This window comes from Lampetra fluviatilis, chromosome 36 (assembly GCF_964198595.1).
Source record: "Lampetra fluviatilis chromosome 36, kcLamFluv1.1, whole genome shotgun sequence".
Classification (NCBI taxonomy): Eukaryota; Metazoa; Chordata; class Hyperoartia; order Petromyzontiformes; family Petromyzontidae; genus Lampetra; species Lampetra fluviatilis.
In genome coordinates, this window is record NC_136310.1 from 6097652 (window position 1) to 6168762 (window position 71111).

General features: G+C 50.7%; 4 protein-coding genes across 8 annotated transcripts in view; 2 read left to right on the plus strand and 2 right to left on the minus strand.

Annotated features, from left to right (window-relative positions):
* Nucleotides 1–1131: 1131 nt before the first annotated feature.
* On the minus strand, nt 1132–21182 carry SLC66A1 (solute carrier family 66 member 1). Its single transcript, XM_078873272.1, has 8 exons — nt 21045–21182; nt 10350–11738; nt 9149–9278; nt 6423–6507; nt 5104–5246; nt 4445–4528; nt 3456–3641; nt 1132–2561 (listed from the first exon to the last, which is right to left on the minus strand). The coding sequence occupies exons 2-8, from the start codon at nt 10613–10615 to the stop codon at nt 2484–2486; spliced, it is 972 nt and encodes a 323-aa protein (XP_078729398.1). The 5' UTR covers nt 10616–11738; nt 21045–21182; the 3' UTR covers nt 1132–2483.
* Nucleotides 21183–25765: 4583 nt separating this feature from the next.
* On the plus strand, nt 25766–43175 carry PHF13 (PHD finger protein 13). The gene is made up of 5 exons (XM_078873275.1): nt 25766–25966; nt 27303–27334; nt 32837–32935; nt 33430–34570; nt 37997–43175. The coding sequence occupies exons 1-5, from the start codon at nt 25945–25947 to the stop codon at nt 38221–38223; spliced, it is 1521 nt and encodes a 506-aa protein (XP_078729401.1). The 5' UTR covers nt 25766–25944; the 3' UTR covers nt 38224–43175.
* An 8795-nt stretch (nt 43176–51970) lies between these two features.
* Nucleotides 51971–71111, plus strand: part of LOC144945064 (mitochondrial coenzyme A diphosphatase NUDT8-like) — a 47458-nt gene continuing 28317 nt past the window's right edge. Inside the window, exons 1-6 of one of the 4 annotated variants that reach the window (XM_078873276.1) lie at nt 51971–52648; nt 54268–54354; nt 56322–56894; nt 58117–58249; nt 59533–59613; nt 60564–60842. In XM_078873276.1, coding sequence (XP_078729402.1) covers nt 56422–56894; nt 58117–58249; nt 59533–59613; nt 60564–60842 — 966 coding nt within the window. In that variant the 5' untranslated portion in view covers nt 51971–52648; nt 54268–54354; nt 56322–56421. Of the gene's footprint in view, nt 52649–54267; nt 54355–56321; nt 56895–58116; nt 58250–59532; nt 59614–60563; nt 62893–71111 lie in introns of those variants that run through there. The other 3 variants (XM_078873277.1, XM_078873278.1, XM_078873279.1) reach the window with 3 other exon arrangements.
* Nucleotides 70509–71111, minus strand: part of NPHP1 (nephrocystin 1) — a 26106-nt gene continuing 25503 nt past the window's right edge. For both annotated transcript variants that reach the window (XM_078873274.1, XM_078873273.1), the window contains exon 2: nt 70509–71111. This exon is cut by the window's right edge and continues 3703 nt beyond it. The gene's annotated coding sequence lies outside the window, so the exon portion shown is untranslated.

A 71111-nucleotide genomic window follows, 5' to 3' on the forward strand; every position in this document is an offset into this window, starting at 1 on the left:
ATCGAAAGATCGTAATACAATAAAAAACACGCAAACGCATCTTCGCGAATATACCCAAGCTGTCATGCACTATATTGATACCGCCAACCCAGCAAGCACGCCAACGTTGGGCCAACGTTGGGCCAACGATGCAGCAACGACGCAATCGTCATTTGAACGGCCGTCCCCGTTGCGGCCGGACCCAGCGTCGCCGGTACGCGGGGGAGCGGCACAGCCCGGTTTGGATTTCTACGGTTACTGCGCCAATGTGGTTGGGGCCGACGCTGGCGTGCGGTTGGAATCTCTATCATGGTTGGAATCTGTTGGCCGAACGAATGCGATGCACGTCAACTGGGCAGCGTGGTGTTTTGAACGTCGCCGGATGAAAGTCTCGCGCGGCATCGCTCTGCCACAGTTGCGTAGCCGTGGTTGGCATGGGCCCTGACGCCGCGGTTGCGAGATGTTGACTACCTCGCCTGTGATACGGGAGGTCGTGGGTGCGATCCTGACCCCGACGTCTGTATATTTGGAGGTTGGCATGTTCTCCCCGTGGTCGCGTGGATTTGATCTCTGGGTCTTTCTCTCCACATTTAGAATCAACGTCACGCGTTTAGAGCATTTGGGCTGCTATAAATGTCCACGTTTGTGATAGCCAGGACCCTTCTGAGAAAGAGCCATATCGCTCAGTGGGCCTTACCTGCTAATACACAAGGCTTAAATCTTGACCGAAAGCTTTCGTGACTGCAGGAATGAATATTCTTTGGGTCTCTCGGTAAAGCCACGTAGATAGAAAAAAATTATCAAAACAATATCACGACGTTTCGATCGCAACACAAGCAATCGTCTTCACCTGAAGATACAAGGCTCAGTTTATAGTTTTAGTTTAAATGCACCATCCTCCCCATCCTCCCCACCCTCCCCACCCCCGGGCCGATTTCCTGCCCTCTTCGTGGCCGGGGTGCCTGGGCCCCTCCTGCCTGTGCCACCGGTCCTTGCCTGTGGACACCGGTGCAGTTGAACCGCCTGCGCACTCTAACACCTAAACACCACTACCTCATACTCTTAGTTCTTTCGGTAAAGTCACGTAAGTAAAAAATGAAATTAAAATTAATACAAAATAAAATAATAAAAATAATTTTTATTTTTTATTAATTTTACCGAAAGAGCTAAGAGTATGAATCATTACAGTCACGAAAGCTTCAAATCTAGAACCACTACCTCACCGAACGGCACGTGCCCTCTTCTGTCGGAGCACATTTACATTCCAACTCCCAAGAGGTGCCCACTCCCGGTTTGCCATCCCACTAATCTGCAGCATCTTCTTGGTTCTTTCGGTAAAGTCACGTGGAATGGAAATAATAAAATAAAAAAAGGAAAACATAATAAAATATATTATTTTATTATTACTATATTATATTACTTTATGTTTTATTTTTATTATTTTACTACTTCCATTCTACGTGACTTTACCGAAAGAACCAAGAAGATGAATCCCTGCAGTCACGAAAGCTTTAAATCGAAATTTATTCTGCAGCTGCAATTTACGTCGGCGGTCTCGCGGTGAATGAAAGCTCCCCGCGAATCGGTGATTGCGCATTGCAACGCCGGGTACATGCGGAAAACTTTTATTCTGCGGTCGAACAATACGGTGGGGGGTAGCGGTGACGCCGTGGTGAGCACACCGCACGAAGAACCTGGCGACCCGAGAGTTCGATTCTTGGCGATGGCTGCTTATCGGCGGCGGGCAAAATCCGAACCGATTCCAGGTCACCGGCCCACCCCACCTTTCACCAACCCGCACACTCACAGTTGTGGTGAAGTATGGTAAAAACCACCATGACTGACTTTGTCTCGGATTGACTATAGGCTGTACGTTATATTTTTTTATAAAAAAATAATGCTTACAATTATGCCCTTTAAAATCATGCCAAATACTATAGATAAAACGTGTGCTTATATCCAGTAGACTGATCTAAAAAGTTACCCTTTGCTTCCCCCCCCCCATGCCACCAGTGTAAGGTAAGGGATACATTGCTTATAAGAGGATTGTGACTACAGGTGTGCTCATGTCATCTTGCGCCTACAGCGATTATGGGTGCTAGTCCTTGAAGAATCAGCCTTGCCACAATCCAGTCCAAATCCTAGTTGGGAGCCTATCATCCCTTCAGCGTCGATAAAACGAGTACCATTTTGTGGGGGAAGTCGACAGTGATTGTTCAATGGAAATACTCACCACCGTCATAGGAATGTGGAATTACCACCCCTGGCTCAGGGCTATAAAAACAGGGCATGCACACCGCCTTAATGCTCATTTCAGTAACAAATCACTGATTTTTGATGAATGTGACATATGATTAACATCAACAATCATATAAAATGTGTAAATATGATAAAAGCTTGCGAAGACAACACGGATAAGTTTAAGCACCGATGACAACCATTTCTTTTTCAGTTCCGTCTTCTCTCGTCATCCATTTTTTTCCCATCGCACCATGTGACGTGGCTCAGCCAATCAGCGGCTCCCGCTCGTCGTGTCGCGTGGCATGCTGTGGCTTGCTGTACTTGATGAACTGGATGGTTATCTGAGGGTCGAAGGTCAAGGATCAGAGTTCACAAGGTCATTGCGCCCATCAACCCTCCACCGGTGAGGGCTCAATGCATCTGTGGAACAATTATTATATTGATAGGGGAGTAGGGATAAGGCGGGGGGGGGGGATAATGGGGAGAGAGGGAAGGTCGAGGGCAGGACGAGTGCTACTCATTTGTTTCAACGCACGGTCGCAATTATTACAGAGATAAAATGACGCTCGATTTCGCTAAATAATTATTAACGAAAATCAAGAGAGAGCGTGATGGGCAGCGGGCTGGAGTACCGCTCACGGCTGTCAACGCCACTCTGCAGCATCACAACAAATCGCTCATCCAGCAGTGGCCACCGCAGCTTCACCGCCCTGGCTTCATTGGACTGGGTTGCCAAAATGAACTTGAACCGGCGGACAGAATTACAGTTCTGGCATCAAAAGTACCGCAGAGAGCCTTCTGCGTAGATCGCGTCGCGTCTCCGCTCCGCGTCTATGTACGTATGTACGTATGTACGATGAACTTCTTTCGCACCGTACTTAGCCAACCGTGCTAATCGGAGGTGCGAGGAAAGCACAACAAACTCAACACAAAAAGCAGTTCTACAGAAAGTGGCTTCCCACTAGCTATTGGAAGCAAGAGTGTCCCAGACGGACGCAGAAGCGCATCTGAACGCGGTGTGACTGTCATCGCAGCCAAAAGCCGCCACCGCCGCCGCTGCAAGTACGACTGGAGTTCGCGCGACGGTTTACGCTCCTCGATGAGATCGGTGAGGTGAGATCGGTGAGGTAAGGGGGGTGAGGGCGGCGGCGGTGGGGGTGCCGGAAGAATCTCCCCCCATGACAAAAAAAGCACACGGCAACGGTTTTCCGCGCGCTCGATCGCAGCGAGGATACGCAAGTGTCGAGGCTGAGCGTGCCCAGGCTGCCCACGAGCCAGGGCAGGTGGCGCAGGAAGTAGCAGCCCTGCGTGTCGCCCTCGTCCGGGTTCTTGAGCAGCACGCTGAGCCCGTACGTCAGGTTGCCCAACACGGTCAGCGCGAACAGCATGTACGACACGCCCTGCGTGGAGTGCCGCTTGTACTGCACGCACGGGGGGGTGTGGGGGTGGGGCGGTGGGGGGGGGGGGGGCAGTGGGGGGAACGGCATGGAGGGCGACGAACCGATCGCCGGGGATGAATTTTGCCGGGTGGTGGCAGTGGTGGTGGTTACGTAATCCAGCATGGCGGAGACAGAAACGAGGGTTGGCGGATCACGCGGATGTTGTGAAACGTGGCGTGCGTGGCGGCGTGCGTGGTGGCGTGTGTGGTAGCGACACGTGGTGGTGTGCGTGGTGGTGGTGTGCGTGGTGGTGTCACGTGATGGTGTGCGTGGTGGTGTGCGTGGTGGTGTCGCGTGGTGGTGTCACTTGGTGGCGTGCGTGGTGGCGTGCGTGGTAGCGACACGTGGTGGTGTGCGTGGTGGTGGTGTGCGTGGTGGTGTGCGTGGTGGTGTCACGTGATGGTGTGCGTGGTGGTGTCACGTGGTGGCGTGCGTGGTAGCGACACGTGGTGGTGTGCGTGGTGGTGTGCGTGGTGGTGTCACGTGATGGTGTGCGTGGTGGTGTGCGTGGTGGTGTCACGTGGTGGCGTGCGTGGTGGTGTGCGTGGTAGCGACACGTGGTGGTGTGCGTGGTGGTGTCACGTGGTGATGTGCGTAGTGGTGTGCGTAGTGGTGTGCGTGGTGGTGTCACGTGGTGGTGTCGCGTGGCAGTGTGTGTGGTAGCGTCACGTGGTGATGTGCGTAGTGGTGTGCGTAGTGGTGTACGTGGTGGTGTCGCGTGGCAGCGTGTGTGGTAGCGTCACGTGGTGGCGTGCGCGGAACTCCGAAGCACACCGCTCGCTTACGTTTTTGTGGATCTGTGGCAGGCGAGATCCCAGGTAGAAGAGGCAGGAGATGGAACCCGACGCGTAGCCGATGGCGATCTCGGGCTGCTCACGCACACACACACACAAAGACGACGATTCACCCCCCACCGAGTAGGCTCGCACAGACGAGTAGCAGCACCTATGAAGGCCGACATGGCACACGTGGGGGGTGGGTGGCCAGCGCCACGCCCAGCCGCCTTTGTCTCGCCAGTGCCGATGTTTACATACCGCACCGGGTGCTCATTTAAGGCTACGTTCACGCACGCGCATCTGTGTGTGTGTAGTGTAGCGGTTAGCGCGCTGCGCCATGAACCTGGCGACCCGGGTTTGATTCCCCCTCACGGCCAACACCAGTGACGATTATCTGAACCGGTCCTGGGCCACCCCTAGGTCGACTCGGCCTCAAATGAGTACCTGGTGGGCTGTGTAAAGACATCGCCACTGGGGAGACAAAGGTGATCGGGAGTGGTGCTGGCCACCCACCCCCTCGTGTGCCGTTCCGGCCTTCATAGGTGCTCGCTAACAGCACTTGCCCCTACAGTCTGTTAAGGCTATACGGGGGATATTTGTGTTAACACGCATGTGCGTGCTGGCACATGCATGCATGTTGGCACGTGCGTTCGTGCGTGGGTACGTACGTCCACGTACGACTTTGACGACAGCAGGCTTCTCCCCAAGCGGCCCGTCGCCAGCGCCTGACTGGGCGAACGTCCGAGCAGACCGACCAATCCCGTGCCTCCCAGGACGCAGGCCACGCCCATCGCATTCACGCTCAGGGAAGCTGGCGGATGACATCGACAGGAAAAACACGCCCACGACATTAATCGGACAGCCAAAAACAAATAATATCCATCTGGGCTCTTGGGCGGCTTAAAGATATGTGGGCCCCCCCCCAATTCCAGTGCATGTGGTACTTACTACTCGGACATCTGTGAAAAGTATAACCCGTAAAAACAAAGTTTTTCACTATAAATCCTTTATATGCGTGGCGGCTAGAGTCCTCTCGTCCTCTGGCTTGAGATGGCTGCCACCTATGAGTCAGATGATTGCATTGCACCATTAAGCAATTGGTAATTAAATATAATATTTTTGTCCTAAAAAGTGTAACATTTTGGAAAATATTTTTCACGAACATTAATTGTCACGCACAACGAGTCTGTGTGGAAAATGTCAGCTCGATTGGATCACGGGAAGTGGGTTAAAAAACGACCGAAAGATTTGCACGGTCCTAAGCAAGCAAGCGAACTTAATATAAAGGATTTATAAAGAGCTTTCAAGCTCATAGGATTCCTCCAGTATAAATATTCTGACTCAATGATGTTAGTTTTTATAACTAGCGTCGTCCGTTCGCGTAAATTGCACCTCGCAATCGCCGAGGAACCAACGAATGCCTGAGCTCTGCGGTCCTATGTTTATTGGAACGTATTTAGCCAATTTTATTCTTGTGCATGGCAAATACGTTCAATGAATGAGCGTTTAAACATGTTGGCGGAACCCGAAGGACCCGGAGACAACTCACGCACGCGATAGGGCAACTCTTCCCCCGAACGGAAAGGACATGACATGAGAGTCCGTACTTTACCGCCTTCTCCTGGCAATGTACGTTGAACTTCTTTTGCACCGTACGTAGCCAACCGTGCTAATCGGCAAGCCAGGGTCTGGTACCTCTCTGACGCCCACAGCAAGGGGGTTTCGCAACATTAGTGCGATCCACCAACACCCGTTTACTGTGGGTTAACATTAACTAGGGCGGCCACTCGGGTTATAACTGCGAACCTCTGCAACAAGCTGCAAAACGCATTACCGCTTGGGCATGTCGTCGCTTGGGATTGTTGCGCGTATGCTGCGGTTGCATCGTCGCGCGTATATGCTGCGGCTGGATCGTTCCGCGCGTGAACTCGGCTGCATCGTCGAGGGCGCCGTGGCTCCATCGCTGAGCCGCGTAGCGTTCACTTACTCAGGCCTTGGTTGCGTCGCTTGTAGTAGAGGTACTGGAGGATCATCACCATGTCCATGCAGACGTAGTAGATGGCGGTGTACTTCTGTTAAACACGCAGGGCACAACACCACGGGCTCGTCAGACTCGACCCACCGCTACGACAGAGGGCCTTCCCCACGCCTGCGTTGGCTTTAGTGGGGAGGGGGGGTAATTTGACCATACTTCGCAACGCTGGTCAGTGCGAGTTGGTGAAGGCGGGAGGGTGAGAGGCATGGTGTACGTCTGTAAACACAGTCCACGTTGGTCCGGACGTTGACCCAACGGTTCCAACCACACACCGACGTTGCCCCAACATTTGTATGTTTACTGGGAACTACCTTATAACCTCGATGGTGGGAACTGGGACGCCCCAACTTTTGAATTAATTTCACATCATCATCACTAGCCATGGTCAATCCACTGCTGGATGACAGCCTCCCCAATCTGCCGGCACATCTCAAGATCCACCCGTGGATTGTAATAATCCACTTAAGCACCTGCATATGGGATGATTTCACAGCTCCGTATACGTGGGTATGTACGTTAAATAATGTATTGATAGTTTAACACGTAGGCTTTCGTGACCAATATCATCCATAAGAGGCTTTTTGGGTTAGAGTGTGTTCAGCAGTAGCAGAACACGCGTGCCAACAAGGACACTCACTTCATTTTGATAATGTTGAAGTTCTGTGCAAAACTAGCTACTACTGGCCAAGACTAATTAGAGAATCTATCGAAATTGATATAGAAAATTTTAACCGTTGGGATAGCTACCGCCTTAGTGCTGCATTATTTAAATGCATGCCTATAAAGGGCACCACCATACCTCAAAGGAATTACTGTTGGTACGGCTATTTTAATACACAAAATAGACAGGAAGGACAAGATCATAGGACTCACTAACCCCCCCCCCCCCTATTTTGCGCAAGAGCGCAGAAGCGTGGTCACCACATCTACGCCACTATATAAGGAACGACACAAATCTGGCTGTCGCCTGATGAAGCTAGTTGTAATTACCGGCGAAACCTCTATTATACTGGTCAACAAAAAAAAACATTTTTTTCTGGCCTGGACTTTTGCAGCTGTCCTAGACTAATTTCAGGGTGCTGATTCCAAATCTGATCAGATTTGCTCTATCACATCTCATTTTTGTGTGCTATCGGCATACCCCATTTTCATTGATTTTACCCGAAATTAACTCTGTCACTTATGATTGCAAGTTGTTGCGAGTCAGTGACTGCTTTAGTGTTAAAATATGGTGCTGTATTTTTAGGATGGTGTGTTTATAATATAATTTTATGTAGATATCCACATTTATTTAATATTTTTCTTCCGCAGCTTTTATTGAAAATGCAATATTTGATATCTCAAAAACCTGATGTGATAGACAAAAACTGATGCCAGATTTGGAATCAGCACCCAAAAATTACCTTATAACCGTTGGAAAACCTTATGGCAGAAAAAGTGTGTTGACCAGTGTAGTTAATGTATTGATACATCCTTCGTTCACATGGGAAGGACTCAAAGGAGACTCGAGATTATGTTACAGAAGCTTTGGGGGATGTTTGGCTAATTCCACGTGCTCGAGTTTGGCTTCGTGTGGAGTGAACTCTGCGGACCCAGAGAGAAACCCACGTAAAAAAATAAAAATTAATTAATGGCCACAAATCACCACGTAGTTACGAGCCTAGATTTTAACACTTTGTAAGGCAGATATCATTAATGCATTGGTTTCTCTCCATCTGTACCAGAGGACGCAACCGGGTACCCGATACCCGTACCCTACCCATTACCCGGCTACCCGTACCCGGCTGGGTACGGGTACCCGTTTGCGACCCTGGTGCGGCCGGGTACGGGTATGGGTAGACCGTGAGTCACTGGTGAGTAACCGTTTGTCACTCATTTCCCAACGTCTTGTCTCTTCTCACAATTCAAGTTCCTAGAATCAACCCACCCGCGCCTGCAACGTGGCTTCATCCCAGAGGTCGCAATCGGGTACCCGATACCCGTACCCTACCCGATACCCGGCCGGGTAGGAGTAGCCGGGTATCGGGTAGGGTACGGGTACGCGATTGCGACCCTGGTGCGGCCGGGTACGGGTACGGGTAAGGAATCAAAACCCGTTTGCGACCTCTGATCTGTACGTAACGAGGGCACGCGGTAATGGACACCCATTATAATTTATATTATTCTTTAATCCCCCCACCCACTTCGCACGTGAAGGGCTCACAAGTGACGTTATCACATCTGCCCCTCTATTTAAAGAACGAAACAGGAGGATTTCTCCACAAACCAAAACGTCGTCCTCAGATTGTAAATGTTGTGGCTTTGTTCTCCAACACACCGGTGTGCTGTACTAGTGACGAATTGACACGTTCTGTTTACGTGACAAACCTTAATAGTTGGCTGTGTCGGGTGGTGGCGGGTTTAACGACACATTTATACTTACGCGATCTAACCCAAAAAACCTCTATTATGGATGCGCTAACTGGTCAAGATAATCCAATACTAATTACATTTTTGTTTAAAATGTTGTGTTGCTTTTCGCGAAAAACTGAACAAATTGATCGAAGGATTGTCCAAAACTTGACGATAAAAAAAGTGCTAAATGGGATTTTTTTTAAATTGGCTAAATTCCAGGCGTATGCATGGCTTTTTATTCCTTACTCTACTGTAGTTATATTTTTGTGTGTTAATGCGCTGACCTGCAGCGAGAGCTGATTGGCCAGGAAGCAGCCAATGAGATTGGAGGTGTCGCCCAAGAGCCAACACAGGAGGAACCAGATGGAGAGGGCCTCGTCGGCTCGTCCCGTCCGATACGACTCGTACAGCTGCCTGTAAACAGGCATTCGCACCAAACAACAACAACAACAGCAGCAGTCATTCGCCACTAAGCGGCGGTGACGCCACCGCAGCACTTGTGCCAGGCCAGGTGCACTCCCGAGGCCGCGTGAAGTATCAAAGGCTCGCTGCTGGCAGTAGGTCACGGGACAGACCCTGCAGGTGCCATGGGTTGACTGACTGAGATGACTGGCATCACCCATGCCCCCCCTACTGTGCCGTGCGCACGCACACACACCCACGCGGAAACAGTGGGACTCCGCCGGGGCGGATACTCTGATCCGTGTTCGTAGATGATACACTGGCAGGCACTTTGTTAGATGAGAGCCTACCCCACGCACATGTGGATTGAGTGAGAGTGAGTTCTTCTTGGTTCTTTCGGTAAAGTCACGTAGAATGGAAATAATAAAATAATAAAAATAAAACATTATAAAATCATTCTCACGACGTTTCGGCCACAACGCAAGCAGCCTTCCTGCTTGCGTTGTGGCCGAAACGTCGTGAGAATTATTTTATTATGTTTTATTTTCATTACTTCCATTCTACGTGACTTTACCGAAAGAACCAAGAAGATGAATCCCTGCAGTCACGAAAGCTTTAAATCGAAATTTGAGAGTGAGTTATTTGAACAAACTATGCCACGCCGTCTCACCCCAGGGTGTGCAGATGTGGGAGCGTAGGAGTACGGCACAACAATAGCTTTTCCCGCGCCGTCCTTTGCTGCCCGCACGGCACAGACGGCTACTTTTTTTCTGCGTGGTACAGCGCTGACAGGTTCAGAGGATGGGTTTGTCAACACTTCTGGGTAAATTATTTTATTTCGCCCAAAAGGCTTACGATGGGGCCACACTGGATTTTCGACCGGAGTTAAGTGGGCAGCCGTGCACGCACGACCGACAGCTGGGGCAAGTGCTGTTAGCGAATACCTAATAAGGCCGGCACGGCGCACGAGGGGGTGGGTGCCCAGCACCGCGCCCGGCCGCCTTTGTCTCCCCAGTGGCGACGTTTACACACCCGCACCGGATACTCAATTTGAGTCGACGCGTACGTACGCACGTAACTCACGGCATGGAGGCGAAGAGGAAGCAGAGCAGGGAGAGCAGCCCGAGCACGACGCTGGCGACGTCGCGCCCGTTGCTCGCGCACTCCCCGAACACGGTGGAGATCCACGCGATGGAGCCGTTGGCGCACACCACCTTGAGCGCTTGCGCCAGGTGGCACTCGCTGGCGTTGGGCCCGGCGGTGCCCAGCGCCGCCGCCGACGCCGCCCACCAAGAGGCCCCGGCGTCAGGGTCCCACGCTCGCCCCGGCACCTCGCCGCCACCGGCCATCGCGGTCGACGATCGCCGGGTTGGTCGGGGTTAACGAGGGCGGGCGGGCGGCCGCCGCGTAGGAGGAGGAGGATGTGACGCGGTGTTAGCAGCGCTACCTTGAGGGGTCAAGTGCAGCGGCGCTGGGCTTAGGGTCACGTCGGTTGTTTTTTTCTTTTCTTGTTTCGAGCCTCAAAGTGCACCTAGCCTGGCGTGGGCGTTGCTGCGATGTCGCCGCCTCGCCTCGTTGTTTGTGGATTTTTTTGTCGTTGACGGCGCGTTGTACGAACGCCTTCCCGGGCGACTTTCAATCCCACGATTGTAAATCTACTCCCCAACAACGAACAACCCCTCTGTTATTTAACTCCTCGCCTCTTGACAGCTGCTCTATTTGAATTGGGTTACCAGCAGTGGCTTTGGGCAGCAGCGGTTGGTTGTCAATTCGAGTAAGTGGCTAATTAAGGCGCCATCGACGGCACCGCGTTGACAACAGTAGCGATTAAAAATATACATATATATATTTACGTTACATATAAATAACAGAAGCCACTCTAGGACCTCCCCCTTTGCGAGCCGAACGCTTTTCAAACGATGCCTCTTAAGTGGGTTGCAGAGAAGCGCAACGGAAATCACCGTCCTTCGGCTGTGGCGCGTGGAGTCCGTACGGCGCGTACCGTCACTGCCCGTTGCGTGCGCCCAGCCTCATCAACGTCGACTTTGCTTTGACAACCGGTGTAACCTTATCGACGCTATTTAAGCGTGGAAGAGTAGGCCAAAATACCTCCTTGGAGAGGTTTTTTTCTCTAGCGCTCACTCTGGCAGTGCGAGGTATTTTCTGCCGGCGGTGGCGCACCCTCCGATTAGCACGGTTGCATACGTATGGTGCGAAGTTCTACGTACGTACGTACGTAATATACGAACAACGAATTGACCTTTGGTTTCAACATAAAGCAACGGGCCCAGTGCAGGCTGCGTTGGGCCGTGGACGAGAGGATCGCGAGCGGAGGAGGGTACGGCAAACGTGCCGAACGCGACACGCGGAGGACTCTGGAGGACGAGAGAAATGAGACGGGCCGCGCGAACAGGAGGCAGCGGCGGTTGGCGGAGGACAGTGGACGGAGTCGCGCCTGTCCGGTACACGGGCCTGCAAAAGAAAATGTCAATTTTGCCACGAGGGGACAAAATTTTGTCACGCGAGCCCCAGGTTCCGTTTCGTTTCGCAATCGCCGCTCACCGTGACGCTTGAGTCGACGACTGTGGCAAGAGCAAAGTGTTGAAGAGACCAATTAGTTTCAAGGATAATGCATATCTTATCAGAGTGTGTTTTTTGTTTGCATTTGACTGCAGGTATTGTGGTTAATGCAGACATAATTCTTTGTAAAAAGGTTTCAGTTTTGTTGTCAGAAAAAAGGGGAAAACCCCTATTATTATATTTTGGTACTGGCAAAGGAGGTCTAATGATGATTCATGGGAGTTGTTTGACCATACTTCACCGCACTCGTCAGTGTGGGCTTGTGAAGTGGGCGGATGGTTTTTTAATGAATCGGCGGGGGGGAGGGGGGGTATATTAATTTGTGTCGACGCAACGCACGGCTGAAAAATGCTTCGACAAGCGGAATCGTTTCAAGTGTGGTGAATACGGTGATAACGAGTGGCACTGGGTTGTACAAGTTCACACGCAGACCCGGCCATTGCTGAATCGCACAAATCGCGCACGCCAGACATTTGTCACGGGCGAGCGAATTCGCGGCCGCGAGACCGTGGCGAGACAATTTGGCGCACCGATGTGAAACGCTCTCGCGCACTTCCTCGTCCCGCTACTTTCCTCACTCTAACATTTAACGCAGAGGCGTTTTTGCGACCAATATTATTCGTAATTATAAAGGGTTTTTTTGTCATATAAATGTTGTGGGTTTATACTCCAACACTCCGGTGTGCTCAAGTCGTAACGAATTGGCACATTTCGTTTTACGTGACAAACCTTACTAACTGGCCGTGTGGCTTAACAACCCATTTGTCTTTACGTGCTCCAACCAAAAAAAATCCTTTATCTACTCCATCATTTGCGAATTCCCTCTCCCATCATCTCTTTCCCACACCCCCCCCCCACCGAAGTTTTCGTAACCTTGCCCAATTCAAAGAGATGTTGTTTTTTCAAGAGACGTGTCATTACCACTTACCTAGATTACAAGTTTGATGGTGCCGTTTGTTCGCTGGCCCGCTTAACGTTTTTGGGCCTTCCGGACAGTATTTGGTAACGAAAGCTAGAAAGATTCCCCATGAAGCATTCACAGGCCGTTGGGGCAAGTGCTGCGAGCGAGCACCTACGAAGGCCGGCACAGCACTAGGGGGTGTGGCCAGCACCAACACGCCTTTGTCTCCCCCAGTGTCGATGGTCACACCGCCCCAGGCACCACTCATTTATGGCTGAGTCGACCTCGAGAAAGAATCCCAGGCCCAATTCAGATAATAACCATTTAAGATGGTCACGGTCGTGGGAATTTTGACTCGGGGCGCCAGGTTCATAGTGCAGTGCGCTAACCGCGACCCTACCACCACCCCAAGACAAAGATCCCCCAGATAGCCTTAACAGACTGTTGAGGCAAGTGCTGTTAGCGAGCACCTATGAAGGCCGGTAGGGAACACGAGGGGGTGGGTGGCCAACACATCGCCCGGCCGCCTTTGTTTCCCTATTGGCGATGTTTACAAACCGCACCAGTTACTAATTTGAGGATGAGTCGACCTAGGGGAGGCCTCGGACCGTTTCAGATAATCGTTAACTGGTGTTGGTCGCCGTAAGCGGGAATCAAACTCGGGACCCTGGGTTCGTAGTGCAGCACGCCAACCGCTACACTACCACTCCCCACACACAAAGATAAAGATCCCCTGTATAGCCTTAACGGACTTTCGGGGCAAGTGCTGTTAGCGAGCACCTATAAAGGCCGGCACGGCACACACGAGGGGGTGGGTGGCCAACCCCACGCCCGGCCGCCTTTGTCTCTCTAGCCGCGATGTTTACACATCGCACCTGGTACTCATTTGAGGCTGAGTCGACCTAGGGGAGGCCCAGGACCGGTTCAGATAATCGTCACTGGTGTTTGCCGTGAGCGGGAATCACACACACGACAACACACACATGCAGCACACAGCACACACCCAGAACCCCCGGAAAAAACACACCGCACGTACACTCAGCACATACAAAACACACACGCACACACCTGCAACACACAAAGATAAATCACACGCACACACATACAGCACACCAAGGGGACAAACACAACACACAGAGAAACGCCGACTCAGTCCAGTGGAGGGGTGGTGGGTGGTGGGGCAGGGCGGGGCTGCAGCTAAGAACAAATGCCACCGCCGCCGCGATTATATCATCACCACCACCACCAGCAGCACCACCATCACCACCACCATCACCACCACCATCATCATCATCATCACCACCACCATCACCACCATCATCACCACCACCATCATCATCATCACCACCACCATCACCACCACCAGCTTCGAGCAGCCGTCACGTGCTGTTTGCGTGCTCGTGTCTAACCGGCCCTGGCACTCACACGGCCAACATCAGTGGTGTTAACCATCTGAACTTGTCTGAGGAAGATCACGCCCCCCATTCCCCATTGGTAGAATCAGACTTAAATGGGGTCCCGGTGCGGTGTAAGTAAAACAAATAAGAATCAGTCTAGATTTGAAGTCTAGATTTGAAGTCTAGATTTGAAGCTTTCGTGACTGCAGGAATCTATACTCTTTGGTTATTTCGGTAAAGTCAAGCAGCCCCCCCACTCTCTCTCCCCCCTTGCCCCCCCCCCTCTCTGTCTCCCCCCTTCTCCTACCCCCCCTCTCTCTCTCCCCCCTTGCCCCTACCCCCCCCTCCAGAGGTGTGGACTCGAGTCATGTGACTTGGACTCGAGTCAGACTCGAGTCATGAATTTGATGACTTGCGACTCGACTTGGACTTGCATAACAATGACTTTGTCCCACCTCTGCCCCCCTCTCCCCCCCCCTCTCTGTCTCCCCCCTTCTCCTACCCCCCCCCCTCTCTCTCCCCCCTTGCCCCCCCCTCTCTCTCCCCTTCCCCCCTCTCTCTCCCCCCTTGCCCCCCCCCCTCTCTCTCCCCCCTTGCCCCTACCCCCCCCCTCTCCCCCCCCCCTCTCTGTCTCCCCCCTTCTCCTACCCCCCCTCTCTCTCTCCCCCCTGCCCCCCCCTCTCTCCCCCCTTGCCCCCCCCTCTCTCTCTCCCCCCTTCCCCCCTCTCTCTCCCCCCTTGCCCCTACCCCCCCCTCTCTCCCCCCTTGCCCCTACCCCCCCCCTCTCTGTCTCCCCCCTTCTCCTACCCCCCCCTCTCTCTCTCCCCCCTGCCCCCCCCTCTCTCTCCCCCTTTACCCCCCCCCCTCTTTCTCTCCCCCCTTCCCCCCTCTCTCTCCCCCCTTGCCCCTACCCCCCCCTCTCCCCCCCCCTCTCTCTCCCCCCACTCCCCCCCCCCTCTCTCTCTCCCCCCCTTCCCCCCTCTCTCTCTCCCCCCTTCCCCTACCCCCCCCCCCCACCTCTCTCTCTCCCCTCTCTGTCTCCCCCCTTCTCCTACCCCCCTTCTCCTACCCCCCCTCTCTCTCTCCCCCCTTGCCCCCCCCTCTCTCTCCCCCCCTTACCCCCCCCCTCTTTCTCTCCCCCCTTCCCCCCTCTCTCTCCCCCCTTGCCCCTACCCCCCCCTCTCCCCCCCCCTCTCTGTCTCCCCCCTTCTCCTACCCCCCCCTCTCTCTCCCCCCTTACCCCCCCCCTCTCTCTCTCCCCCCTTCCCCCCCTCTCTCTCCCCCCTTGCCCCTACCCCCCCCTCTCTCCCCCCTTGCCCCTACCCCCCCCTCTCCCCCCCCCTCTCTGTCTCCCCCCTTCTCCTACCCCCCCTCTCTCTCTCCCCCCTTGCCCCCCCCTCTCTCTCCCCCCTTACCCCCCCCCCCTCTTTCTCTCCCCCCTTCCCCCCTCTCTCTCCCCCCTTGCCCCTACCCCCCCCTCTCCCCCCCCCTCTCTGTCTCCCCCCTTCTCCTACCCCCCCTCTCTCTCTCCCCCCTGCCCCCCCTCTCTCTCCCCCCTTGCCCCCCCCCCTCTCTCCCCCCTTGCCCCCCCCTCTCTCTCTCCCCCCTACCCCCCCTACCCCCCCCCTCTCTCCCACCTTGCCCCTCCCCCCTTTCTCTTACCTATATAACCTCTTGCCACGGCAGCTCTCTCCCCTACTTCAGCATGTGTCTTGCTGTGGTTGTCCCACCTGATGAAGGTTGCTTGTGTTGTTGCGATCGAAACGTCGCGATTTGTTTGATTTTATTTCTACCCACGTGACTTTACCGAAAGAACCAAAGAGGATTAAAAAAATCAGCTTTGGGGAGACAAAGGTGACACCCCCCCCCCCCCCCCCACTTGTGTTAAGCGTAGTTGCCCCGCCTGAATGGTCGCTACTAACTACAACACTTGCCCCACCAACCTGTGTAGGCTGCATGGTAAGAGGGGGGGTGGGGGGGTCTCTGTTGTTTTCTCGAATCGCATTTCTTCAGCTTTATATTAATAATGAAACTATCAATGTTTCAGTTTAAGTGCTGTACAGTACATTTCAAAAGTTAAGGTTACAAAAAAAAAAGAATTAAATAATCAGCGCCTTTGTGAATCCCCTACTGGATGAAGGTCCAACTCCCCCAGGCAGATGCCGGTCATGCGGGGGGGGGGGTGTTTTGACCATACTTCACCACGCCGGTGAGAAGAAACCCCACAAACCGCATTTCAAACACCGCGCAGATAGATTCAATAATCCGCTGCTTTGCCGCCGTATTTGGTCATGTATCGCTACTCTTGCCATCAGCAGAGTACATAAACACACGCACTGTCTATGTGTGTGCGTATGAACTCGCTAACTGGACTGAAATCGCTGAAACCAGTTGTAAACAACGCGGTCGTGGGCTGTTACGACCGTCAACCCAAATTATGTTGCCATAAAAGCCGATCGTCAAATCGCTCAAAATGTGTCCGACCTCGTCACTTCTCAGAAGCTCAAGCAGTGATCGAGACAGCTTGGATGGGTGACCACCACCACGCACTTACTAGAGTCTTAGTAGTAGGGTTTTACCCTTTAAACTGGTACAAAACTGACACCTTTATACAAGACATCATGTTTGCAATAACCACGACACAAGCAGTCAAAATGCAAACAAAAAGAAACAACTCTGATAATGATATGCACTGTCCTTGAAGTTGATTGGTCCACACCCGAGACAGCTTTTCTTAGAGCCTAGTCTCCATTGGTGTTGGACCAGATGACGCCAAAAGTAAAAACCTACTACTATATGTTGCCACTGGTAAAATATGTCTCAGTGTAAATATACTAGAGTCTTCTTCTTGGTTCTTTCGGTAAAGTCACGTAGAATGGAAATAATTCTACGTGACTTTACCGAAAGAACGAAGAAGATGAATCCCTGCAGTCACGAAAGCTTTAAATCGAAATTTACTAGAGTCTTGTTGTTGTTGGTACAGTCGTAGTAAGTACTAGGCTGCTGAGGGACAGCAACATCAGTCGTATGCTCCCACGTCTATTCACACTATGACACTATTTTACTGGTAGGAACCTCCTGGTTACACCAGCCCACAGGGGATTATTGTGTCCGTGCGTCGTGCAGGGAGGGGCTGGGTGGGGAGTGAGGGGCTGGGTGGGGAGGAGGGGCTGGTGGGGAGGGGCTGGATGGGGAGGATGGGGAGGGTGGAGAGGGGCTGGGTGGGGAGGGGGCTAGGAGGGGAGGGTGGGGCTGGGTGGAGGGTGGGAGGGGTGGGGCTGGGTGGAGGGTGGGAGGGGTGGGGCTGGGTGGGGAGGGGCTGGTTACCCCGTGGTGCCCTTATAAAACTCAACGTTTAACCTACTCACGCCGGCTTGTGCCCGCCCTCACAGTTGGCCATATTTGCGGAATACACCACGCCGCCGTTGACCCTGGCCATTGACCGAGCAACCCAACGTTCCTACCAGCTTCCTCCGCAGCAGGACAATGTGTTGATTTACCAGGTAACGTCCCACCGAGCTATACGGCTCTTTTTTCACAAGCGAACTGGGCCGTGAATGATGGCTCAACAAAGTGGCTTATCATCACGTGGAAATGTATAGCAGCCAAATACTCTGAATGCGTGATAGTGATTCTAAATATGGAAGGAAAAACCGGAGGACCCGGATAAAAATCCACACGACCGCGGGGAGAGAGAAAGAGAGAGACACGCAAACTCCAGGATTGAACCCACGAGCTCCTGTACACCAGGTAAGGTAGTTAACATCTCGTCACATCAGCGCCCTACGGTTGGGGAGCGGTGGTGTTGCGGTTAGCGCACTGCACTACGAACTTGGTGACCAGAGTTCGATTCCCGCTCATGGCCAACACAAATGACGATTATCTGAATGGGTCCTGGGCCTCACCTAGGTCGACTCAGCCCCAAATGAGTACCTGGTGTGGTGTGTAAAACATCACCACTGGTGAGACAAAGGCGGCCGGGCGTGGTGTTGGCCATTCACCCCCTCGTGAGCCGTGTGGGCCTTCATAGGTGCTCGCTAACAGCACTTGTCCCAATAGTCTGATAAGGCTATAGGGAAATATTTGTATTTGTGTGTGGGTGGGTGGAGGGGGGCAAAGGTGGGGAGGAGGTGATGACCGACAGAGTCATCATAGCTGAAGTTCTCACTCTGGTTTCGTTCCTGTACAAAGAAAAAATCTATTTCCGTTCAGTAAATGACGGAACGCATTGCTAGACGGATGAAGGAACACCATTCGTGAGTGCAGCAGCAGATAGAGCGTGTACCGTTACACGTTCAAGCGCTAACTGTGGATGAGGGATGATGATGATCTCCATATCGACCCTGTGGTCAGTTCCACATTTAATTTTGCGAACTTCTTCTTTCTTACCTCAGACGTACTGTATAAAACAAACAGCCATACCTGTTGTCGAAGTATTTGGTTGTTCTTGTGAGTTGCATTATTGGTTGTGCTTGTGGCACCGCTGCTGGCTCAACAGCATCATCCACAATAGAGTATTTTTTGGGTTAGATCGTGTAAATATAACTGTGTCGTTAAACCTGCCACCACCCGACACAGCCAACTAGTAAGGGTTGTCACGTAAACAGAACGTGGCCAATTCGTCACTAGTACAGCACACCGGTGTGTTGGAGAGCCAAGCCACAACATTTACAACATTTACAATTTGAGTAATTGTTGTGTATTTGCTCTCCAACACACAACCGGTGTGCTGTACTAGTGACGAATTGGCCACGTTCTGTTTACGTGACAAACTTTACTAATTTGCTGTGTTGGGTGGTGGCGGGTTTAACGACACATTCATATTTACGCGATTTAACCCAAAACAACCTCTATTGTGGATAATATTGGTCACGAAAGCCTACTACGTGTTAAACTCAACAGCATTACCAAGCAGTTTGCCTCCGAAAAAATCATGGCAAGTTAAATTCTTTCTCTGGATATTGTGGCGATTGTGCCCGCGTCGATCCAACGCCCCCGCCACGCGCTAACGTTGGCATGACGTTGGCATGACGTTGGCATGATTACTGGGGGGTGAGGGGGGGGTGAGGGGGGGGTTGAGGGAGGTTTGAACCCTGTTTTTGTCGTCACAGGAACAACATTTCCCACAAACCTGAACATTGTGCCAGCAACATTTTAATAATGTTATGTTTGATATAAATACGTTTGTTTCGTAACAACTTTTCATTATTGAAGGATTTGTCTGGTACGGTACCTCAATTGTAACTAAACGTGTAACGACGTTTACGGTATTCAAATGGCAATTTAAAAACAAGTGGTCATCTAACAATTAAATAATCGAGCCCCACGGTTGCTATTACGTTCAGTCAACCTACATGGGTGAGGGGGGGGCCGGGTCAACCTACATGGGTGGGTGGGGGGGGGGTTTCGGGTCAACCTACATGGGTGGGTGGGGTGGTTTCGGGTCAATCTACATGGGTGGGGGGGGGGTTTCGGGTCAACCTACATGGGTGGGTGGGGGTGGTTTCGGGTCAACCTACATGGGTGGGTGGGTGGGGGGGTCAACCTACATGGGTGGGGGGGGGTTCGGGTCAACCTACATGGGTGGGGGGGGGGGTTCGGGTCAACCTACATGGGTGGGGGGGTCAACCTACATGGGTGGGTGGGGGTGGTTTCGGGTCAACCTACATGGGTGGGTGGCGGGGGGGGGTTCGGGTCAACCTACATGGGTGGGGGAGGGTCAACAGCCGCTTCAGATATTCGCCACTGATGTTGGCCGTGGTAGGTGTTGTAGTGCAGTAGCCACGACACTACTGCCACAACAACAACCGCAATTCGCCACTAAGTGGCGGTGACATCACCACGGCGTTCGTGCCAGGCGAGGTGAACTTTAAGGCCACGTGCTGTATCGAACGTCCGCTGTTAGGTCACGGGTCAGACCCAGGTGCCATGGGCCGATTGACTGAGATGACTGGCCGATGCACCAGCTGTGCCCCATACTTTGCCAACTTGCTTCGATTTAGCCGCCCGGGATTCCGCTCGTTGTTGTGAGCGTCGCTCCTCTGCTCTCCGTTATAGCTGGAAAGCGACTGCCTCCAACAAACAGCCCAGTAGCAGCGTCCTTCACGAGCCTCCTCCTCCCTCCACAGAGGCCGATCTTGACACCGCTGCTACCAATTATTGGCAAGTCCACTCAGCTCCATATCCTCTCGTACCACATCATTCCATCTCTTCTCGAGCCCGTGCCACACACACGCACGCGTTAATGTAATTGAAGGGTAGTTGGCAAATACTAATGAACAAACTGGCAAGTCGCACGCTTGCCCCAACAGTGGTAACCTCTGCACTGCTACACACCCCACAATCAGCACGTGTCAAGTCAATCATCTAGTTAGTACATTACCACCGTACACGATTCCCGCCTTTGTGTGTGTGTGTGCGCGTCTTTGTATCAGCACAATGGGGAACGGTGGCGCAGTGGTTAGCGCAACTGCGCTACGAAGCCGGCGAGCTGAGTTACATTCCCGCTCAGGATCAAGAATAACTGTGACACGAGTATTTGAACTGGTCCCGGGCAACCCCTAGGTCGTCTCAGCCTAAAAAAAATGTCTGGTGCGGTTTGTAAAACATCACCACTGGTGTTACGCAAAGTCGGCCGGGCGTGGTGTTGACCACCCACCCCCTCGTGTGCCGTGCCGGCCTTTACAGGTGTTACTGCTTAACAACACTTGCCCCAACAGTCTCATAAGGCTATAGAGGGGGGGGGGTCTTTGTTGGCCTTACAGCAAATACATATATTCTCCCGCCTGTAACATCAGCTTTATTCTTTTTCACACAAACTCGACGATCCTTACACACACACACCCGCAGGCGAGTGTAGTACACACACAGGGGTGAGCGCGTGCCAGAGTTGGTACGTACCACGAAGATTGTCGCTGTGGAAGCCAGCGGCGGCGACGACGAAGACGACGACTTCTCACGCCGGCACTCAAGAACCTGGCTCCTTCTGATGCGGAAATCATCGAGATCAGCTGGGGGGTGGAGTTAGGGGCGTGGCCATAGCTAGGGGGCGTGGTTAGGGGCGTGGCTAGCGCAAGGGGGCGGAGTCAGGCCCGGTGTAGTCACACCCACAAAGCTCCAGCGACCAATCAGGAAGCCTCCCAGGAGGAGAAAAAAAAACACGCGTCATTTACAAGATGATGTGTGGGTGAGGCACATCGTTATTCACGTGATCACGATTATTATTCACATAATGTCGTGCTATCAAGAAGGGACATGTCGCCTACTATAATCTATAGTATTTATGTTAAGGCTCCACACCCGGTGTTGTCATTGACGAATGCGTTGTTGTTGACGTGCACCACTGCCAACGCAGTAGCGTCAGCAATACAAGTTGTTCAAGTTGCATAATGAGTCGTTTGGTGCGTGTTGTTTTGTCATGAATACATTTAAAACGATGAGTCACCTGCCAAGATGCTAAGCAGTCCTCTTGAGGCCACTTCCTCCAGCTGCGATTTGAGCGAGCTATTGCAGGGTCTGCGCTTTCATCTCCGATGCAGTGTCCCTTCTCGGCCAGTGTTCTTGACTAATTTTCAGAGGGGGGGGGGGGGTCCCACTTTCGCCGATAAGACATCGTCAGTGTGAGAGGCCGCCACAACATTTGAAACCGTTGAGGGTTTGACATGAGCAGCACGCTGATGATGATGATGGGGGTGGTGTTGTCACGCGTTGTGTATTAATTCTAGATTTGAAGCTTTCGTGACTGCAAGGATTCATACTCTTAGGTTTTTTCGGTGAAGTCACGTAGGTAAAAAATAATAAAAATTAATAAAAGTAAAATTAAAATAAAATAAAAATCACGACGTTTCGGAGGCAACACAAGCTTCCGTCTTCAGGTGGAAGCTTGTGTTGCCTCCGAAACGTCGTGATTTTTATTTTATTTTTATTTTACTTTTATTAATTTTAAAATTTTACCTACGTGACTTTACCGAAAAAACCTAAGAATAAGAACACTGCTCCAAGGTGACAACTTTGACGAGTGACAGTTGTATAGGGGCAGCGTGGAGGCGCTTCGGTTAGCACACTGGCGCTCACTCTCAACGTGTTACCAATTTAACGGACCTCTATTGAATGATTGTGATGATGTTGATGATGTGTGTTGCAAAGGAGCTGTCCTGCCAGTGGCCCATGACCTCAGCCTAAATTAAGTTTAACGCGTAACAGTAAATGAACGGTATGTTTGTCAATCCGCTGCGGGTCAAGGCGGTTATTTCGAACATACTTCATCACGCTCGTCAGCGCGGTTTGGCGAAAGCAAGGAACACATTCACGTGGGAGCATCGGCGTACAGTACAACAATGGATGTAGCCGCACTGGCCTCTGTTATACCCACCACGTAGCCTCGCAGCAGCCGATCAATAGTTCCTGGTTTAACTATTGATAGTCCTGTGCTGTAGAACACGCAGTGCCAAATACAAGTGTGTGATGTTGAATTAGTGACCTATCATGTGTGGGGCATGTACAGCATCAACATTGCACACCATCTATTGATAAACACGAGGTTTAAATTCGCCATGCCACCTCAGTTCGATTCCCGCTCATGGCCATCACCAGTGACAATTAACTGAACCGTTCCTGGGCCTCCCCTAGGTCAACTCAGTCTTAAATGAGTACCTGGTGCAGTGTGGTAAACATCGTCACTCAGGAAGACAAAGGCGACCGGGTGTGGTGCTCGAGACACGAACCCCTCGCTAACAGCACTTGCCCCAAATTGCTGTCAAGGATACAGGGGGGATTTTTGTTACATAAGGAGTAGGTGGCAACTTAGCATGAAGGCGTTTTCAGAATGGACTCTGACCCCGGCTGGTAACATACTGATCTATCTTCTTGGTTCTTTCGGTAAAGTCACGTAGAATGGAAATAATAAAATAATAAAAATAAAACATAATAAAATAATTCTCACTTAATTTTATTATGTTTTATTATTTTATTTCCATTCTACGTAACTTTACCGAAAGAACCAAGAAGATGAATCCCTGCAGTCACGAAAGCTTTAAATCGAAATACTGATCTATGCCAAACATTGCCACCCAGTAAATCCTCACCGAGTCTCAAGACTCTTTTTCACGATGGTCCTGCCAAGTCTTCGCAGCAAGGGAATGATGTTGCTACTGCGTGCGTGTAATCCCATTTGAGCAATGTGGAGGGAATTTTTGCATAATTGGGATGTTTGGCCAATCTTGATTCCATTGTATGGGTGGGGGTGTTTTTAAATCCTTTATATTAAGTTCACTTGCTTGCTTGCGCGCTTACGACCGTGCAAATCTTTCGGTAGTTTTTTAACCCACTTCCCGTGATCCAATCGAGCTGACATTTTACACACAGACTCGTTGTGCGTGACAATGTATTTTCGTGAAAATTTTTTTTTTTTCCAAAATTTTACACTTTTTAGGATTTTTTTTTTCTATTTAATTACCAATTGCTTAATGGTGGCAGGCAATCATCTGACCCATAGGTGGCAGCCATCTCAAGCCAGAGGACGAGAGGACTCTAGCCGCCACGCATATAAAGGATTTATAGTGAAAACTTTGTTTTTACGGGTTAATTTTTATTTTTTAGCTTTGGGAGGGAATCGGAGAAGCCAGATGAAACAGTGAGTTAGAATGCTGAACGGGGGGAGAGAGAGTACAAGCACCACGTACAAAGGCGCCACAGCTGGGAATCGAACCCAGGTACTTCTTACTGTGAGCGCACAAGGGGCCGTCCATAAATGACGTCACGTGATTTTGGACGATTTTTGACCCCCCCCCCCCCCATCGTCACACGGCGTCACAAAAAGTCAGACCCCCCCCCCTCAAACATGACGTCACAAAGCTCTGCCCCACCCCCCCCAAAAATAAAACATGCTTCAAATCGCTTTAAACTATTGTCATTGTAGTGCGTATTTAATGTGGCGCTGCACTCTGATGTTGTAGGAGAAAACATTTATCAAAAAGTCTATTTAATTAAGTAGAACGCGTTGTCTATATTTATTTAAAGTTGCGCATTTTGATGTGACGTCACATTTCTCAACCCCCCCCGCCCTCGTCACACATCGTCACAAATTTTAATTTAGGTGCTTTCGTGACTGCAGGAATTATTCTTTGGTTCTTTTCGGTTAAGTCACGTCTAAAAATAAAATAATAAATTAAAATAACATATTACGACGTTTCGATTGCAACACAAGCAATCATCATCAGGTATAAAAGAAATAGCAACAAAAAATCTAACTAGAAAACTATAGACAGACATACAAGCAGACAGACATCACAACGGCACACAGAGAGAGGACACACATCGGCACAAAGAGAGGGGTTGTCTCTATGACGGTCCCTTAAATATAGAGAGGGGGGGCGAGAACGGAGAGAGGGAGGGGGCAGAGAGAATTAGCATATCAATGAGTGTACGCCAACGTACTGCTGCTGCTGCAAGTAAGATGACAATGTGGAACGCGCACGCAAAATTGAAAACTAGGAGACAGGCACACGAAAATTAAATAACCCAGCAAAATATCGAAATGTGATGTAATACAACACAGAGAGTCGGTTAACACACAATTAACGCATAGCCTCACACACAGATAGACAGGCTATGCGTTAATTGTGTGTTAACCGACTCTCTGTGTTGTATTACATCACATTTCGATATTTTGCTGGGTTATTTAATTTTCGTGTGCCTGTCTCCTAGTTTTCAATTTTGCGTGCGCGTTCCACATTGTCATCTTACTTGCAGCAGCAGCAGTACGTTGGCGTACACTCATTGATATACTAATTCTCTCTGCCCCCTCCCTCTCTCCGTTCTCGCCCCCCCCTCTCTATATTTAAGGGACCGTCATAGAGACAACCCCTCTCTTTGTGCCGATGTGTGTCCTCTCTCTGTGTGCCGTTGTGATGTCTGTCTGCTTGTATGTCTGTCTATAGTTTTCTAGTTAGATTTTTTGTTGCTATTTCTTTTATACCTGATGATGATTGCTTGTGTTGCAATCGAAACGTCGTAATATGTTATTTTAATTTATTATTTTATTTTTAGACGTGACTTAACCGAAAAGAACCAAAGAATCGTCACAAATGTCTGACCCCCCCTCCCCATAGGTGCGTGACGTCATTTATGGAGCCGAAGGAGAGGGGAGGAGCCGGAGGAGAGAGGAGGAGGAGCTGAAGAGGAGGAGCTGGAGGAGAGGGGAGGAGGTGGAGGGGAGGAGGTGGAGGAGGAGGTGGAGGGGAGGAGGAGGTGGAGGAGGAGGTGGAGGGGAGGAGGAGGTGCCGGAGGAGGAGGAGCTGGAGGAGGAGGAAGTGGAGGGGAGGAGGAGCTGGAGGAGGAGGAGGTGGAAGGGAGGAGGAGGTGGAAGGGGGCGGAGCCGGAGGAGGAGCCGGAGGGGAGGAGGAGCCGGAGGGGGGGAGGAGCCGGAGGAGGAGGAGCCGGAGGGGAGGAGCCGGAGGGGAGGAGCTGGAGGGGAGGAGCTGGAGGGGAGGAGCCGGAGGAGAGGGGAGGAGGTGGAGCTGGAGGGGAGGAGGAGGTGGAGCCGGAGGGGAGGAGGAGGTGGTGCTGGAGGGGAGGAGGAGGTGGGGCTGGAGGGGAGGAGGAGGTGGTGGAAGAACGAAACGTTGAGAGCAGACGGAGGGAGAGGATCTGGAGGAGAGAGGAGGAGGAGGCGGATCTGGAGCAGGAGGAGGGGGAGGCGGGGGAGTCGGTCCCCTCCGCCGCGCTCCGCTCCGCTCGTCGCGCGGCCTCCTCCCCGGCACCTCGCCGCAGCCCGCACTCGCAGCTCGCGGCCATCAGCAGCATGTCTTCGGGCTTCTCCTCCGGTGCGTCCCCCTCTCTCGATCCTTCTCCTCCTCCTACTCCAGCGTGTCTATCTGTGTGTGAGCCGTCGTAAAGTCCCACACAGAGAGAGGGTGGTGAGTTGGGCTCGCCGAAGTGGGCACCGAGGCTGCTGCGTCTCTCGGGTGATCCCGGGGGTTCGACAACAACAACAACATCATCATCATCGTGGCTATCACAGGGGGAGGCAGGGAAGGGAGAGGTTTCATCCCCTCGGCTGAACCCTCGACGTGGGTCTCCTGGCTTATCGGTAACCGCAGACGGCTCTGGAGGCTGGAGAGGCTCCCAGACTCATCATGGCTCCCGACTCGTGGACCCCGTGTCGCTGTAGGCCGCGGTTCACGGTGGTCGCCGATGGCTTCTGGCTCTTGGGGGGAAGGGGGTTGGTTCTCGGTGTTGTTGTTGGTGGGGGGGGTGAGGAGGAGGTCGCGACTGTGAGGGGCATCGGCCTCACGGGGCCCCCGGACCTCTGGGGAAGTCGCGGCCTCCTGGCGGTGCGGTGCCGTGTGGATTGGGGGGGGGGGTCATGGCTCTTCTTGGCTCCTTTATCCGCTCCCATCGATCTCGACGACCAGAGCCCCCTACCTCCCACCATGTACAGCAGCAGCAACAGCAGCAGCTATAGCAGTAGCAACAACAGCAGCAGCAACGGCAGCAGCACCAGCAGCAGCTTCTCGGCTCAACCTGGTCCATCCTAAGGAGGAGCGGTGCTGGCTACCAAGGGTCCCGACTCCTCGAGAGAGAGAGAGAGAGACGGGGGGTTCAGGCCCCTATGCCCAGGCTACTCAGGGGACCCCGACCTCTTGATTCCGTCTCCTCAGCCGCGGGCCATCGACCGCCGTGGGTGGCGCTTTTCCGACCGCTTCTCCCCGCGTCTCTCCTCCCCGCGTCTCATCCGTCGTGCCCCCCTCTCCTTCTCCTCCTTCTTCTCCTCCTACCTCCGCCGTTGCCGACAGGGCGGCTAAATGCCCGTGCGAGATAAAACAACAACAACAAAAATCCCAAGTCGTCGTTTGCGCGACTCCATTCCGAATCGTCACCCGCCCGCGGCCTTGACTGGGAGCCGCGACCTCGGCCTCGCCTGGGGCGCCCGCCCGGGCAACGTCGCCTCGGCCCCGGGGGGTGGTGGAGTCGTCGGGGGTCGGTGTCGGTGTGGGGGTGGCGAGCGTGGTTATCGAGTCCCCCTTGGATCTGTTTGAGGCAGGGCATGGCGATGGAGCTTAGCTCGTGTCTCACCGCGTGTGTTTCTCTCTCTGTCTCTTTCTCTCTTTCCACTCCCCCCCCCCGTCCTGTCTCCTACTCTCTCCGTGTCTCCTGCAGGATCGGACACATGTTCTGCCATGGACGGCGAGGTAAGTGTCGTGGCGTATTCTGTGTTTTGTTTGTTCTCGTATTCAATCGAGGTGGGGTGGGTTGGTAGTTAAAGGTGCTTTGGCGACTGACGCCACTGTCGTTTTGCGCATCGTAGTAGAACTGCGAGCGGTAAGGGCGGATTTGGTGAGGCTTTCTTTATCCAGCAGTGGATTATTGATCGAGACCGACGGACGGGGTGGTTAGTGGTGGTGGTCGTGTTGGATCCAGACCTATTTCCTCACCGCCACCAACCACCACCACCACCATCGGCAACTCGGTTAACGCCTCTCGTTTGCTGCGGTTGATTCGGATGTCGGATTGAAACGAGTGCCTGAAAGATATTGGTGTGGGAGTTGTTTGAAACGTGCTTTGGTTGTGCGGTGGTGGTGGTGGTGGTGGTAGCGGTGGTAGCGGTGGTGGTGGTAGCGGTGATGTGGCGGTGAGTGATGATGGTGGTGATAAGAGGTGGAGGAAGTCGAGGCGGTGCTGATGGCGATAGTGGAGGTTGGTGGTGGTGGTCATGATGGTGAAAGCGCGAGACGTATCATGGTGGTAATAATCAAAGTGGAGGAGGTGGTGGTGGTAGTAGTGGTGGTCATTACGGTGATGTGGTTAGTAGAGTTGGAGGTCGTGGTGGTGAAGGCAGTGGTGGTAGGTTCATGGTCATGAGCATGGGGACGTTGCTGGTAGTCGTGGTGGTGATGGAGGTATTGGTCGTGGAAGTGATCATGGTGGCAATGACGTTGATCATGGTGATGAAGAAAGTGATGATGGTGGTGATGGAGGTATTGGTCGTGGAAGTGATCATGGTGGCAATGACGTTGATCATGGTGATGAAGAAAGTGATGATGGTGATGATGGAGGTAGTGGTGGTGATCGTGGTGGTGATAACGTTGACCATGGTGATGAAGGAGAGATAGTGATGTAGATGGCGGTGGTGGTGGCAGAGGCAGTCATGGTGGTGATAATGGTGATGAAATTAATGGTGGTGATGTAACGAGTGATGGTTAATGGAGCTAAATGTTATGGTGGAAGTGGTGGTGGTGATAGAGGTTCTGGTCTTGGTGGTGTAATTGCTGATGAAGGTGTTCATTAAGTCGTGGTTCTGATGGAGATGGTGGTCATTGAGGTGGTGGAGGTGTTGACGATGAAGGTAGTAGTCGTAAAGTTAATGATGGATGGAGTCATGTTAATGGTGGTCAAGATGGTGACGATAATAGATGGATGTGTTGGAAGTATTAGTGATGAACGTTGTGTCTAGCGGTTAGCACGCTACGCTACGAACCCAGCGATCCGAGTTCGATTCCCGCACCCGGCCAACACCAGTGAGGATTATCTGAACCGGTCCTGGGTCTCCCTTAGGTTGACTCATCCTGAAATGAGTACATGGTGTGTAAAATATCACCACTGGGGAGACAAAGGCGGCTGGGCATGGTGTTGACCATCCACCCCCTCGTGAGCCATGCCGGCCCTCATAGGTGCTCGCTAACAGCACTTGCCCCAACAGTTCGTTCAGGCTATACGGGGTATCTTTGTCTTTGATGATGAAGGCGGTCATCAAATTGGTGGTGTCTGTAATGCAGGTGGTGGGGATGAAGGCCGTGGTGTTTGGAGGTAGTGGTAGTTGATGTGTTGGTTGTTATAATTATATGGTGGTGGTATGTGTTCGTGATAATGGTGGAGATTATCATTTGTGATGATAGAAGGTATGATGCTGGTAGTGAGGATGATTGATGTAGTAACGGTGGTGATGTTGATAATGTCATGGTTATTGTAGTGGTGGTAGAGGTGATCGAGGTGGTTAGGGGTGTGAATGTGGTGTTGATGGGAGGTGATTATGAATCTAGTGGTGATGGTGGCAATGGTGGTGATAATAAGGTGGTGATGGTTAAATTGGTGGTTGGCAATTAAGATAATGAATTTGTTGGTGGTGATAAGGATGGAATAGCTATTGTGTTCGTGGAAAAGATGGAAGTGATGAAGGTGGTGGCCATGGTAGTTAAAATGGATGTGACAGCTATTTTGGTGGAGGTGTCGGATGAGTTGGGTGATATGAAGGCTACCGTTGTCATCGAGGTGGCGATGAGGGGAAAGTTGTGGGCGGTGTTTAAAGTGGTCAAGTTAGTGGTGTTGGTGACGACTGTATGTTGAACTTCTTTCGCGCAAGTATGTAACCAACCGTGCTCATCGGAGGTGTGGAGGTGGCTGTGGTGTAAGTGATGGTCGTTGATCGATGAGAGTTGAAAATTGCGCTGGCTATATTGGAAGATTTTTATTTTATTCTTTGGGATGTGGGCATCGACAGTAATCCATCATTTGTTGCCCATCCCGAGTTGTGCTTAAAAGGTGGTGGTGCTGGGCCGTCCCCTTGAACTGCTGCTTTAGCCCGTGAGATAGTATCCCCCTCGCCTGGTATATAGGAGGTCGTGGGTTCCATCCTGACCCTAACGCCTTAATACTTGGAGTATTCATGTTCTCCCCGTGGTCGCGTGGATTTCTCTCCAGGTACTCCCGTTTTTCCCTCCACATTTAGAATCAACATGTGTTTAGAGTGTTTGGCTGCTATACATTTTCACATGATAAGCCACTTCGTTGAGCTGTCATGTGTGGCTAGGTTGCTTCTGAAAAAGAGCGAAACAGCTCAGTGGGCCTTACCTGGTAAAATTAAAATAGTTTAGTTTAGTTTCAGTTTCCCCTTCCCACAATGCTGCTTACTAGGGAGTTGCAGGATTATGAACCAGCGTATTCGCATTGGTGATAATGGATGTGAGGGTTATTGTGGTAATATTATTTGGTGGAGGTAGTTGTGATGAAAATGGTCATAGTCATGGAGATTCTGTTGCAGAAGTAATGGAGGTAGTGGTCATGGTGGTCATGGTGGTCGTGATGATACAAATGGTCGTGGTTGGTGTTGCCTTTCATTGTGGAGGCAATGGGATATATGTCCAGGGGTCGGTGGTGGTCATAGGCAGTGGTGAAGGTGGTGAAGGCGATGGTCACGATGTGGTAGTGGTGTTGTAGATGGGGGTATAGGGTGGTGGTCTTGTGATTGTCATGGTTACAGTGGTGATGGTGCTGATGATTAAGATGGAGGTAGATCCCATGATAGTGAAGTATGTTTTGTTGGAGAGAATGATGGTGGTGCTGAATTGATCTGGTGATGGCAGTTTCAGTGGTGCTGATGCTGTAAATCAGATTCAATTGGATTTGAAATCGTATATTCATCAACATTATCAGCAGCCATAATCAGTCTCCTGCTGGATGAAGGCCTCCCCAAGATGTTATCATCTCCTGGTTCTGCAATATAACATGACGTTACATTACAGTTCTTTAAATTATCACAGCATGGCAACGTGTTTTAATTTAATGAGCATCGCACATTCAACTTCATAAAAAACACATTTTGCTATTTTCAACGTATGACAGAATATAGCTGTAAATATATTCCATATTGATTATAAGATGCATGAAAGGTAAATGTGCAGCCCTGCAAATGCTTGCGCACAGCACTGCCGGCAGGAGAGCCTCCACCGCAGAGAGATCTTAGAGATCATCAGTGTCGGGGGTATTTTTGGTCCGCTGTTCCACGTCGGCCAGACCCTTTTTGGAAGGGGGTGGGAATACCCACACTTTTCCCCACCACACGCGACCTGCCGATCAACTAACTAACTGCGGGTTCAACCAATGTATACTTCTGGATGGACAGAGGCGGGAAGATTTAAGAAACGTGCACCATTATTACAACTGCCGCGCCTTGAGATTTCATCAATGATCTCTGGATTGCAAATCAAGGTGTGGTAACAATTTTGCCACTGCAAATTACTGCGTACGATGTATCTCAATACACTTTTGTATAAATAGTTATACATCATATGTAAATGAATAAAATGACTGGAATAGAATACAAATAAATGTTAACGTGATTTTGTAAGTTATGTTGGAGGTGATGGAAGAGATTAAGGCAATCTGGAGGGTAGTGTTTGTATAGCGATACAAGGCTTCCTACTTAACCGAGCCACCCGTGTTTATTCACAGCAACGTCTCAAGGCCAAACGGATCTTCAGTCCCATTACGTGTCCATTCGATATATTTATATTTTTGATTCTGTCCATGCGGTTCATCGTACATCTCCCCCAAGGCAAAGGGCACAGTACAGTACTTGCAGCTGAGCTTCTGGTGGTAATGCGAAGCTCCTTATTACGAGGTACGAGGCAGCAGCAATGACGGTCTCATCGTCATGTTATTGTCATCATTGTCGTCGTCGTCATCATCTTCATCATCCTCAGGAATAATAACTTAATTGTCATTCCTGGTGATAATGAAGTGCCATTACGGACAGTGTAGATGTGTAGCTTTTAAACATGGGCCTTGGAAAGCCTCTCAAACTTAATATAATGACTTGGGCAATTAAAATATGAAATGGAAAATTGAGATTCGGAACTTAATTTTCAAAATTATTACCATCTTGCAATCCAATTTGCGTAGGAATATTTCATATCTCACATGTCATTGGTGCAAAAGCAGAGACACTGGAATCATATTTTATATCTGGCCTCCATTCTTTAGGAAACCTGGTGATTTGCGAAAGAGTTTAATGTCGTGGCCAAATCCATAGGTTTGGAGTGGGTGGAATCTTAATTTTGGAGCTTTCGTGACTGCAGGAATTATTCTTTGGTTATTTCGGTAAAGTCACGTATAAAGATAAAATAATAAATTAAATAATAGCATACGACGTTTCGATCGCAACACAAGCAATCATCATCAGGTATAATGAAATAGCGACATAAAATCTAACCAGAAAACTATAGACAGACATATAAGCAGACAGATATCACCAAGATACATAGAGCGAGCAACACAGGTACAGAGAGGGGTGATCGTCTCTGTGGGGTGGCCTTAAATAGACAGAGGGGGGCGGAGGCAGCGAGAGGGAGGGGGGTTAGAGACAAAATTTACATGTCAATGAGTACGAGGAGACGCGTAGAGAAGTACGCAGGCTTAGAGGGAGAAAGAAACACACTAAAATTAAATAACCTAGCAAAGTATCGAAATGTTATGTAAAACGACACAGAGAGTCGCGGCGAAGTGGATTATCTCGCTGCACTTTAAAAACAAGCTACCCGAGTCCGATTCCCGGGCCACGGCTAGCATCAGTGGCAGACGATCTCTGAAACCAGTCATGGGACCCCGCCCACTTGACCCAACCCACAAACTGACGACTCTACCCTTTGCACTCCCTTCCCCAACCACGGGCCTATGCTGGCCACGTGCCAAAATGTTTATATTTGGCTTCACTTTTATTTTCAAACTTGTGTTTAGTCGAACACAAACTACAAAAAAAGCTAGCGGCCACTATTCGGCCAAATCAGAACCCAAAGCGAATATTCTGTGCGTGTGTACTGTGGTCTTACAATAAACGACACTCGGATAAAAAAAAAACGTGGATTGGAAGCTGGAGTCATTTGCCGATTTGTGTTTACGGTTTTTGTTGTTGTTCGCAGACTTCCATTAAGACCAAGCGTCATCGCACAGTGGAGGACTTCAACCAGTTCTGCACGTTCGTGTTGGCTTACGCTGGATACATCCCACACCCCGACGAAGTGAGCATCCGCCAGCACCTCCCCGAATGACTGCAAGCGATGCAATGAGTCGGAAATTTAACATCGATTCTTGCGCCAGTGATGTGTCTTGTTGAATTGTGTGTGTGTTTAAGATTCAATTGTCTATACGTATTTCAAAGCACCGCGCATGCAAATTATATGACGTAGCTTTAGGCTGATGAATAAATGACGTGGACTATACAGAACAAATGACACGGGCTATATAGATATATATCAAACGGAAGACTGTACTTTCCAAACAATACAGACACTACGAATGAAAAGACGCAACGAGATGGACAGGACAAAAATGACACAACGAGATGGGACAGGATTCAAATGACAGACTTTCCTTCTGAGACGGCATTACGAACAAGAGAGAGACTTTACAAAGGATACGGACGGAACTGAGCCATTCGTTCTCGTCGCCTGGAAAGGGGGAGGCCTTTGTGAGTGGGCTGAAGGAATGAGCCGCGCGTTTTTTGTCTCCCCAGGGTGGGAGCGTGAACGCGGCCCTGAGCGTCGGCACCACGGACAGCTCTCTGGACGGGGACAGCTGGACGTCGGCCCGCTCCCCCGGCCCCCAAACCCACGAAGGCAGTGCCCCCAAGAAGCCCAAGCTGTCCGCGGGCAAAGGGCAGGGCCAGGGGCACGGCCCCGGGCCACCCGCGACGCAGCCCTCGAGCAACGGGGCCGGCAGCGGCGGAAAGGGCAGCGGTGGCATCCGTCGCGCAAAGGCGGACGGCTCGCTCGCTCACCGCAGGCACCACCATCATCACAACCGCCACCGCCACCACCGCAACCACCGCAACCACCATCACAACCACCGCAATGGAGGAGGAGGAGGGGGTGGAGGAGCTGGTGTTGGTGGAGGAGGTGGGTTGGGAGGCGGTGGAAGCAGCAACAACAACAACAACGGCAGCAACAGCAGCAGCGGCAGCAATGCCCGCCACTTCCCGGCGGTCAAGAAGCACAAGTCGCAGGCGCGACTGTCCATGTCGCCCGTCAAGCAGAAGGTGAAGAAGAGCAAGAAGAAGAAGAAGGCCGAGAAGGCGAAGATGTTGAAGGCGGTGGCTGCGGCGGCAGCGGCGACACAAGCGGCGGCCGCCACCGCAACCGCCGCCGCAACGACAACGACGCCGGCCAAGGACGAGAAGAAGATAGCCGCGGCCAAAGCGTTCGCGTCGGCGGCGGCCGCTGCGCTGGCTCGGGCCATCAAGACGGAGCCGGTCGCCGACGACGACGACGCCGGCGAAGACGGCGACGTCGCCGGCGGCGGCGGCGATGGAGGCGCTGGCGCCGGATCGACCTCGGAACTCGACACGGACGAAGAGATCGAGGCCATCCTGGCGCGCGAGCGATCCTGCGGGCTCCGGCTGCCGCGAGTCGCCGGACGAGAGGACGCCGACGAAGACGGCGGCGACGAGGACTTTGACGAGAACGACGAGGACTTTGACGACGACGATCTCGACGACGTCGATTACGACGACGTGAGGGTGGCGCCCAAGAGGACAGAGGCGGCGGCAACGAGGACGTCGTTGGCGAGGAAAATGCCGGGGCTGAGGGCGTGCGGCAAGAAGTCGAAGGTGAAGGCTTACCGGGACCAGGACGACGAAGACATTATGGTGGACTCCGGTAAGAACCGAGGGCTCCGTGCGTGACACGTCGAGGAGGAGGAGGGCCGTGGGGCTCGCGATGCTCATTAATGACGGCAATCGCGTGACGGCAGCATCAAGGGGCTGGGGCCGTTTGTAGAGGTCGCAACCGGGTACCCGATACCCGTACCCTACCCGATACCCGGCTACCCGTACCCAGCCGGGTACGGGTACGGGTACCCGTTTGCGACCCTGGTGCGGCCGGGTACGGGTAGGCCGTGAGTCACTGGTGAGTAACCGTTTGTCACTCATTTCCCAACGTCTTGTCTCTTCTCACAATTCAAGTTCCTAGAATCAACCCACCCACGCCTGCAACATGGCTTCATCCCAGAGGTCGCAATCAGGTACCCGATACCCGTACCCTACCCGTACCCGGCCGGGTACCCTACCCGTACCCGGCCGGGTACGGGTAGGGTACGGGTATCGGGTAGGGTACGGGTACCCGTTTGCGACCCTGGTGCGGCCGGGTACGGGTAAGGAATCAAAACCCGTTTGCGACCTCTGGCCGTTTGTGAAAAACAAAATCCAGCAGTGGATTGGTAATCGATTGTGAGAGTTGATATTCGTGTGTTTGTGTGTGTGGGGGAGCGGTAGTGGTAGCGCAGTGGGTTAGCGCGCTGCACTACGAACCCGGCGACCCGAGTTCGATTCCCGCTCATGGCCAACACCGGTGACAATTATTTGAACCGGCCCTGGGCTAGGTCGACTCGACCTCAAATGAGTACCTGGTACAGTGTGTAAGCATCGCCACGAGGTGCTCGCTAGCAGCACTTGCTCCACAGTCTGTTAAGGCTATACGGGGGGGGGGGGGGGGGTGGGACCTTTGCCATTGTTGTGTGTGCGTGAAAGTGAGTCTGTGCATGTACATGCACGTGCGCGCATGTGTGTGGTGAGCGGTAGTGCAATGGTTATCATGCTGTACTATCAACCTGGCGTCCCGAGTTTGATTCCCGCTCACGACCTGCTCGTCATACTGCTATTGATGTATTGAGTTATATTTGTCCGTCGTTACGATTTTAACTTGAGAACCTTGAGCAGGGTAAACATGAGCCCCCTGCGCACACGGGCAACCCTTGCCGTGCGCGCGGCGACGGTGGCTGCGACAGAGTGACCGTGGTGGTGACAGAGTGACCGTGGTGGAGGTGACGGTGGCAGTGATGGCGGCGGTGATGGCGGCGGTGACAGTGACTGTAGCAGTGATGGCGGCGGTGACGGCAGTGGTGACAGTGACCGTGGTGGAGGTGACGGTGGCAGTGACGGCAGTGGTGACAGAGTGACCGTGGTGGTGGTGACGGTGGCAGTGATGGCTACGGTGATGGCGGCGGTGACGGTGACTGTAGCTGTGATGGTGACGGTGATGGCGGCGGTGACAGTGACTGTAGCTGTGATGGTGACGGTGATGGCGATGGTGACGGTGACGGTGACTGTAGCTGGGATGGTGACGGTGATGGCGGCGGTGACGGTGACTGTAGCTGTGATGGTGACGGTGATGGCGGCGGTGACGGTGACTGTAGCTGTGACGGTGATGGTGACGGTGACTAGCTGTGATGGTGACGGTGATGGCGGCGGTGACGGTGACGGTGACTGTAGCTGTGATGGTGACGGTGATGGCGGCGGTGACGGTGACTGTAGCTGTGATGGTGATGGTGATGGCGGCGGTGACGGTGACTGTAGCTGTGATGGTGACGGTGACTATAGCTGTGATGGTGACGGTGATGGCGGCGGTGACGGTGACGGTGACTGTAGCTGTGATGGTGACGGTGGCGACGGCCACGGTGACGGCCGCACTGACGCTGGCGCTGGCGGCCACGGTGTTTGAACAGCGCCGGGCTCGCCGCCGATGCTATCCGTCAGCTGTCCGTCTGACATTTCCCCACGCTTAAGTTTCAGCCGCGTCAAATGTTGCTTTTTCTTTGTCGACCGGCGTAGTAAAGTACGGTCGTACAACCCCTTCCCCCGTGATCGACCCGGCATGGCGCGAGGCCTTTTTGTCCGCAGTGGATTCATAGACAGCCTTGCACCTGTGCATGCTGTCGCACAGTTCCCGTGTGGAGGAATTCAATCTGAATCAGAATATTTATTAATGCTGGAGCAATCCGATAAGCTCCAGAGCTCTTTTTCACACATCCAGTATTCCAGAGATGTTCAGGAAAATGTGTTCCAGGCGCCTGTGGTGGGTGGGGGGGGGAACTTGCTGTGCTTGAGTGGATTAACATTAAATCCCACTTACGCAGAGGACAAGCGTCTCTACGCATAGCCACCCCCAGTCTATCGACCGCCTCAAAACAAATGTGGAAAGCGCGGCCTCTCTGAACTTGGTGGCGTATAATGGGGCATTTCTCTCAGCTGGCGGGGATGTCGACTGGTCTGTTTGTTTTGATCACCGTCTGTAATGTTCAAGCGGGGCAGCGATTGAGAGCGCTGCTGGTACCATCGGTTCTCCTGTAAACGCGTGTGGTTTTCTCAACGCGAGTTGGATACAGCACGATGAATGTTTTTGGGGGTGGGGGTGGATACAATTTTTTATAACGCCGATGTGAATTGGATACAACACGAATAAGCGATCGTACGGCTGCCTCGGCATGGCATCGCACAAGGCGGGATGCTGCTGGATGCTTGTTGATGGCCACCCACGCGCGCGCCTTAGTTTTTGTTTGACCTGCGTATGCATCTCGCGTGCGATCGTGGACTGAGCTTTAGTCTGCATCGTCGAGTATTATCATAACGCGATCATTCCTTAACGCGGCGTTCGTCAGGAACGCAACTACTTGCCGCCGCGTTGTAGGAGAACAGGCTGCAGAACTGCGTGATGGGGATTTCGCGCTCTTCTCGGACGTAGCGAGGCTGTGGGGTAAGGGACGACGACAGGGCGGGGGGGGGGGGGCTTCGGAAGGACGAGCAGTTGCGGGGGAAAGTCGGAAGCGGGGGTGGTCGTCATGCGGTGGCGGTAGACGACTCGGTGTGGCCGTGGAGGGGTATGACGAGCTCTCGACGTTGGCGGAGTTTGGACAAGGCGCGACGCTCGCGGGAGGAACGGGTGACCGTGGAAATGGCCGATTAGAAGAGTGACGAGAAAGCGGCTGATAGGCGGTGTGGTGTTGGCACAAGCCGAAGGCAAGTCGGCGAGCCATGAACAGCACAACCGCAAAAACCTTCGCAGCTGTAATCATCGTTGGTGTGATGACTAATCTTATTTATTTTTTTTCTCTCCCGCACTCCTCTCCCCAATTCTCTCCCATCGTCGCCGCCGCCGCCGCCACCACTCATCCGCCGCACGACCCCTTGCCGCTCACCCGCCCACGATTCATCGCCTGCCCCGCTCTCCCTCCCACCCGGTCACCCGCTCGCCGCCTCTTCAACCCCCCGGGCCGCCACTGTCAACAACGGCGCCGGCGTCGTAAAGCAGACGACGCGTCGTGGAAGCTCATCACGTGCTACTGCATGAAGCCGTTTGCCGGGCGGCCGATGATCGAGTGTGACGAGTGCGGTACTTGGGTGCACCTCTACTGCGCCAAGATCCGCAAGTCCAACGTGCCGGACGTGTTCGTGTGCCAGCCGTGCCGGGAGGCCAAGCACGACATTCGCCGCTCGAGCCGAGCCCACAGGAGCCCGCGCAAGCACCTCCCGGACTGACGTACCCCACGTGCGGCTCCACCATTGTGTCGAGCTGCGGCCAAAACTCAGCGCTTCTCCAGGACTGACGTACCACCAGCCCGCCGTCTCCCCTTGCACGCGTCTCCCCTCCCCCCCCCCCCCCCCATGCATCTCCACCACTATCAAAGCGTTCCCGGACTGACGTACCGCCAGTCACGGATCCTCCTGCCCCTCTTCCCCTACCTCGTGTGTCTTCCCTGTTCTGTGCCTCCACTATTCCTGTGTCTTTTAATGCATCTTGTCTTCACTACCAGAGCTGATAAGAAAACTCACCACCTGACCGATGGTACCACTAGACCGATGGTACCACTACAATACCAGAGCTTCTATTTAAAGGTATAAAAATACTGGACACCCCCTAGACTGACACACCACACCACCAACCCCCCCCCCCCCCCCGTCTCCCCCCCTCCCCGTGTCCCCAGATTTAACGGCACACACGCAAATGTGTGCAGCATCGAACGCAACAAAAGCTCGCTCAGCCTTGTCCAGACCACCAGGTCAAAATAACTGAATGTGTGGCCATTTTGTTGTTTAGACCACCAATTGAAAGAGTTGAGGATATGTGGCCCTTCCCATAGGCAGCATTTAAACATGAAGAAGAACGTAGACCGGCTTTTGTCACGTCAGTCATCAGTGTCTCTGGAAGCCTCGTATATGAAGAGGACAGGCCTTTACAATATGGGGGACACCCATTGGCATTTGTCCAAAGGAAACAATCATTTGAGTCTGTAAATTTCGAGACAACAGAAGATAAACATTACTGCAGGAAACATTAAAAACACGCAGGTGTGCGACAATGCACGTACAAAAATCCGTCAGTCTTGAAAAGAAAGTCTTAAAAAGAAAGCAAAAAAACTGAACCTCCCGGTCACTTCCCCACCTCCCTGCCCTCCCCCGGTGTCTATCCATTGCCAGAGATATGAGATAACTATAATAAAAACAATTATAATAATCATACAAAAACATCAGAGCAGCTCCTGGACTGACGTACCACTGAACCAACTCCTATGTTTGTCTCCATTTTCCAGAGCTGTTGAAAAAAAATAATAACAACAAAGATTCTGCACGTACCACTAGACTCTCCTTCCCTCTCGCCGTGTCTCTTCACTGCTCCCAGAGTTACGAAACATTTAATCAAACAGAGACTTATTCTATTTAATTCTATTTGGACGAGCCTTTTGTGTTTTAGGTGCAATTCTTTGTTAGTATTTTGAATGCGATTTTTTTTGTTGTTGAATAGATTTTTTATTTACATTAAAAAATATACCTAAATCATATCCTGAGTACAGCAAGTAAGTATCGATTACTTGATGCTGCCAATATTACTATTGGAATCAAGTAATTGGATGAATAATCCGTTTGGAAATCTGGCAGAGCTGTCTCTAGAGCTCGGCGTATCTGGAAACGGGCTGCAGAAGAGATCTCAAAAATCCTCCGAGTGGCCGATTTAACTTCTACACAGGAGAGGGGGCTCTCTCCCATGCACTCTGATTTAAGCTTATCTGTCAAAATGATCGTCACACTTTGCATGTGATGTGTTTTATTTGGCAGTTATTGGTTACAGGGCTGACCATCAATTCACGAAGCTTGTGTTTAAACCACGGTCGGTTGAAAACCCAGCTTTGAACCTCTGATTTCAGCGGCACCCTCTAGGGTTATTGTCATCTGTATGCCCTTTAGCTTTACACATTTGTCAGTTATTCGTATTTCTCTGTTTAACTTATTAATTTGAAAACATTGTAAAAAAAATTAGTTGAAAACTGCCCTTCATTTATTTCAAATTTTCGTATCAAAAATGCAAGTCGTTTCCTTTACCTTTTTTGTTCTCTCTGTCGTGACATTTCATAGTTTTTTTTATCTTCAATTTGTACATTTCCCGTTGATATTGTTTATTACTTTCTCATGTTTGTATATTTTTCCTCTGCACTGACGCCTTGTATACAGTGGTTCCCTCGTTAATTTGTGAATAAGCTATTAAATACTTTAGATTTATCTCATCACTTTCTGTCATGACATACTCTGTCATCACTTTATCTCACCACTTTATCTCGTTTTTTTCCCCTCTCGATGCAGTGGTCGTGTAGGGTTCCAGATGTGATTCGCGGATAGCCAAAATCACGGCTAGGAAGTTCGTGAATAACGGGGAAATGCTGCACTTTTGCTGTGATTGTTGAACGCATGCGAGTGCACAGACACGGTGATACATTTCCCCCGCCCCATCCCGCTGTTCCTCTCCTCTACCCTCTGCGACTCGACACCTCCTCTCTCTACAACGAAAACGACATGACGACGCCCCACCCACATCGACGATTGATTTCTGTAGTATCGTAAAAAAAAAAATTTTGTCAAGACTATTTCAAGCAAGTTTGCTGCACGTCCATTGTTTTTTTTTTATAAATCCCTGCACACAAAGAAAAGGATTTGGAGGAAGCGTTCTGCAGGGACAAACTAAAGCCACCGCCCGTCGTTTTTTGAACAAACGAAAAAACTTGGCGAAAAGGGGTTTCGCCGTTTTTCAATCTTGTTTTGTAAGATGCCGTTACAAGCCTCGTCCGGACAAAAATGTCACGTGGGGCAAGTGGTGGGAGCGCAGCTGAAAGAAGGTCCGCGAAGCCACCACCACCACCACCAACGCCGCCACCACCACCACCACGTGGGTTGTTCAGGCAGCCCAGAGGAGGGCCTGGGTGCCCACGACGGTGCTTGCAGGGCGGCGGAGCCTGTGCTCTCACCTGGCGAATCCGGTTTGCGTATCACGTGGCCGGACTAGAAGAGCCGCCGCCTTGTTCGTGCGACGGGGTTCTCGGTGAACGTGAATGCGCCAGAGTTACCGGTGGGCAGGGATGAGGTTGGCACGATGCGTGTTTGATCGTCGGCACTGTTTGCGCGCGTTTGTTGCACCGTGTCGCGCGGCCGAGCTAAAGATACGATTAAGCTGAGAGGACTGCTTCGGTGTACACCAGGGGTGAACAGCCTATGGCCCGCGGGCCGGAAATATCGGTCCACTGTTTCTTTAAAAATGTCTTTGCGTCATTTCATCCGATGCTGCTGCTGCTGCAAGTTGGTTCTGATTTTGTGGAATAGTTGAACAGTATGTTTGCCCCGCAATTATTTTCTCAACAACGGCACCCGTTGCCCTTGCAACGGAGTCGGCGTTCTGTTGCCTTCGTTCGTTTTTACCCGCTATCAGACAGACCCACGGCACGCAGCAACGTGTGCGTTGATTCACATATGGGATGTTAAAACCCCATTCCGATGCTTAACATTCTTGAGGCAGAAGTTTTCTCTCGCATTAAAATAAAATTGAGCGCTAAACTTTTTTGTAAAATGGTTTGGATGGAGACCATGCCACTCTGACTATTGACATTGGTCTGATAATCGTTCAGTGGTTTGGTGGATCGTTTTCACCGCCATCTCTTGAGTCACCATCCTTTACCCCCTCGCTCCTTGGCTCCTCAGCATCCCACAGACAAGGACTTAACAAAATCCTGGTGCTAAAAATAATGATTAAAAAGTCCCTTTGTTACCCGACGATGGGTTTGGGGGTGCAAACACCAACGTCGCTCCCACCTGCCATTTTACGCCATCCTATCTTCATGCAGCTTCATGTTTTTTTTCCCCCCTCTTAGATGTCGTACGCTTAGAAGGGGCCCTCAAAACACGGCCTGTTGTGACCGAAGCCATGGGACTCGCGTGCCGGATTTTGTCTGTGGGTCTGGGGGGGGGGGAGGGGGCACCGTGTGGCGTCTTTCTTTGCGCTAGGATATCCGCCGTGGGAACCGAATTGACTCGGGATTCGTGAAACCTTTGGCGGCGCCTTGGACGAGTGTCGCCGTCATCGTCGTAGTTTTTACACCGACGAGTCTCGGAGGAAGAAAGCGATGCTCGCGTTTGTGAACGTGGGAGGGGGGGGGGGACCAGGCGCGCTCCACCTGGCGGCGGCGGCGGCGGCGGCGGCGTCGTGGATCGTGTCGGGTGGGTTCGCGTTTTACGAATCCACCTGCCGTTGATTTTTTTGCGTTTTTTGTTTTGTTTTTTAAATCGTCGTTTGTGTTTGTTTTTTTTAAGCGAACCTGTAAAACGGTGCGAAAGCGAGTGCCTATTTGCATGTGTGGGGAGGGAGGCAGCGCTCCTCCCCGTCCTCCCGAAGACGAAACGGAGAGAGATGTGCGCGCAAACGGAGGATGCGCTATCTAATGATGCTTCTGAGAAGCTGAGCACGTGTTTGTGTCTGTGTGCGCGCGCGCGCGATGAGACTTTAAGGCACGATTGTGGTCTGTCTCGATTTTTTTTCCCGTCCCTTTTTTTTATTGGGCCCCCCCTCCCTCCTCCACCCCTACTCCCCAAAAATAACGATGAGCGCACAGTGTATTGTAGACAAAGCCAAGGATAATGATCCGTTATGTCAGCCCATCTGATGTGGTGTTTGAAGCGGCGTTACAGAAGTGCACTTTGAAGGTTTCGGGCTGTCTGTTCGGAACTAATGTCGACGACATCCGTGAAGTGCAATCGAGTTTGGTGATGGTCGATCGATGGGGCGGTGGGTGGCGCACGTGGAAATTATTGGGAAGCCCCACAACTCAATCCAAAAATGTTCGAAAATCTTAGTGTCCGGCATGCCGTCGGCTGACCTCGTACAACATTACCGTTAATCCATCGTTCGCGACAGCTTTTCAAAATTAACGTCGGATTTTTTTGCTGTGGAAAACTGTAGAGGTCGTGGTACAGCAGACGCCATGAAACAGTGGTGTTTGGTGGGATTTCCTAACGCACTGTGATTACACTGGAAATCGGCCGTGGTGGCGGCAGCGCCGGCGAATGACATGCAAGTCTGTAACCCCGAGTTTTCCTTTTTGTCAGTTGAGTTAAACAGATGTCTGGACAACACATTGTGCGCTGACTTTTGATCTTGTCCCTTCAAATGTTAAGCCGTAATTGGAGGGTGGGGGCAGGGGGGTTGGATTTTCAGGGGGCTTGCAGAAACGAGACTGTCAGTAAGAACTCAAAAGTGAATGCGACTTGAGCTTACAGGATGGAAGACATAGGAGTGATGAGGATGATGATGGTAGTGATAATGCCTCGTACATGGACCTAATCTAACAGCTGAGTTCTTTACAAAAAACTTAGGACACTGGTGAAAAAAAGGACCCTGGTTTACACTCAATGTGATGATTTCCAGTTGATTCGAGTCATCGTTAAGGCCACGATCTATTGAAAATTGTCGGGGCAATCGTTGGCGGAAACTGTCACCAGCAACGCATTAACCGCGATCGACTCCGGCAACTTGGCGAGAAAGTTACAGACCTAACGAGTCATTCCTTAATGCAGCCCACTATTACCAGTCGTTGAGACGGTCACTCGGGGAAGACAGTACTTTTCGATATATAACAGGTAGAGTCACGTAGAAGGGAAATAATAAAATAATAAAAAATAAAGCATAATCAAATACAATTCTCACGACGTTTCGGCCACAACGCAAGCAGCCATCCTCAGGTGAAGAATAGGTCTGTCGGAAAGACAGCGTCTGAATGAACACCACCAAGCTTGGCAGCGTATATTTAAGCTGGGTTAGCGGAGGAAGGGCTGCTTGCGTTGTGGCCAAAACGTCGTGAGAATTGTATTATTTTATAATGTTTTATTTTTATTATTTTATTATTTCCCTTCTACTTGACTTTACCAAAAGAACCAAGAAGATGAATCCCTGCAGTCACGAAAAATTTAAATCGAAAGCTATATAACAGTTCGCTTACCGAAAAGGCAATCGGTCAGAAGGCTTTTTCTCTCTCATCCGTCCACGTCTCGCTCGTGCGCTGACCCTTTGAGGTCGGTGCATTGAGTGGGATATTTGGGCACACTTGCGTGACCTCTGAAGTGGCTGCGTCCCTAGTTGTCCACTTGGGAGGAGCTGTGATCAGATTTGAGATTTTATTCGGAAAGCTGCCGTTTTGTACAATCGGAAAAAATTCTGCTGCGGGGGTCTTCTGCCGGTGACTTTGCCCCTAATTTCCCCAGTGGGATCGTTGCCGTGACAGAAGCAAGAAAAGCCCATTGTTTGTGAGCTCTTGTGGCTCTGTAAGCATTTTCATTTTTTGTGAGGTCGATGAAAAATGCTTTCTCTGCAGCCCACATTGAAATTTAGTGGGTAGATCGCTACCACTCTGCCACATTTCTGTAAGCAATGGCTAAAAAGCACCGTCTTACAAACGCAAATGACTTAACGTTTCCTTTACTGCAGCAAGATAAAAATCCATGTTTTTGCAATTTGTTTTTTTTTTAAGGTGACATTGTGCAATTGCAGTAATAAACACAACTAGTTGGCCTGTGGCTGCATCTCCAGCACTAAAGCCAAGCTGCTGCCTCGTGCACATATTTGATTCTATGCTTTTTATTACCTTAAAAATATACATTTGGAGCCTGTTACTTTTTCTGTATTGTTCAAACACCAATACGAATGAAGAAAGATTACCGAAATCAACATAGGTCGTTCAACCTCTGTGGCCACCGCCCCTTCCTCGTTATGCCCCGCCCTCTTCCTCGTTATGCCCCGCCCTCTTCCTCGTTATGCCCCGCCCTCTTCCTCATTATGCCCCGCCCCCTTTCTAATGCCCCGCCCCTACTGCTTAAGCACCACCCCTTTCCATGTCGGCTCCCTCTGCCTCCTTTCGGCTCTGTGCCTTTCCTTTTAGGCTTCGCCTCTTTTTGTGTTTGTATGTTGCCCTGCCCCATCCCCCCAGACACAGGCTGGGGATGGTCTGGGTAGTGGTGGGGGTTGTGGAAGTCGTGTGGGGGTTAGTGGGGGGGGCACGCACAACAGTGGTAGTGGTTGGTGGGGGGGTTGTTAGTAGTTTGGGGTTGGGACAGATTCACTAGGCCGACCAAAATCCCTCTTTAAGCGTAGAAATATAATAATAGATGCCGGTTGTTTATCCAGGCAAATCCAGTCTCGTCTCACAACTGATTTGGGGCGGGGGGGGTCCTGCTTCATCGGGGAAAAATATTTGACCAATTCCATTCGTGTGTAAATTATTTTGCGATGCTGCTGATGCTATATTGGCAGTGGTGCACAAGCACAAGTAACAAAAAAAACAACTCAACATATTAATCAATAACACTGTGGCCTTAAGAAAATAATATATAATTGACAACCTTTCGGGTAATGGCCCTTGCTAGCATGTAATAAGAGAGGCCTGAGAAAGATCGAGAGGTAAGAGTTGAAGGTTGCACTATGTATGCTGAACTTCTTTCGCACCGTACGTAGCCAACCGCGCTATTTCGAATTGCGGGGGAAGGACATGAAGCCTGATTAAATGTTTATAATCCCTGATGAACAGTTCTAAATTGGCATGTGAATAGTTACACCCACGTTAGCTATTTGAGTCGGACAAACCATTCAACAATGAATGTTCTCATCGGGCCCCATGGTCTAAACTCCCCAACCCTTATCTTACACTCTGTCTCTCCGGCCTCTCTATTTACGTTCTCCGAAGAAGTGCCAATGCCCGAAATGTCGCCTATGACATATCCTTTAAAGACCACAGTGGCGTTCTTGACGAATGCGTTGACTTATTCCGGAGAAAACTCACAACTCAGTTGGCCTTCCAGACAACCGCACGAGCAGAGCCGAGCCCTCCGATTGTCTAAGGAATCGATTACCCAACCGTTTGTCAGTTCGTTGAGCCGACTTATGGAAAAGAACAGGTCTCAACTCTCTTCCCACATGTGCCGCTGGACGGGAGGTGATGGGCAGGGCGTGGTGACGTCATCAGTCTCATCACACAGGGCGTGGCGTAGCCGGGCCTCTGTTATCGACCAAAAATGAGTCGATAAACAAGTATAACCCGTAACAACTAAGTTTTTCACTATAAATCATTTATATGCGTGGCAGCTAGAGTCCTCTCGTCCTCTGGTTTGAGATGGCTGCCACCTATGGGTCAGATGATTGCATTGCACCATTAAGCAATTGGTAATTAAATATAATATTTTTGTCCTAAAAAGTGTAACATTTTGGAAAACATTTTTCAAGAACATTAATTGTCACGCACAACGAGTCTGTGTGGAAAATGTCAGCTCGATTGGATCACGGGAAGTGGGTTAAATAACGACCTAAAGATTTTCACGGTCCTAAGCAAGCGAACTTAATATAAAGGATTTAAAAACATCTAGTCAATCCAATTGGCGTCTTCCCAGTGGCCTAATTCACAAAAGCCCAATAGACTTCAAGTTTGTATGCAGAGATACAGAGAGGAGGTCGATATATTTACTTATTCTGGTGGCTCACTACGATCTATTCGGCATTGTTTGTTAATGACAGTGGCGGTGAAGTCTTTTCAGCCTGCGCTTAAACGCTCCCCCCCCTCCCCGCTTGCGTCAGGCCCCGGAAACCTTCGTAGTTTGGCGGTTTCTGTTTGCAGGAAAACAAACAAAAATTTACTCGATCTTTGAAGTCCAAGCTGTAGCACGAGTGCATCGGGTGTGACTTCTGCCATTGATGGTGGCTTCTCTCGATGGCAATGCCCCCCCCTCCTCTCACCTCGAGAGCCACTGAGTTTAGGTGGGTTGGACATCTCCCGATATGTCAATCCAGGGTGGCTTTTCCATTCACAAACGCTGCCTGCGCGTTTACAATCGTGCATAGAGTTGTAACGCGGCGCACATTATTCGCTCACTCTCGCCGAGAGAGGGAACGATTCGGATGGCGCGAGGAGGAATCGCAGAGGAGCGAGAAGGGCAGTAGCAGCAGCAGCAGCGTGGCGATGAGCCGGCACTACCAACAGTTGCCCAAGCTCTGTGCTCCTCTATATATTAAGATGTCAGCCATGAGTGCGTGCGGGAGGAAACTCACATAAAACGCACACGTGCGAGGGGAAACGTTATCTGGGTACAGATGGAAACAGATGGCGATTAGCCAACTTGCTGTACTGTCTTAGCGGGCCAGGGTTATGGCACCTAGACGCGCACACATGAAGCGAGTTTCACAACGTCGGTGCGGTGATCCGCCATCCCTCGCCTCCACGTTGCTGGATTACAGGCCAGGTGCACAGCTGTCACCCTCTGAGAGAGCAAGAGACCCGCTATGGAATAACAGTGGCTCCGTCAACTGTAACATCTGTTGGGTTTTTGCAAGAAAACCAAAACCTACTCAGCCTTGTAAGAATTCGCCTCTTGCGTATAAAGTAATTTATTAGTGGATAGGTAAATTGAAAGATCTCTTGGGCCGGAACTGTTACCCCGTAGACATGTGATACATTTCCGTGGTTCAGTGTCACAATTTGATTCCAGAATAGATTAATTGTTTTTTTCCCACGATGTACGTTGGTACGTTGAATTGTAGCGCCTCTAGTGGTCGCAGGGCTGGTGTGAACCCTTTGCAAGTGAAGCGTCGATGTCACATTTGAGTTTTTGGGGGAAATTATAAAAATTAATAAAATCCCCGGGAAGTTAAATATTCACTGCTGCAGCTGTTTTGAGCCTCACGGCGGTCAGATTCGCTCCTCCCCGCCTCGAGCAATCGAGGGGAACCTTGTGGCATCTGCTGAGATGACTCTCAACTTGAACCTTGGTCCAATTTGTTCTACTGCTTTTAATAAACATTTGTCAGTCGGTTTATATCGGTTTAAAGCCCCATTGAGCTCTTTGTCAATGTGACACTTGCCATCACTTGCCACTGAGAAGCCCAACAGTCCAATTTCTGTAATGAAACTTTTTATGAAAAAAATAAACTTGTATCGTAATTGCTAAAACGGCAAGAATAACCTCCTTTTCTACACCGAAGAAATGCAGGAGGAAATACGAAGCTTTTGCGTAAGAAATGTGCGTTGGAATCATTCAAACGAGAACTTTATTAAATCTTGATTTGAAGCTTTAGCGACTGCAGGAATTACTCCTTGGTTCTTTCGTTAAAGCCGCGTATAAAGAAACAATCGAATAAATAATAGAACTCGACGTTTCGATTGCAACACAAGCAACCGTCATCAGGTGAGAGCTGAGAGAGTGTGTGTGTGTGTCTCTCTCCGAGCTTACATTTACAGTTCTTGCTTGTGTTGCAATAAAAACGTCGCGTTCTATTATTTATTTTATTTTCTTTATACGTGACTTTACCGAAAGAACTAAAGAGAAACTTTTTAAAAGTTTAGATAAATTGAAAAAAAAAAGTGGTTTTCTTTTTAAAACCCAAAGGTAAAAAAATGCACTCTTCACACACCACGACGTAGCGCAGTCCATCTTGGCGCGTGTCTTGGCGCGTGTCTTGACTCGCCCGGGAGACTTGAGATGCAGGCGTGCGTGTGGACATGGTCGGATAAGCGAGCGCCGATGGGGGGAAAATTACCGTGAAGCCGTGCGCGAATTTATTGTTGCGGCGGGCTAGGCTTGTGAACATCTGCTGGAAATGACACCACGCACAAATATTGCACTGGGGGTGGGTGGGTGTGTGTGTGGGATAGGTTTTGTTCTAGATTTGAAGCTTTCGTGACTGCAAGGATTCGTACTCTTAGTTTTTTCGGTAAAGTCACGTAGGTAAAACAATGACATAAAAATTAATAAAAACAAAATAATAAAAATCACGACGTTTCGGAGGAAACACAAGTCTCCGTCATCAGGTGGGACCGTCACAGCCAGATTTGCTGTAGAGCAAATCTGGCTGTGACGGTCCCACCTGATACAGCAAATCTGGCTGTGACGGTCCCACCTGATGACGGAGACTTGTGTTGCCTCCGGAACGTCGTGATTTGTATTATTTTATTTTTTATTAATTTGTATTTCATTTTTTACCTACGTGACTTTACCGAAAAAACTAAGAGTATAGGTTTTGTTGGTAGCCGGGGGGGCAGTTGTGCGGCGGTCGGATGTGCGGCTTAGAAACGAATTGTACAACAGCTAAAAGAGTTGCACGGCAGGGGCGAGGGAGGGAGGGAAGGACAAACACCACGTGCTCTTCTAGACGCGCCGAGAGGTGACGGCAAAAAAATACGAAATATTGTACACAGACTTCTACAGAGAGTGTATATACACACACACAGTATATAGATATTAAAAAAAAGTCTATTTTGGAAGCTTTGGTTGTGTTGCTACGAGCACGGGGATCGTTCTGCGCACGGGTAAAAGGGGTGATGGTTCTGGTGCCGAGTTTGCCTGTCTGTCCGTCGCGATGTCTGACTGTCGGTGTGATTTTGTGGCTTGTTTGGTTGGTCTGGCCGGTCGGGTTGATGGTATGACCGTCACATGTTGTTGGTTGGTCTGGCCGATCGGGTTGATGGTATGACCGTCACATGTTGATGGTTGATCTGGCATTGTATCAGTTTTTGCTGCCTGTCAGATTGAAATTGTATATGTATAGCTGTCAAGTTGGACGTTGGCCTGTCAGTATGGATGCCAGGTTGTCTTAAGTCGGCGCTGGTTGTGAGGTTGGCTGTCGTTGCCACGTCGCCTGCCCGTCAGGTTGAATGTCTGGCTGTCAGGTTGCCTGTTTGGCTGCCTGTCAAGTTGGCTGTCTGTAATATTGGCTGCCTGGCTGTGTTGTGTCCGGTTGTTTCATTGGATGCTTAGTTGTGAAGTTGGCTGTGGTTGTCCGGCTGACTGACTGACTGACTCTGGATACATGTGGTTGTCAGCTTGCCTTTCTGATTGACAGGTTGGCCGTCTGGTTGTCATATTTGCCCTGTGCTTGCCAGGCTGGATGTCCGATTGGCTGTCAGGTTGGCTGTCTGTCTGATTGGCTGTCTGTCTGATTGGCTGTGTCTGATTGTCTATCTGACTGGCTGGATGGTGGTCTAGTTAGTTGTCTGACTGGTCAGTTTGGCTGTGGCTCTGTGCTTGTCTGAAGGAGGAGGGAGGGAGGGATGTAGGATATGTCGTGGGTTGTGAGTGATCTGGTGCCTTGTTCAGCGGGAGCTGTGGAGGAGCGTTTGTACATAGTGGAGTGTGATTGTACCATAGTGTATTTATTTTGCAATAAAACTTTGGAAATCACAATGTCACCAGTGTCATTTACGCGGCTCGTGTCAGCGGTGGTGGTGTGGGACCTTACACACTCAGCAGCTGCTGCCCCCCCCCTCGCTCAAGTTTTCTGTTCGGGATATTTGGGCTCCCTTTTAAAATTGGGGGAGAAATGTAATTGCAGTGCACAGCAGCCTCGTATTGATGCGAGTCTGGCAAGTGACTCCGTGTATGTCTCCATGTCTCCGCACATTGTCTCAGCGTTTCCTGTGTTTGTGCCTTGTGTCTCTCTGTGTATGTGCCTGTGTGTTGGTGTCGATGTCTCCCTGTATGTCTCACTCTCTGTGTCTCTGTGCTGTGTTCTATATCTGACACCTCTTGGAAATCGATGCATCGTCTCCCTGTATCTCTCTCGGTGTCTTTTGTCTCTTCGTGTCTCTTGGTGAGTCGCTGTCCATGTCCGTGTCTTCTGTCTCCCTGTGGCTCACTCGATCAGTTCTGTCAACCCCTTGGACCAACGTTGGCCCAATGTGCCATGTTCACCGAGGAGGTACGAGAACAACGGGACATGTCATGCGGTCAAAAAGGACATCTCACAATCTTGACTTAAAGCTTTCGTGACTGCAGGAATTCGTATTCTTTGGGTTTTTCGGTAAAGACACGTAGATAGGTTTAAAGAAAATCGTTTTGTTGTTAATTTTTGTTATTTTCTTTGAACCTATCTACGTAACTTTACCGAAAGACCTAAAGAATATGACATCTCACAACACCAGATAATGATATAGTACAATGCATTTTCCTGGGTGGTGTATTACTCGTCGTCAGCCATGCTCATTCCACTGCTGGATGAAGTGTGCGCCCATGTTGATTATTTTGCAGCTGGCAACAACAAAAATCAAGAAAACTATGGACCAGTTTCAACATTCAGTTTCTCATCAGCAGTCAGGCTTTGCTTGAACCAATGTTGGCGAACTGCCCAGATGTTTACGTATAGACAAGGACCGGCTTCAGCATTTAGTTTCTCATCAGCAGCAGAGATGGGCTTTGCCTGAACGATTCTGGTGAACTCCCCAGATGTTTAGAAGCAAGGACCGGCTTCGGCATTTAATTTCTCATCAGCAGCAGAGACGGGCTTTGCCTGAACGATTCTGGTGAACTGCCCAGATGTTTATAGACAAGGACCGGCTTCGGCATTTAGTTTCTCATCATCAGCAGCAGCAGTCAGACTCTGCTTTGACCAATGCTGATGAACTCCCCAGATGTTGAGGCAAAGACCGGCTTCAACATTAACTTTCTCATCAGCAGCAGCAGCAGTCAGACTCTGCTTTCACCAATTCTGATGAACTCCCCAGATGTTTAGAGGCAAGGACAGGTTTCGATATTCAGTCTCTCATCAGCAGCAGTAGTCAGGCTCTGTTTTAACCAATTCTGGTGAACTCCCCAGATTTAAATTTCGATTTAAAGCTTTCGTGACTGCAGGGATTCATCTTCTTGGTTCTTTCGGTAAAGTCACGTAGAAGGGAAATAATACAAATAATACAAATAAAACATAATAAAATACAATTCTCACGACGTTTCGGCCACAACGCAAGCAGCCGTCCTCAGGTGAAGACCAGGTCTGTCGGGGAGACAGCGTCTGAATTGCGTTGTGGCCGAAACGTCGTGAGAATTATTTTATTGTTTTATTTTTATTATTTTATTATTTCACTTCTACGTGACTTTACCGAAAGAACCAAGAAGATAACTCCCCAGATGTTTAGAGGCAAGGATCGGTTTCGACGTTGAGCTTCTCATCAGCAGCAGCAGCAGTCAGACTCTGCTTTCACCAAATGCTTGCGAGCTCCCCAGACGAGCTCGGAGTGATCCAAGCGCAGCTATTGCGGCCTCTAGCGGCCGCCACGTGGATGTGCGTTCCAATGACCCGCACTGTACTCCACGTACAGTAAGAGGTGGCCAGGGTGACACTGGGTGGAGGTTTTGTCTCGTTTGGGAGTCATCCTTTAGTCGGGATAGCTACACACAGACACACACAGACGTGTGTCTGTGTGTGCCGGTCCTGTGTGTGAGTGCCGGTCCTGGGCTCCCCCCCCCCTCCCCTAGGTCGGCTCGGCCTCAAGCGAGTACCTGTTGTAGCGGTGTGGAGTAAACATCGTAACTTGGGAGAGACAAAGGCGGTCGGGCGTGGTGCTGGCCCCCCACCCCCTTCGTGATCAACTCGGTCCCAGCAGTCTGTTAAAGGGTCGATATCTTTGTTATTGATCTCGAATTGACGCTTTTGTGACTGCATGAATCCATACTGTTTGGTTCTTTCGGTAAAGTCCCGCGGGTGTATTTATTTGTCTTTGAGGGTAGAAGGTTGTGAGGGTGGAAGGTTGTGAGGGTGTCTAAGAGAAGGACATCTTGTGAGTCGCTCTCCTCGTGCGAGATCACGTCTCGTCGTGAGCGACAACACCGTCGTCGCATCTCGGTGAGTGGACACTGACCCCATCACAGCCACCATCATCATTACCATCACCACCATCATCACCATCACAGCCACCATCATCATCACAGCCACCATCATCACAGCCACCATCACCACCACCATCACAGCCACCACCATCATCACAGCCACCACCATCATCATCACCACCATCATCACAGCCACCACCATCATCACAGCCACCATCATCACCACCACCACCATCATCACAGCCATCATCATCACAGCCACCACCATCATCACCATCACCACCATCACCAACATCATCACAGCCACCATCATCATCACAGCCACCACCATCATCACCACCACCATCATCACAGCCACCACCATCATCACAGCCACCATCATCACCACCACCACCATCATCACAGCCATCATCATCACAGCCACCACCATCATCACCATCACCACCATCATCACCATCACCACCATCATCACAGCCACCATCATCATCACAGCCACCACCATCATCACCACCACCATCATCACAGCCACCACCATCATCACCACCACCATCATCACAGCCACCATCATCACAGCCACCACCATCACCACCATCATCACAGCCACCTGACCATCATCATCACAGCCACCATCCTCACAGCCACCATCCTCACAGCCACCACCATCATCACAGCCACCATCATCATCACCGTTGTCAACGGCGGGGGGTAGACTTAAAGCGGTTAGGGTTCCACAAGTTTCAACTAAAACAGCCGTGGTTATAATCACGGGCGGGGTGGGTGGGGATGGGGGCAAAACTGGACCATGTATTTTTTTTAGTAGCTTACAATAAAGATTACAAATATATATGAGGGATGTCTTCCCCTCACAAAAGGATGAGGGCCCACAGTAGGATGGGGGCCCACAATAGGATGGGGGCCCACAATAGGATGAGGGCCCACAATAGTGCGAGAAGACCGCCGTCTTCAGATCGATTCCAACGTAATCGAACGTCTGACCCTGCGCCTCTGTCGTTCATGCAGGGGGTGCGTAGGTTTGCAGCGCCCCCTGCATGAAAACGACGGAAAGTGCAGCGTTCATCACAGATAAAGTTGTGCGCTGAAATAAGAGTATGGATTAATACTGGTAGGAACCTCCTGGTTACACCAGCCCACAGGGGATTATTGTGTCCGTCGTGCAGGGAGGGGTTGGGTGGGGAGGGAGGGGCTGGGTGGGGAGGGTGGGGCTGGGAGGGGTGGGGCTGGGTGGGGAGGGGCTGGGTGGGGAGGGGAAGGGTGGGGAGGGGCTGGGTGGGGAGGGGCTGGGTGGGGAGGGGAAGGGTGGGGAGGGGCTGGGTGGGGCTGGGTGGGGAGGGGCTGGTCACCCCGTGGTGCCCTTATAAAACTCAACGTTTAACCTACTCACACCGGCTTGTGCCCGCCCTCACAGTGGGGCATATTTGCGGAATACACCACGCCGCCGTTGACCCTGGCCATTGACCGAGCAACCCAACGTTCCTACCAGCTCCCTCCGCAGGAATGTGTTCGGGCCTTGTCCACCACCCACTGCCAAAATCAGACGTGTCTAAACCCTAACGTGCCTTTGAGATGTGGAGGTAAAACCTCTGATGTGGACGCACGTGCTCTGCTGTCGGCCAGACAGCTGTTGTTGTTTATCTGTGGCAGGAAGACCGAGTGTGAAACGCTGTCTTCAAAGTCTGCGAAGAGGGATACATGGGAGACGAGGTGAGATATATACAGACACTGAGAGACACACACGGAGACAGAGACAAACAGATGCAGAGGAAGACAGAGAGAGACAGGCCCAGAGAGACATGACGGAGCTGCAGAGATGTATAGTACACGCAGAGAAATAGAGATGGGGTCTACACTAAAATAGACAGGCATACACACACAGAGACAAAGAGAGAAATAGCCACAGAGAAACGCATTAGAGAATTCGACAGACACAGATGGAGAGACGGTGAGAGACACGGACGCACAGAGAAACAGAAAAAGATAGACACGGAGATGGAGCGGTGGAGAAACAGAATACAGTCCATGAACAGAGAGCAACACAATACTGATAGATACAGCGAGACAGAGACACAGATACAACATCAGAGAGACAGAAATTAACAGTGTACAAGACACGGGGATAGCACACACATGGACAAACACACACATGCGGACGGACAGCCGAGACACACGCAGAGAAAAGACGTGGATAACACTGGTCAACAACAACAAAAATTGTTTTTCTGGCCTGGACTTTTGCAGCTGTTTTAGACTAATTTCAGGGTGCTGATTCCAAATCTGATCTCAGATTTGCTCTATCACATCTCATTTTTATGCTATCGGCATACCCCATTTTCATATATTTTACCCGAAATTAACTCTGTCACTTATGATTGCAAGTTGTTGCGAGTCAGTGACTGCTTTAGTGTTCAAATGCGGTGATGTATTTTTAGGATAGTGTGTTTATAATATCATTTTATGTAGATATCCACATTAATTTAATATTTTTCTTCCGCAGTTTTTATTGAAAATGCAATATTTGATATCTCAAAAACCTGATGTGATAGACAAAAAAATTACCTTAAACCCGTTGGAATACCTTATGCCAGAAAAAGCGTGTTGACCAGTGTAGTTATTGGCAGCAAGGGTGCCGTGCACCTTGGGAGCGGCACAAGTGTGTGAAGGTGGTTGGGGTGGGTTGGGGGTAATGTCAGTGAAAGGCCGGTGATGTCACTCACGCGCCACCCGATGTCATAGGGCCATGTGGCCGCTGCCGCCTGTGTGCATGCCTACACGTGGTGCAAATCGCCAGTCACCTCAAGTCAACGAACGGCACCTGGGTCTGTCCCGTGACCTCCCCCGTCAGCGAGCCTTTCGTCGCATAACTGGGCATCTGTGATTTACTGGACATGTGTGGAAAAAGAGCTTTGTTGCTCTTCGGATTCCTCCAGTCTCAGTAGTGATTCCGACTTCACGTGGCCTCGGAGTGCACCTGGCCTGGCACAAGTACCGTCGAGACGTCACCGCCACTTGGTCGCGAATGGACGCTTTTTGTACTGTGTGCTATGAACCTGGCGACCAGAGTACGATTCCCGCTCACACCCAACACCAGTGACGAATATCTGAACCGGTCCTGGGCCTCCATCCCCTAGGTCAAGCGTCAGGGTCAGGATCAAACCCACGACCTGTATACCAGGCGAGGTCGGTAACATCTCGCCACCATGGCACCCACAATATGAGGACAGCATTTTCCCACAAATAAGTACAGAGTATGATGTGTAAACATCTCCACTTTGGTGACAAAGGCGGTGTGCGCGGTGCCTGCCACCCACCCCCTCGTGTGCCGTGCTGGCCTCCATAGGTGCTCGTGAACAGCACTTGAGTCAGCAGTTTGTTAAGGCTATAACGGGGATCTTGGTACACGTACAACAGCCCTTTTGTCAATCCACTGCTGGATGAGGGCTTCCCAATGTGCTGTGGCGGTGTTTATTTGACCATACTTAAGACGCCATCACCTGTTTGAAAATGCCTTCTCTCTCTGGTTCTCTCTCTGGTCTATTTTAGCCTTTCTCTCCCTGGTTGCTTCTCACTCATCCCTTCCTCATGTATATGCGCAACACTCTGATGTGCATTGTTTAAGGGGTGCCTTATAAATACAAAGTATCTTTAATGCGTTTGTTTTCTTTCATTACCAGAACCGAATCACGGGCACCTGAACGTTGCCACCTGCGCAAGAGGAATTCTGGAATTAAGCAGAAAACCCTCAGCAGGGCGGCGACAGAGCAACACGGGGAGATGTTCGCACGGCCCGCGGCCCTGCGGCACAGCCTGCGGCCTTGCTTAAGCGGCCCCGTCTTTGCCACGCCACTTGTTCCCTCGTCCTCCGACTGTTCGTCGCCCCGCTCCACCTCTTGGTCTGGGCCGTGGCACCGCCGTTCCCCCTTCTCGTCGCGTCCCGCACGGACGGCATTGTCGCGGGAGGATGCGGAACTCCTCGTGGCATCGTGCCTCGACGTGCCGAACCGCGAGCGGTGCCGGCGGGAGCTGGCCCGGAGGGACCGTGGGACCACGCGGGTGCAGCAGCAGCAGGTGCAGCAGCAGGTGCAGCAGGTGCAGCAGGTGCCCATCCCCATGTGGACTCCGTCCCAGGGGAGCCGTGTGGACGCCGCAGTGCTGGTGTCGCTGTGCCGGCACGCCGGGGGGGAGCCCAGCGTGCTGCTGACGCTGCGTTCACGCACCATGCCCGGCCGACATAGCGGGGACGTCTGGTGAGGAGAGGGACTTGGCCTCCCTGTGCGCGCCCGTTACCGCACCGCTGCGCCTTGAGACGCACCGGATGAACCAAGGAATTAATAAAAGATCAAATACGCATTTACACATCCCATAGGCATACGGCGGCCTTCTGGGAGGGCGCGCATATTTTTGGCAGCACGCACACGGGTTAAAAAAGTTACAAATTCGTAATGCGCACAGCTTCCTTCGATTCAGAGGCGTGGGCACAAGTCGATGCCAATATTCGAGTGATCAACCAACCTTCCTCGCCTCCGCAGTGCTGGATTACAGGCGAGTCACAGGGCTCCGTGCAAACAAAAGTCCAGACCGATGTTGATGTTCAGTTTCTCAACGGTCAGGCTTTGCAATGCTAGTGTTGATTCCAACAATCACCACGAGATGGTGACCTAACCCTGTTGGACAACGAGAAATAAGCAGACACTTAACCTGCGCGTGTCTGCCTCTCTCACACATCATTTCAGCGGCATTCATTCAAGACAAACTCTGGACTGGTTTCGACACACAGTGTCTCATCAGCAGTCAGGCTTGCTTGACTCAATGCTGATGAACTAACGATATTACAGGCAGACCCACCTGTCTATTCACGATATGGGTCCTAGTTCGATGCAAAATGATATATAATACACGGCATGAGCGTACTTGTGGAGAATATAAATAATAAAATAGATAAGCAGACTAATGTTTTTTTGTAATATTGCACTGACAGCGGCCCTAAAAGAAAATATCAGGCTCTTCAAAGGAGAGAGATTCCACAGAGATTTGAAGAATATTTCCACTACTCTCCACTAGGCAGCGCGCTAACCCTGCTAAATACTACTGCTAGGTTTTTTATTTTACCAGGTAAGGCCCACTGAGCTATTTCGCTCTTTTTCAGAAGCGATGTGGCCACAAATGATGTCAGCCAAAGAAATACTCTGAACGCATGTCAATTATTATAAATTTGGAGGGAAAAACCGGAGGACTCGGAGATAAATCCACGTGACCACGGGGAGAGAGAGACACGCAAATTCCAAATATACAAGCGTCAGGGTCAGGATCAAACCCACGACCTGTATACCAGGCGAGGTCGGTAACATCTCGCCACCGTGGCACCCACAATATGCGGACAGCATCTTCCCGCGTTTATCTCTCCGCGTAAAAAAAATATTTTCCTACATCCGTGTGGCTACATCGGGTATCTGTCTTTTTATCTTCCAGTTTCCCCGGCGGCAAACAGGAAGAGGGGGACCGGGACGTGGTGGAGACGGCGTTGAGGGAGGCGCGGGAGGAGCTGGGGGTGGACATCAGCGGTGACTCCGTGTGGGGGCTCCTGACCCCCGTTCCAGACGTGGTACGACACAAACGCACAAACGAACGCACAAACGCACGCACGCACAAAGCTCGCCTGGTGGCAAGTGCTGTTAAGTGAGTCGCACCTATGAAGGCCGGCACGGCACACGAGGGAGTGGGTGGCCAGCACCACGCCCGGCCGCCTTTGTCTCTCCAGCAGCGATGTTTACACGATGCACCAGGTAGTCATTTGAGGCTGTGTCGATTGAACTGTTTCAGATATTCGTTGCCTATGAGTGTGAATGAAATTCAGGTCGCCAGGTTCATGGCGCAATGTGCTACCACTGCACCACCGCTACTCATTGGGGCTTGGGGGGGCCGCCAATTCAATCTGTGGTGCTGTGTGTACGTGTGTGAGTGTGCGAGAGTGCATGTGGGGAGCTGTAGTGTAGCGGTTAGCGCGCTGCGCTATGAACCTGGAAACCCGGAGTCGATTCCCACTCACGGCCAACACCAGTGACGATTATCTGAACCGGTCCTGGGCCTCCCCTAGGTCGACTCAGTTTTAAATGAGTACCTGGTGCGGTGTGTAAACATCGCCACTGGGGAGATATAGGCGGTCGGGCGTGGTGCTGGCCACCCACCCCCTCGTGTATCGTTCCGGCCTTCATAGGTGCTCGCTAACAGCACTTGCCCCTACAGTCTGTTAAGGCTATACGGGGGATCTTTGTCTTTGTGTGAGAGTGCATGTGTGCGTTCGTGTGTGCGAGTGTGTGAGTGCGTGTGTGGCACCTGGGTCTGCCCCGTGACCTCCTGCCAGCGGGCGTTCGACACTTCACGTGGCCTCAACCTAGGGGAGGCCCAGGACCGCTTCAGATAATCGTCACTGGTGTTGGCCGTGAGCGGGAATCGAACCCGGGTCGCCAGGTTCATAGCGCAGTGTGCTAACCGCTACACCACCGCTCCCCACATGGACTCTCGCACTCTCGCACACACACAGCACCGCAGATTGAATTGGCGGCCCCCCAAGCCCACAAACGCCGTGGAGACGTCACTGCCACTTAGTGGCGAATAGCGGTTGTTGTGTGATTCATACAGTGGGGAGCACAGGTGGTGCATCTGCCAGTTATCTCTGTCAGTCAGCTCAGAGCACCTGGGTCTGTTCCGTGACCTGACAGCAGCGAGCCTTCCACATTCCACGCGATGACATCAAAGTGCACATAGCCTGGCACAAGCGCTGTAGTGACGTCACCGCCTCTTAGTGCCGAATAGCGGCTGTCGCTGTTGTCGTTGACGATTCCAGTTTGCTTGCGCCGCTGTGTCTTGGTGTGCGTGGTTCATTAGACGGGCAAAATGATGGTGTGGCCAGTGCTCGCAGACCTGGGAGAAGTTGACCCGGGCGCCTTGAATCCCAACCCAGACGAGGTGAGGCAGCCGCCTAACCCACGCCGAAGACGCTCAACAATATGAGACAATACGGGGTTCTGTCATCCGCCACGATCTATCCATTAACAACCACGCCACCTCTTGGGCTCAATCACAAATTGCAAAATCACGGGAAACAATAACGTTTACATTTTTGCCTTGCGTGTAACGGTTGTTTGACGAGGCTGTGTTACGAAACGGTTACCCAAAAAAACAAATGGCCCCCAATATTCCTGGACAGTTTGTCGTTTGCTTTGTAGAGATTCTGCAGATTTCCTGGCCTCTACTTTAACAAACGTCGGTCGCATCCACAAAGTGCAAGGGACCTCCTACGCACAAGGTACCCAATTACTCCAAGCGGTGACCTGGAACTTGAACCCAGGATCCCGTAGGGTCTGGCTCGGTGTGTCGATGTGAATTCTAACCCCCCCCCCCTGCCCCACCCCCTTCCCCAGGAGGAGAACCCAAGGCCTGTTGTCGAGGCGTGACCAGAGTCTGTCAAGTGTGGGATTGAAGTGCTCTCTCTCCCCCCCCGTTTGTCCGGGCCTTGCCCTATTCTTTACACACGCGGAGGGATAGAACGGGAACTCTCTGAATTGGTTTCTATATGCAATCGCATCCTAAGGCACATTACAAAAATAAATTAACGTAAAATTAGAGTGGATATGGGTGGTGGTGGTCAGGGCCAGTGGTGTAGCTTGGTTGGCATGGGCCCCGCTGCAAGGAATGAAATAGGGGGGCCCTGCTAAATTTCCCCCCTCGCTGCTGATTGTGACGATTTTAATGATGGCGATGGTGCCACTGGGGACGACGGCGATGATGATGGAGATGGCAGTGATAATTACAAAGATAGCGACGGCAGTGTTAATCGTGACGACGACGGTGGCGACGACGATGATATCGACCACACACCCCCTCCTCCACCCTCACCGCCCTGCCCCCCCTCGCAGGTAGAGGAGGCATTCCTCGTCTCTCTGCGCCACCTGTGCGACCCCGCGCACCAGGGCTACACGCGGTTCCGCGCTCACGGCGGCCGCTACGCGTACACGCTGCCGCTCTTCAGCACGGGCCGCTCGCCCCACGCTGCCTCCGCTGCGGCGACGTCGTCGGCAGAGTCGGCGGCTTCGGCGGCGGCGTCGGCCTGGGGCGGTCACAGGGTGTGGGGCCTCACCGGCGTGCTGCTGGACCAGGCGCTCGCTGCGCTCCTGCCGGAAGTCTACAGCTCCAAGGTTCACGGCGCCAGATTCTCGCGCCCCTCTGGGGGCAAGGGTCAAACGCGGGTCACCCGGACTGACCAGTAGCGGTGGCAGCAGCAGCAGCAGGAGGAAGAGGGCGGGTGGGTGGGCCGGTTTGGAACGAGGTTTGGCGTGACGTGCGGGGAAAGCGTCACAGTTACCGTGGAACGATCTCTGCTCTGCACAAGGCTTGAGCGCTGCGTGCCGAGTGGGTTGAGAGGGTGAGAAATTCGTGTAGTTCCCTAGTTTCCTGGGTAATTCTCGCCACCATGGGTGGTGGGTGTCCAGGCACCCCCCCCCCCCTCAACTAGGTGTTCAGATGTGGCTAAGAGACACCAACGCTATATCGGGACAGCACAGACATGCACACGTACCGTCAATGCATATACGCATCGAACAGATGCAGTCAACACACACATCCGGTCAATGCACAGCCACAGCAAACATACATTCACACACGTACAGTCAACACACACAGGGGACACATTCATAGAGGCAGAGCACACACATTCGCAGTCTGCACATACACATACATTCACACAGCACACACAGAGAGCCAAAGATCCCCCATATAGTCTTTACAGACTGTTAGGGCAAGTGCTGTTAGCGAGCACTTATGAAGGCCGGCACGGCACAGGAGGGGGTGGGTGGCCAGCACCACGCCCGACCACCTTTGTCTCCCGACTGGTGATGTTTACACACCGCACCAGGTATTCATTTTAGGCTGAGTCACACACAAACAGTTGTTCAGTCAGCACACATTCACAAAGCACACACACATTCATAGCAGCACACGCTCACACATTCAGTCAGCAGACACACACACACGCATCTGTGCCCCTGCTAGCCTGAAATTTACAGCGCCATTCTTGGAACCTATTACTTTGCCGGATAGGATTGTTGCAATCGCCAGTATTTTCCGTGGAGAATTGCCATTCTTCAAATCTCCTGTTATGCACGGAGGTTACCCGTCAAAGCACAGTTGTTTTTAGTTCAACATTGCTTAGCTTTCGAGATCTGACGAGATCTGGTGGTGCATTGTGGGTGACTTTGTACCTGTGATTTATTTCTATTGCAATGATTCAGGGAAGCGTGTTGAGAACGAGTGGAATCTATTGCGCTGTAAGCGACGCACAAGATTGTATTTTATTATTATATATTGCAGTAATGTATTAAAGTATGTATTAATATCGCAATGGAGTAACCGGTAGCGGTGTTGCGTGAGCAGCGCCAGGTGCCTGCTGAGTGTTGGGAGCGGTCAACAGCGGAGGGGGCAGAGCCAACGGCGGAAATACCAGAGATCAGAGGTCGCAATCGGGTACCCGATACCCGGCTACCCGTACCCGGCCGGGTACGGGTAGCCGGGTAGGCCGTGAGTCACTGGTGAGTAACCGTTTGTCACTCATTTCCCAACGTCTTGTCTCTTCTCACAATTCAAGTTCCTAGAATCAACCCACCCGCGCCTGCAACATGGCTTCATCCCAGAGGTCGCAATCGGGTACCCGATACCCGTACCCTACCCGATACCCGGCTACCCGTACCCAGCCGGGTACGGGTACCCGTTTGCGACACTGGTGCGGCCGGGTACGGGTAAGGAATCAAAACCCGTTTGCGACCTCTGCCAGAGAGGGGAGAACAGCTGAGCTGATGGGGAAAGATTAACCCCGTCTGTAGGGCGGGCTGCTGCCCTCCAGTTAAATTACGACGGCGCGCCTCACTGTTGTACGCGTGCGTCACGCTTAACATTCTTGAAAACTGGATTTGCTCTGATGTGTTCCCCGATTGTATCCACGGCCGCGCTTTCGGCGTCACGGCGTCACGTGACGAAGAATCCCTTTGGATCTCTCGTGGAGCAAGCGCGTGCTCCTCGGCGTGAGGGGAAGCGGATGCCACAGAGCTACCTCTGACTGAGATCGCTTCTTCACGTAGCCTCTGGTCCACACACGGCACTTTCCCCACCCGTTCTGCATATGAGAGTGAGGTTCAATTTCGATTTAAAGCTTTCGTGACTGCAGGGATTCATCTTCTTGGTTCTTTCGGTAAAGTCACGTAGAATGGAAATAATAAAAATAACAATATAATTATTTTAAAATGTTGTCTTTTTATTATTTTATTATTTCCATTCCACACGTAGAATGGAAATAATAAAATAATAAAAATTACATTATACAATTATTTTATTATGTTTTCTTTTCATTATTTTATTATTTCCATTCTACGTGACTTTACCGAAAGAACCAAGAAGAGAGTGATGTTCGTCACGTGCCATTTGTTTAATCGTCAGAGCTGGAGTTTTTTGCTAAATGAATTGCGGAACCAAATTTAACGTGTGCGGTCATTAGTGACTGGGGCTGAGAACCATCAACTCGCTACACTTGAGCCCCCGGTGTAATCACAGGCAGCTGAAACCTGGATTTGAACCCAGGATGCCAGTGGTGCCGGCTCATCGCTCTCACCTCTGGGCGACCCTGCCGCCTCCGCACTTTCAATTATTAATGGGACTTGGCAGCGAGCCTATCGTAAGTGAGTCAATCTCGTCAAAACAGTACAACGTGGCATATATTCGACTCGCTGTGGAATGATGTTATAGGCGGATATGTGAAAAAGGGTCGGATTTGTGAACGTCAATTGAAAATAACCATTGCACTGCTCACAGATAGGTTAGCGGATAAAAAAAATAAAGTGTGCACCGCTGTAAACAACAGGGAATTGCTTGGCCGTGCTTTGGAGGTAAGCAAACGTACGCGAGATTCAGAAGCCGTGGCTGTGTGTGTGTGAAAACGTTGGATTCGTGAACATCTGTAGCACATGACGGTCGTACCGCTCACAAACAATACTGCACTGGGTGTGGGCCGGTTAATTGGTCGGGGCGGACGCGTGACGGTCGGATACGTGAGGTTGTGCCGCATTGCCCTTTACATGTCGGTGCAGGGGGATATGCTGTGTGAGAGCTTGGTGAGTGCTGTGCCATGGAGATCAGTGATAACACGTGAGCTGCTGTGTTCGGGGCCTCTGAATGACGTCAGTATTTTATGTCCTGTGTTTTTTCTCGGTATCGCTTTCAGCTTCAAACGCGTGCGTCACCGTGTGTAGAGAGCACTGGGGGGGGGGGGGTGCGCCCCCCCCACCAGTGCCTACGCTGTTTCTCCATGGGCAGGCGGGTGCGAGAGAGGGCAGATGAGTGAGTAAGCAGGTGTGAGAAGAGTGTGAGTGGGTGAGCAGGTGGGTGGGTAAATGAGTGGATGGGTGGGTGAATGAGAGGACAGATGAGTGAGTGAGCAGGTGGGAGAGCGAGCGAGCGAGTGAGTGGGTGGATGGGTGAGTGGGTGGGTGAGTAAATAGATGGGAGTGTGGGTGAGTGAGTGAGCAGGTGGGAGAGTGAGTGGGTGAGTGAACAGATGAGAGTGTGGGTGGGTGAGTGTGAATGAGTAAGTAGGTGGATGAGTGAGTGGGTGAGTTGAGTGGATGGGAGAGTCAGCGATTGGTTTAGTGAGCGAATGGGTCAGTAACCAGGTGGGACATAGTGAGTGAATGGGTGGGTGGGGTGAGTGTGTGAGAGATTGAGTAGGTGAGGGAGTGAGCAAGCAAAGTGGGTGTGTAAGTTGGGAGTGAGAATGAGCGGGCGTGTGGGAGAGTAAGTGGAATGCTGAGTCTAATGAACAAGACAAGGGAGCTTTCATTTCACCCAAACATTTTCCTCTGCCGCTTCCTCTTACAATCGGCACTCCCTCTCGAAAGTCAGCGGCCACCGTAAATATGTCCTCCCCGAACACAGCGTCTCTGTGGCTCGTTCCTTCCGAAGGGACGGAAGCGCTAAATTCGGCTGATAAATCGCACGCAGCCTGACAAGTCGGCGTGCTTGCCACTGCGCCAGGAAATCGCGGAGTCGACGGTTTGATTACCGCCAATGTCCGTCGAGTCAGCATTTGTTATTTTCGTCGGGAGCCTTTAGTGTTGGCGGAAAACTGCAGAATTCTAGTTGCGTCCGAGTCTGTTGATTTCATCTAGTCGCCCTCTAAGTTTTAGTCGGCTAAAGCCGTCAGCTGTCAAACGTTTTCGTCGACATCTGTGATGCCGTCTCATCATGATCGGTCGCGTGTTGATTTTCGGTGAGCGGCAGCCGTAGTCATCGTCGCGCTTGATGGTTTTCATCTGCCCGGTCATCGTTGATTAAAATTTTAAGCACTTGGCTGACGAATATTTTCCTCAATGCGTTTTGTTCATGAAATTAACACACTGATTAACGCGCTACTTCGCAGGCCGGTGACTGCACCAACGCCATTTAAGACCCTTGTGACATCACTCGCAAGAGGAGGCTGCTGCATGCCGGTCTCGTAACTACATCCCCACATCCAAAAATGTACTCCCGTAACTACATTGGTGGTAGTTACGGGAGCGACGGCGAGGTGGTTAGCGCACTGCGCTTGCATAGCAAACGCTGTGTTTATAAAACCTAATACAGTACCGTGTTGTCCATAATACAGGTTTTTTTGGGTTAGATCACGGAGATATATAAATGTGTCGTTAAACCCGCCACCACCCGTGTGTGTTGGAGAGCAAAGCCACAACATTTAGAAACTGACTACGACGTTTCGCCAGTAATTATAACTAGCTTCATCAAGCGACAGCCAGAATTTTATATTTACGCGATCTAACCCAAAAAAACCTGTTGCGGATGATATTGGTCACGAAACCCCACGTGTTAAACAGTAACCGTGTTGGTTTTGTAGGCATACTATCGACATTCGGAGCACTGTGAATCTCAGCAGCGGTTAAGCCCGGTGCTGAAGCATAGTGTGGCTGATTCAGAATGGAATCCATTGACCACACAAAAAATAACACACCTCATAAATCTGGCTTCAAACCAAATGCCGCCTGGCTCTGTGCGGATGACCCATGTGCAGTGATCCGATATTCACCACGTACGAAGGATTACACTGGTCAACAACAACAAAAAACATTGTTTTCTGGCAATCTTAATTTTAGAACTTTCGTGACTGCAGGAATTATTATTTGGTTCTTTCGGTTAAGTCACGTCTAAAGATAAAAATAATAAATTAAATTAAATAATAGAATACGACGTTTCGATTGCAACACAAGCAATCATCATCAGGTATAATGAAATAGCGACATAATATCTAACCAGAAAACTATAGACAGACATATTAGCAGACAGATATCACCAAGATACATACATAGCGAGAGCAACACAGGTAACAGAGAGGGGTGATCGTCTCTGTGGGGTGGCCTTAAATAGACAGAAGGGGGGGGCGGAGGCAGAGAGAGGGAGGGGGGTTAGAGAAAAAATTAGCATATCAATGAGTGGTCCATAAAACGTGGTGCTGCAAGTACGATGGCACGGCAAGCAAGCCTGAAAATCAGGAGAAAGACACACTAAAATTAAATAACCTAGTAAAATATCGAAATGTAATGTAATACAACACAGAGGGTCGGTCAACACACAATTAACGCATAGCCTGGTTGATTACGTATTTCAAAGATTGCTAAGTTAGAATTTAAGTGTGAACATTCTAAAGAGGACACAGGCAGAGAAAACAAGTCGCCAGAGAGAGAGAAAAAAGATAAGCTTAAAACTTCCCCGTAGAAGTGGTTCAATCTTAATTTTAGAACTTTCGTGACTGCAGGAATTATTATTTGGTTCTTTCGGTTAAGTCACGTCTAAAGATAAAATAATAAATTAAATAATAGAATACGACGTTTCGATTGCAACACAAGCAATCATCATCAGGTATAATGAAATAGCGACATAATATCTAACCAGAAAACTATAGACAGACATATTAGCAGACAGATATCACCAAGATACATACATAGCGAGAGCAACACAGGTAACAGAGAGGGGTGATCGTCTCTGTGGGGTGGCCTTAAATAGACAGAGGGGGGGGCGGAGGCAGAGAGAGGGAGGGGGGTTAGAGAATGTTCACACTTAAATTCTAACTTAGCAATCTTTGAAATACGTTATCAACCAGGCTATGCGTTAATTGTGTGTTGACCGACCCTCTGTGTTGTATTACATTACATTTCGATATTTTACTAGGTTATTTAATTTTAGTGTGTCTTTCTCCTGATTTTCAGGCTTGCTTGCCGTGCCATCGTACTTGCAGCACCACGTTTTATGGACCACTCATTGATATGCTAATTTTTTCTCTAACCCCCCTCCCTCTCTCTGCCTCCGCCCCCCCCTTCTGTCTATTTAAGGCCACCCCACAGAGACGATCACCCCTCTCTGTTACCTGTGTTGCTCTCGCTATGTATGTATCTTGGTGATATCTGTCTGCTAATATGTCTGTCTATAGTTTTCTGGTTAGATATTATGTCGCTATTTCATTATACCTGATGATGATTGCTTGTGTTGCAATCGAAACGTCGTATTCTATTATTTAATTTAAATTATTATTTTATCTTTAGACGTGACTTAACCGAAAGAACCAAATAATAATTGTTTTCTGGCCTGGACTTTTGCCACTGTTCTAGACTAATTTCAGGGTGCTGATTCCAAATCTGATCTCAGATTTGCTCTATCACATCTCATTTTTATGCTATCGGCATACCCCATTTTCATTGATTTTACCCGAAATTAACTCTGTGACTTATGATTGCAAGTTGTTGCGAGTCAGTGACTGCTTTAGTGTTAAAATATGGTGCTGTATTTTTAGGATAGTGTGTTTATAATATAATTTTATGTAGATATCCACCTTTATTTAATATTTTTCTTCTGCAGTTTTTATTGAAAATGCAATATTTGATATCTCAAAAACCTTATGTGATAGACAAAAACTGATGCCAGATTTGGAATCAGCACCCTAAAATTACATTAAAACCGTTGGAATACCTTATGCCAGAAAAAGCGTGTTGACCAGTGTTATTACTGCTGTTAGTGTTGCCGTTTGTTTTTACGCCACCTTTGCACTCATAGCGCTCAAAGCGCCTTGCATCGGTTTAAATCATGATCAGTCCACTGCTGTTAGAAGGTCTCCCCAAGCCGTTACCATCTTGTTGTGGACCTGCGATGCAATGATCAATACAGCGACTGATTTAATCGCTGCCATCAGCAAGGCGGTCACCCTTTCGAGCGTGTTTCCCTAGCTTGGCTGACACTCCGGCCGTGAGAGGCGGCCTGTCATCCGTTATAAAGCAGGACAAGGTGGGGCTTTCTTCTTTACAAGGCAAGCAGGCAAGGTCTCGTAGTGATATCTCCTTGCACAAGGGTTTATCTTGCAGGTGATCGAGTCTTAAAGACCCCCACCCAGCGTTATCGTTGTGTTGCGTTTGATGGCGAGGTCACGAAGGCTCCGGTTAGTTAGTGCTGCAATACACTTTTATTACAGCACAATTGCACTATAAACGTCATGTCACGTGACAAAGTATACATTCAGACATCGCGCAGGGGAGCGCTACCTCTGAGAGGCCTTCAAGTAACCTCTTGTCCACACAATAGGGGCAGCACTTGTCCACCCGCTTTGCTACAGAGATAATGTGTCACATGGTGGTATAATCACAGTATCTTTTTTTATTTAAAGCGCTGGAATTCAGCTAAACCCTTCCTGTTGGAGAACAGGCAATGGAATTAGGTATCAGAGATCTACCTCAGATCCACTCAGTGACCTATGTCGACACAACAGTGGGCAGTCTTTTTTTCACATGCACGTGAGAGAGGTTTGTGGCATGACAGAATTTTTTTTAATTCTCAGAGCTGGAATTTTGCCAAGTTAAGTGCAGGACTAAATTTAATGTGATGGCTTTTTTGCATTTGTTTTCGCGCGCAGTCATTGGTTTACCAGGCTGAGCCCATCAACTCACCGCACTTTACAATCCGACTTAATGACGTCAGACTGCCTGGGTTCAAATCCAGGGTCCCTGCAGTGCCAGCACAGCGCTGTGACCTTTGAGCCACTCCGCCCGCCACTTTCCTGCAAACATATTTTTGTTATGTCCCTGCAGATAGCGATTTTCAGGAAAAACGAAATCGCTGGGAGCGAGGCGTTCCGTAGCCCGCGAGTAGAAGGTGCACGCTAGATGTACGGAGGGAACATAGAGGCAGCAGCGATGAGGTCGCCCGCTGCAGGTTACCGCTCGTATATTTTTTTCTACGGCGGTGAGCAAATCGGTTTTGTTATTACTTTCAACGCCAATAATTTCGCTTGCTTCTACCCAAAACCGCTCGCAGCCTGCAATTGTAAATGCATTGTGCTTCGGGGCAACCCATCCGGACGTGTTGGCGACAGCATTCCAACTCAAAATGCATTACAAAAATCCCGTCATTACGGGTTAGTAAAACAGAAAAACGTCCGAATCGCGACGTCTAAATGAAACCGCCGCAAGCTTGCCGTGGCGCGGTGAGGAGCGAGTCGGCGGGCGGTGGCGGTTAGGAGCGGTGCGGTTGGGTTAAAAGGAAGCTTAGCGGTAATAACGTCTTCCCCCCTCCCAACTTCTCCCCGCTGGTGCCGCACGACGGGCGGTCCCTTTAGATCGTCAGGTCTTTTCCGTTTGCCCGCTCAATAACCCCGAGAGCCTCGGCAGCCGTGCCCGGCCTTCCCCACCGCCCCCCCCCCGCAAACCTGCTCCCTCCCTCCTCCCCCCCCATCTCAGAGACAAGGTCACCGTCGGTCAGCGCAGCGTTTAAACTGGCGTGCGTTTTACTGCCATGGAGGTTTGCGTGGTTTGCTCTCGGGTCGTACCGCGCATTGCTTGGCACGCTGTCTGGACTTTTCGCTCCGTATGCTGGGACCTTCCTGCTGAAGAACAACGCGCGGTACAAATTTTGGCCTTAACTGAAAGGCATACCGCTTAACTCTGGTAATAGGTGACATTACTATAGCATCAGATATGGTCTAACCAGTAAATTGCATTGCTAGCATGAGTCGCTTTTAAATAAAATTTTGATAATAAATTGTCAAGCTACATTACAATAGAGATTCAAGTAGTCGGGGAGTTAACTTTGGTACCCCAACCCTTTTAACTGTCCTTGCATTAGGACTGTGTGTAAACCATGTGCTGTCAATGCCAAAGGCACATGAGCCCAAAACCTCGAAACCAAACTCATGCAACCTAACACATTCCTGCGGAGGGAGCTGGTAGGAACGTTGGGTTGCTTGGTCAATGGCCAGGGTCAACGGCAGCGTGGTGTATTCCGCAAATATGGCCGACTGTGAGGCCGGGCACAAGCCAGCGTGAGTAGGTTAAACGTTGAGTTTTATAATGGCACCACGGGGTGACCAGCCCCTCTCCACCCAGTTCCACCCCTCCCACCCCCCACCCAGCCCCACCCTCCCCACCCAGCCCCTCCCCACCCTCCCCTCTCCACCCAGCCCCACCCCTCCCATTCTTGGATGCACGACGGACAGACAGAATAATCCCCTGTGGGCTGGTGTAACCAGGAGGTTCCTACCAGTATAAAGAAATATAAGTATCAGGAGAGAAACGTCCACATCCAGAGTGAGAGGCTGCCTTGGCATCATCTGATGCGCAGGTGCTTGGTGGAGTATTACAGAGCGGATTGTGAAAGATGGTAATGGTTTGCAGGCCTTAATCCAGCAGTGGATTGATCATGACTGATGGTGATTTCGGATATGATTGCTATAGCTCCATCTTCCAGCTTGTGGAAGTATTACACGGAGGGTGAGTTTTGGGCTGTAGTTTGTACGATGGTTAAGTGTGGTGACATCAATGGCATCGGTGATGACCACTTGACCTTAAAGATTTAGTGGATCACAATCATGGGTTACAGTTTAAATAACACACTTTATTTAAAACGTAAATACATGGGTTCCATTATCAATTTATAGGATTGCATTATTTTTAAAACCGCAATTTTGCTTCAATATTCTGGAGACAAAAAAATGTCTACATTTACTTTAAAGCATACGTGGTATAACCAGATATAATAGAATAAAACAAATATACTTTTAATTATCTAGAACATCCTGAGTCTCAAGAGTAATTTTCAGAAGCGTCCTGTATTTGGATGACTGGCAGCAATGACAACTTTGTACCAAGACAACAATCCCACAGGCAGATTTCTGGTCCCACACGAATGTGACAGCTGACGAGGCAATCAATGTCAAGAATTCTGAGTTTCAAGACTCAATTTCAGGAGGGATTGACTTTGGACATTTTTTTAATTTAGTTCCTTTTCACTAACTGTCAGAGGAAAGAACACAACCAAAGGAAACCCCAGCGCATGTGGGGAAATAACGCTCAAAACCGTGTAGAAAATCCACTTGCGTACAGGCCAGGCAGCTC

What these genes read in the sequence shown, in the direction of transcription:
- SLC66A1 (XM_078873272.1), bottom strand. Translation starts at nt 10,615, where the DNA reads ATGGCCGGTGGCGGCGAGGTGCCGGGGCGAGCGTGGGACCCTGACGCC. An exon ending in GCGACGCAACCAAGGCCTGA is followed by an intron (nt 5,247 to 6,422) that starts GTAAGTGAACGC and finishes GTCATCCGCCAG; the next exon opens with CTTCCCTGAGCGTGAATGCG. An exon ending in TGCCACAGATCCACAAAAAC is followed by an intron (nt 3,642 to 4,444) that starts GTAAGCGAGCGG and finishes CCGTGCGTGCAG; the next exon opens with TACAAGCGGCACTCCACGCA.
- PHF13 (XM_078873275.1), top strand. Translation starts at nt 25,945, where the DNA reads ATGTCTTCGGGCTTCTCCTCCG. An exon ending in GTTCTGCCATGGACGGCGAG is followed by an intron (nt 27,335 to 32,836) that starts GTAAGTGTCGTG and finishes TGTTGTTCGCAG; the next exon opens with ACTTCCATTAAGACCAAGCG. An exon ending in ACATCCCACACCCCGACGAA is followed by an intron (nt 32,936 to 33,429) that starts GTGAGCATCCGC and finishes TTGTCTCCCCAG; the next exon opens with GGTGGGAGCGTGAACGCGGC.